At 36.2% G+C, this 59,941-nt stretch overlaps 4 protein-coding genes and 1 long non-coding RNA gene across 7 annotated transcripts; 4 read left to right on the top strand and 1 right to left on the bottom strand.

Annotated features, from left to right (window-relative positions):
- Positions 1 to 13,210: 13,210 nt before the first annotated feature.
- On the top strand, positions 13,211 to 17,615 carry LOC131628708 (subtilisin-like protease SBT2.5). Of its 2 annotated transcripts, none has more exons than XM_058899545.1 (11): positions 13,211 to 13,393; positions 13,640 to 13,858; positions 14,139 to 14,283; positions 14,382 to 14,776; positions 15,013 to 15,108; positions 15,194 to 15,266; positions 15,363 to 15,648; positions 15,776 to 16,101; positions 16,190 to 16,457; positions 16,567 to 16,848; positions 16,960 to 17,615. In XM_058899545.1, exons 2-11 carry the CDS (start codon positions 13,680 to 13,682, stop codon positions 17,364 to 17,366), a joined length of 2,457 nt encoding a protein of 818 aa, XP_058755528.1. In that variant the 5' UTR covers positions 13,211 to 13,393; positions 13,640 to 13,679; the 3' UTR covers positions 17,367 to 17,615. The 2 variants fall into 2 exon arrangements, with proteins under 2 accessions (XP_058755528.1, XP_058755524.1); XM_058899541.1 differs by having other exon boundaries at positions 13,212 to 13,546.
- A 322-nt stretch (positions 17,616 to 17,937) lies between these two features.
- Positions 17,938 to 21,211, top strand: LOC131628717 (oxysterol-binding protein-related protein 4B-like). The gene is made up of 6 exons (XM_058899549.1): positions 17,938 to 18,061; positions 19,084 to 19,251; positions 19,671 to 20,019; positions 20,128 to 20,422; positions 20,532 to 20,634; positions 20,855 to 21,211. Exons 1-6 carry the CDS (start codon positions 18,059 to 18,061, stop codon positions 21,110 to 21,112), a joined length of 1,176 nt encoding a protein of 391 aa, XP_058755532.1. The 5' UTR covers positions 17,938 to 18,058; the 3' UTR covers positions 21,113 to 21,211.
- Positions 21,212 to 30,918: 9,707 nt separating this feature from the next.
- Positions 30,919 to 31,642, top strand: LOC131601198 (uncharacterized). 2 transcript variants are annotated; one of them, XR_009283593.1, is made up of 3 exons: positions 30,919 to 30,958; positions 31,155 to 31,242; positions 31,449 to 31,642. It is a non-coding gene; the product is annotated as an uncharacterized LOC131601198 (long non-coding RNA). The 2 variants fall into 2 exon arrangements; XR_009283592.1 differs by lacking the exon at positions 30,919 to 30,958 and having other exon boundaries at positions 30,971 to 31,242.
- Positions 31,643 to 51,356: 19,714 nt separating this feature from the next.
- Positions 51,357 to 54,209, top strand: LOC131601188 (oxysterol-binding protein-related protein 4C-like). The gene is made up of 7 exons (XM_058872961.1): positions 51,357 to 51,513; positions 51,641 to 51,796; positions 52,445 to 52,696; positions 52,764 to 52,860; positions 52,946 to 53,237; positions 53,643 to 53,745; positions 53,836 to 54,209. Exons 1-7 carry the CDS (start codon positions 51,511 to 51,513, stop codon positions 54,085 to 54,087), a joined length of 1,155 nt encoding a protein of 384 aa, XP_058728944.1. The 5' UTR covers positions 51,357 to 51,510; the 3' UTR covers positions 54,088 to 54,209.
- Positions 54,210 to 57,934: 3,725 nt separating this feature from the next.
- On the bottom strand, positions 57,935 to 59,032 carry LOC131601180 (uncharacterized). The gene has a single exon (XM_058872951.1). It carries the CDS (start codon positions 58,993 to 58,995, stop codon positions 58,477 to 58,479), a length of 519 nt encoding a protein of 172 aa, XP_058728934.1. The 5' UTR covers positions 58,996 to 59,032; the 3' UTR covers positions 57,935 to 58,476.
- Between the last annotated feature and the right edge of the window lie 909 nt (positions 59,033 to 59,941).

Raw genomic sequence — 59,941 nt, 5'->3', positions numbered from 1 at the left:
AGGATAATTCTTTTAAAGAATTTTTCAATGTTGGCTACATTGATCTTTATTAGGGCTTCTACTTCAATCCATTTGGTGAAATAGTCATGATGCTTTTGACATTGATCATAATTGTTGACATATTTTTTTGGCATCTTGAACCATTGACAACCACTAGTATCTGGCCTTGAGAATCTTCTTGGCAAGGGATATTCCTCCTAGGTGTTTTATGGATACGCCCTCGTGGATCTCGACGACCATGTATGTGGCTTATTCTTCTTTGAATCATTTTACTATTTGTTGGACATGATTGATCTGTACAATGCTCCCCCTAAGATAGAATATAACGTTGCTATTCTTTTTACGAGATTGGCCTCAATAGGATTTGTCGATAGAATTCTGGACTCGATATACGCCAAATTCAATGATTCCCAAGAGGAACATGCGGTATCTTACTTCACAAACATTATCATCACCGAAATTGTGTTGTCGGGTCTGCCCAAAATTTTATGTATAAAGGAGTAATTGACACATGATGCTTGACTTGAAAATTTTGATAGGAAGTCCACAATCGTGTTATAATATCCCTTGTATATGTGCGCTCTCATGAGATCTAAACATGGTAAAATTTTCTCTTGTAAAGGCGGTCCACTTCTACAATAAAGGGTCTTTGGTTTTTCTTTCTCCCTTGACTTACGAAAATACCAATTGTAATTTTTTTTGTAATTTGATGTCTTCTGGTCCCATCTCTGAACCTAAAGTGATATTGGTAACAAAAGCTTCATATTTAGCTTCATTTTTGGAAGTAGGGATTTCAAAACGCAAGAATACTACAACTACCAACCATGTTTCTCTCTTGAGGACTAGCCCTACTCGGCCTACATCGTGTAAGGTCGTGTAAGGTTTTGGCATAGCTAGTGCTATTTCTGCAATTAAATTTTTGAATACTTGGATCCTTAGAACTTTTCCTAGTTTAAAGAATATATCAAACTCGAATATTTAGATTGACCATTATGTCATACATCCGACAAGTTCCACTGGTTTGTTCGAATGATGATGATATGCGCCAAAAAGTAACATTGCAAATTTCTAAAAGTTGAGATAAAAGTCAAGCAATTTTTTAGTAATGCGTTTCTAGGTCGGCTAGCGCTTTGGATACAAAATATACTAGGTTATATTCCGTACCTACCTCTCGAATGAGGATGACACGAACCACTTCGCGAAAATCAATGAGGTAAAGGAATAGGGTTTCTCTAGCCAACAACTTGGATTAAAATTGTGGGATGGGTAGAATTTCCTTTAGCAACCTGAAGGCTTTCTCGCATTCCATGATCCAATCAAACGTACCTCTTTCCTTAGCAGCCTATAGAATGGTAGGGCATGTTGGGTTGACCTTGAGGTGAATATATTGAGAGAGGTAAGCATCACATTTAAATTAATTATCTTTTTCTTTGTGGTCTAGGTCTCCATTTTAATAATTGTATCACGTTTATCAGGGTTGAATTTGATGCCATTTTAATAATGATGTGGCCATCATGCAATTTCTCTTTTTTGGACTTTACGATCATATTATCCATTTATACTTCTAGTATCTCACCAATTTCTTCTTCAAAAATCTTGTTCATCATTCTTTGGTATGTAGCACTCGCGATCTTCAAGACGAATGGCATAACGTTTTATCGATAATTAGTGTGCTTCTTCATGAAAGTTGTCTTACCTCTGTCAACTTCATACATATGAATTTGATTGTAACCATAATAGGCATTCATGAATGACAATAATTTATACTACAACTAATTGTCCACCAATTTATCGATGTTGAGAAATGAGTATGAATCTTCGGGGAAAGCCCGATTAAGATAAGTGTGTAGTCGACAAACTCCCTCATTTACCTAATGTTTTCTTTAGTAGGAGGAGGATGTTAGACCACTATTTGGTATAATTCACCTTAGAAATGAAGTTGGCTTGCATGAGCCTTAAACTTGTTTTTTTTGTGGCTTCGACTTTTTTAGGGGAATATAACATTTTCTCTAGGCCACTTGCTTGAAGAATGGATCAACATTCAACTAATTGTAAGTCACACCTAGGTCAACACTAGACATCTCATCCGGTGAAATTCTGAAGAGGTCGACATTGGCTGTAGGGAACTTGATAAGGTCCACTTTAACTAGGGTTGGCATATCGGTTCCTATATTCACCGTCAAAGATGAATATTCATCAAGTTTCACAACTTCGGATTCTCCATCTTGGCATGCGTCAAAATTTATGGTGTTGATGTCGGGTCGGCCCCAATTAGAGACCAAAGTCCTTCTCAATATCCTCTCTTGTTGAAGAGTTGTCAGAATTTGATCTTTTAGTACCGTCTCGTATATCAAGAAGAGTCCAGATGGGTCGGCACAGATGGTAACTTGTTCTTATAGATGTTGTGATATTTAATCTTTAGGTGGATGCTCAAAGTGACTATTTTGAGTGTTATGAAGAAATGTCTTCCCAGGATGCAGTTGTATACATTTTCATAAGGGACTACAATTTTGATATTTAGTTGTTACCAATCATTAGGAGATTGTCCTAATCGATGTTAGACTCAACCATTTAAAAATAATTGATTAGGTTATTAGGTCTAATTGGTTATCAAAATGTAAAAAGTCATACAATTTATCAGACAATCCCTAAATCAGTTAGCTAGGCCTTAAAAATATTTTGTGGTGGTTTTATTAAAACATGAGAGGTTTCTAAAAGGTTTTTAGTGTGTTTAATTTTACCTTAGTATTTCCAGAAGTGCACTTGTGCCTTTACAAGACACTGGTTACTCAAACAGACAAGACTAAGCGAGTTTTCACATTTCCTCTCTTTCACAACCCTGAAGCTTCAAGTCTTGACATCATTATCTTTGAGTTTAACATCACACAGTAACCTTAAATCTTATGGCTTGATGAAGCTTGAGATTTCTTCAAGTTGATTACCTTCATCAGAGAGTTGTGAAGATAAACCACTTATGAACTTTAAAACAGAAGTCTTCACTTGACTATCGTTTGACCATAGTGTTGACTTCAAAGAGATGACTTAATCTTTAGGAACATTTTTAGAGGATAGATTGATTCAAGAGGATAGCTTGATAAAACATCTTGAGCATGTTCGGCCGCTTGAGCTATCTTCAACATATAAGGGCTTCAATGGATATCGTTTGATATCAGATGTTGTCATCATCAAAACCAAATAGCTAATCAGTTGATTGTAGCTTTGCAAACTTCACCACCTTGTATCACCTTGACAATACAAGCAAGCACATAGATCTATCACATGATACGGTAACGAGACAAATGTTGAAATCCGAACGACTACTCCACTAGGTAATACCTTGATGGGTGGAAAGAGTTGACGAATTAAGATTAAATCGGGTGATAAAGCAATTGCAACAAAAATGATTTGACAGATTTTACATGAAAATTCAGAGAAACCAAAAGAAGATTCTCACATACGGCGTCAAGGTCCTCTAGAAAAAGTCTACATGTCCATTGTTCTCTTGTAAGAAAATTATAAATTAAATCTTTAATGTTAGGTCAATTTTATTATGCCGTTTGGCCAACCCGTAACAAGTGACCCCAAATTAATTTTATAAAATCAATTTTTGTCAAAATTATCTTAATACATATTTTTTTAATAAAATGAAACATATGTAAGGATACAAATTAATGAATATAAAATAAGAGGATGCAATTTAATGAATATAAAATAAGAGGATGCAAATTGTAGCATATTAATCGTGTAATTGTCATCTTTAGTATATCACATAGAAAGCTGTCCAATTTTCCACTATAGTTCTTATTCACATTCTTAACTTTCCTACAAACTTCACGAGTTAATGTACGTATGAATGATTCTGTCCATATAGTTTAGAATCATGTACACATTCCAGTTTTAATAATTCCATCCCTTCGATAAGGGCATCTCATCAGATCACATGTGTTGTGTATTGGCTTTAAGACAAGTTTGGTGGGTCTCCCAACATGTGCAAACAGTACACGCACAGTATATAAATAACCAAAAGAAAGAGAAAACACAAGAGACACCGTTTGTCTATTCCAAACAACACATCTATATCATGCATGCACTCACGAGTCTTTACATCTTATAGTTTCCTTTTTCTTAAAATTTACAAGTTTCATCTTGTAAAAAAGTAACCATGGGAAGGTATATATTTGTGAGTATGTTTGTTGTGTGTGTATATATTTTGGGGCTATGCATGCTAATAAAGAAGCTATCCATATTGAAAATGACTTAAACTTTTCCTTATCCTATAGGGGCCAATGGCCATTTTTCGAAAGAATAGGTCATAAAGGCCATAAAGAAAATGACTTTGACCTAAGTGTGGTTAAGGGTTTTTTCAAATGTAGATTGATAAAATCATATATCAATACTTGTAAAATTGTCTTTATAAATTTCTATTATATGTTAATAAATTTAGTATGATATAATGATTAGAAGTTAATACTCGTAGTCAATCCAAATATGTTTATTCTTGGCCACCCCCGGCGAAATTCCCAGAATGCTCCTATATTTCGGAAATGCATCTCCGAAATTACTTTTTTTCTGAAAAAAAGGTGATTTCGGAAGTGCACTTCCGAAAACACGAAAAAAAGTGTTTTCGGAGATGCATTTCCGAAAACACCCCTTTTTGAGTTTTCGGATATGCATTTCCGAAAACACCCCTTTTTGGAAAAGGGGGTGTGTTCGGAGATGCATATCCGAAATATTCCAAGACCAAATTGGTCTTGGAATGTTTCGGATATACACTTCCGAAAGAATTCAATAATTATTAAAAAATTAAAATCAAAGTGAATCAATACAATTAATAGGAATAAAATCAAGGTGAATCAATAAAATCAAGGTGAATCAAAATTTCCTAAACAATTTTAAAGTTAAAAATTATTTTACTAACTTATATAAATCAAAAACATTTTAATTTCATAATTAAATTTTGATTATTTAGAATTAAATATAAAATTTATTCTTTAAATAAAATTAAGACAAAATCTTTTTTTAATTTTTTTAAACTAAATAAAAATTTATAACTCATTTTTAATTATGAATCAGAATAAAAATATATAAATATATAATAATAATTATTAATTTTATAAGTGAAATAAATAAATATATAATAATTATTATATAAATATATAATAATATAATAATTATTATAAATTAAAACACTATTTTTTTAATTTTTTTAATTATTATATAAATATATAAATATATTTATAATTAATATATAATAATTATTATATAAATATATAAATATATAATAATTTTTATAAATATATAATAATTATTATAACTATTATATAAATATATAAATTAAAACACTCATTTTTTTAGTTTTTTTTCTAAATATATAATAATTATTATAAATATATAAATAAAAAATTATAACTCATTTTGTAAGTGAAATTATTTTAATTATTTTAATTAAAATTATTTTAAATTTTAAAATATGAATCAGAATAGAAATATATAATTATTATTATTCATAACTCATAAATTATATCAAAATATATAATTATTATTATTCATTACTCATAAATTATATCAAATTTATGATATATGAATTAATTAATATCATAAAATTAATTTTTGGGATTTTTTTAGATTTTTTTGTTGTTTCAGAGATGCATCTCCGAATTTGTCAAAATCCCAATTTTTGAGATTTTTTCGGAAATGCACTTCCGAAGTTTGAAAAAATTTTGAAAAAAAAATATTTCGGAAATGCATTTCCGAAGCGGAGTAAAATTGGGTTTTCGCAGGGGGTGACCCCCATAGGGAGGTGGGTAAAGAAAAATTCTTTTTTAATGGCCAATGAACGAGGTTGAACAATAGGGATGCACATATTATGTCACTTATTGGAGTGTAACAAGGTTATTAGTTAGGATCATTTTTTTTTCTTGTTTTATATTTTTGGACAAGTGACTTCATGCACAAAAGAGGTGAGTGAATTGTAACAAAAATAAAATAATGAAAGTAAATTGTAGAAATTAAAATGATAGGGTTAGAGAGATTGCACCAGAGATTAATACAGGTTTGACCGAATATTGGTCTAGTCCTGTCCCCAAAAACTCTTTTGAGAGTTTGACTATAATTTTGAGCTTTTGAAGGTTTTTCCCACGAATTTTTTTACAAGACGGTCTTGAGATTTTTACAGGCTTATCCTTAACCACAAATAGTTTTTACCACAAGTTAAGCTAGAACCTTCCTAGAGATTTTCAGTCTGATCTCAATAACCAATAATAGAACTTTTATCGGCAAAACTCAGTAAGCCACAACAAAGATTTTAAGAATGGTTTATCTCATGAACCAAACTCAATCCTCTCGAGAGTATCGTACTCTTAAGAGCTAAGCAAACAACACAACCACTTACAAAATTCTTCCTCGCAAGCAAAGCTTCACTTACAAGCACTAAGACAATATTAAGTGAAAGAAATATTTTCTAAAGAGAGAGAGGGGAGGAGGAACGAACTTAGAAAGATAAATTTCAAAGAAAATGTAAAATGATAGAAAGTATGGTGAAATGAAGTGGCGACGAGCCTTCTTTATATAAGAGTTGGAAAGTCCAAAAACGAAAAAAATAATCTATGGGCCAATTAACGAGTCAACCGATTGGCACAAAACTTCAATCGATTGACAAACTCATTTATAATCGATTAGCAAGTCCATTAAGGGAATATTGGATATAATGTCGTTTCAAGTCATTAACGTGATGCCATAACATCTTGGTTAATCAGTTAGCTCTTCTCCAATCGATTGGCTGACTCAGAAAGGTTTTGCCAATTGATTGGCACAACATACCAATTGACTGGTTAGTTCAAAAATAGTTTGAAAAAATTTTTAATCACTTGGCTTGTCTTAGAAAATAATTTTCACGATAAAAACATTCGAAAACATATTTTTTAGGTGTGTCTGTGTGTAAGTTGTCTTACTTTTATAATCGGGTCACTCGGACAAACAGACAGACATGACCTGATGAACTTTCACATGATTTTAAGATTCTTTACTAGATTACTTCTAATCATATAAGCATTTTGATCTTGAGTCTCATTTTATTGATGAGGCATGAGTTATTTTGGTTAGAACACCATCATCAAGTTTAAAAGCTATTGCCACTGAGTCGTTGTCGTCATCAAAATTTCAAATGGATCTTGTGTCGTTTGTTGGAACAATTAGAATCTTTAGCTCCAGAGCTTTTTGCGTTCCATGCCTCCTTTCGCTTTTTTTGATTACTTTATTTTGTACCATTCTGCCAAATACCTGTGTGCATAATGTTATATGTGGTTGTTTTGTATATTTTGAAATACCTTATTGTACTTAGCATTTATGGTTGTTCACGTTTTGCCTTCGTTTGGTGAGATGGGATCATGCATCTATTTTGAAAGCCTCATTATTTTTGAATTAAGGCCAAGGCCTTAGTTTCTTAAACTTGAGCATTGCCTTCATGTGTCATTCTTAAAGAATCAAGAATATCTTTTGATGTATCTCTATTTGTAATTTTTTTTCATATTCATTATAGGATATAGCATTGAGAATGATGGTTCTAGATTTGTGATAATTTTTGAACATACATTTTTTATCATCACTCATTCTGCTTGTGGGAATGGGAATACCAATAGCAGAAATAGGTTCTTCATACCCATTTGTGACAATCTCCCAAAGATAAATATCATAGCCAAGAAAAAAACTTTCTAGTCTATCTTTCCAATAGTCAAATCTTTTTGAATCAAAGACTGGAGGTTTAGCATTGTAACTATCTCTTCCATGAGTGTTAGCAACAACGGTTATTTAGAAGTTTTTCTCACACTAGACCTCTCTACACGATTAAGTGTTTGATATAAAAATCAACAAAAAGCTGGTGCTCTGATGCCAATTAAAGGTAGAGAAAAACACAAGAAAGTGGAATTTGAGTTGGGTTTTCTAAAAAAAATTCCCTTTAGAAAAACTATTCACAAAAGTTAATGAGATACTTAAGAGTGTGGAGAAAAAGAACATGTTTGGTTATAAAACTTTACCTTAGAAAAGGCTAATCTTGTCCACCCGCCAAGGTGATTTTGCCTTAGAAAAAGACTTAATCTACTAATCTTGAAAGATTATAAACAACTTCTAAGAATCTAGAAAGACACCTTAGCTCTCTCAAGTATATAGCCTAACAACCTAGTCACTTGAGAAATACAAATCTTACCAGATTTACAAATAGTAATGTATACAAGATATTGCTTCTTAATAAGCAGATTGAAACATAAACAATTAAGAACAAATGTTAACACAATCTAACGTGTAACAACTCTTGTGTTCTAGAGACTTTTAGAAACTAGATTTCTCACAATGGAGTGTTCAGTACAGTTTCTCTAAGATATTTCTTTCTCCTTTTTCTTTGAAGTTTATTTGTTGAGTTTTAAAATATTGCTTTTAGAAGCATTGTTGTTCTCTGTGTGATTATCCGCTTCTTCAAAGGATAGTGTCTCATATATATAGTCTGAGAAAAATGACCGTTGAGAAGCAAGAGTTGAAACTTTCCTTGCAGCTTGATGTAACACCTTCAAAAAGGTCGCGGGGGAAAAAGAGCACACCGAAGAAGGAATCATACAATACGCCTTGCAATAGTGGAAAAAGGTGATGTACTATTGTACCCTATTGCTTCTATTGCAAGTTACTTTATCATGTAACATTGATGTTCCAAGAGAAAGTATTCTTCAGAGCCAGAAAGAAGTCTTCAGAGATGAAAGCAACAACTTATCTGAACGACACATTCTGTTTCTGAGCTGGAAGCAAAAGTTTATCTGAGCTTGAAATCTTGATTTTTGATCTTGAAGAGTAACTTAGCTTCATAAGCATTTGTAAATCCTTTTTCAGATGAGTCATTCAATATTCTTCACAACTCCTGATGTCACTTCAGAATTGAGATGAATAGTTCTTCTAATGTGTGATGACATTGATTTTGATGATTTTCTAGACAGCAATCCTTAATCAACAAAAATAGTAAATCTGCGCACTTAAGAAACTATTAGAGTACAAAATTGTTACATAACAAATATATGTGTTGTTATCATCAAAACTTAAAGATTGAATACAGAATCAAATCTTGTTCTAACACGTTGGGCACTGGGTGTATTGATTGTTGTAGTCAGATGTGCAAAGCGTCTCCGACAGCATCCCTGAACGTTGGAGCTCTACTTCCCTGAAGGGGAAAATAGACAAACAAAATAGGCAGGCGGAGTATAATAGAGAATGATTTTTATTTAAAACATTTGTTAGTTCCATATAGGCGAGGTTGATACTATCAAAGCTTTTAGAATTAATTTTTTTAAAACTATAATACCTTTTAAGTTTGGCGATATTCCACGTTCTCGGTATTTGTTCTCCTTTCAGCGATTCCAAGAAATATGCTCCTCACTGATACTTTCTTTTACTCTATAAGTCCCTTCCCAATTTTCTACTAGCTTACCATCCCAGAAATTCTTGCCCTCGATGCCAGCTCTCCTTAGAACTAGATCCCCCGATTAAACTTCCATGTGATGTATATGTCGGTTGTATTTGGAAGTTGTGTTTTGCTGGACAATTGCGCTTGTGAGACCTATTGGGTGAGAATATGGAGTAAGAAAACAGTCTGGAGGGGTGAATAGACTTAAAACAAAAATTCAACCGATTTTCCAAAAATGGATTGTCGGAGGTTTTAAAAGTTTGCCCACGCAAAAGATTTAGAGTGAAAATATGAGAATTATACTTGTATAGAAATTTTTCGTGTAAGAACTTAATCACTTCACAAATATCAAAGATGTTCTAACGATGATACACAAGGTATTTAATTAATTTAGTTGTATACTTCACGTAGTGTATTTATACAACAGTTCAATATTACGAATTCTAAACTCAACAAGTTTATCTGATTTTGATCACCACTATAAAAAAAATCACCACTAAATATCGATTAGGGATCGTTTCCAACAAAACCAAATCTTAAGTAATAAATCACTACCAATTGAATAACAGCAAACTACACTAAGAATTGAAAACCTAAGCATGTAATATCCTATGAAAATTAAAAGTGGGCGTAAAAGAGAGAAAGAAGACACCGAGATTTATAGTGTTTCGGCATTCGTCCTCGTTTTTCCCACGTGCACTCTTCTATGGTTTCCCATTGGAACCTGCATAGCTCGTTTATATTTTGACAAATATTGCAAGATTTCATACAATTACTAGTCCATAATAATGTTGAAGAAAATAAATCTTCTATCTGGATCTTGACTTGTATACAACATAATGTGACTGAAAAATGCGCACAAACCTAGCAATCTTGTTCTGCAGACAAGGGATACATGTTAGGACATTTGTTTCCATATGTGTACTTCTTTACAGATACAACTCGAAAAAAGTATATTGTTTTGTATAACGCAACCTATCCAAAAGGAACAACAATGAGTGCCACTTGGCTCGACCAGTTTCTTGTTCTTTTTCTATTGATGCTTAAAACAACTTTATGAAAAAGAAGAGTCTATGACCTCAAGTTCATCATCTTTATGCAACTCATTTTCCTTGTCATGATCTTACTTAGCCATGTTAGCCCATGACTATTTTAGGAACTCCACATCTTTCATCATTGTATCAATGGGAATGCTAGTTGTTGGGGGATCGCACATCACCAAATCTCTATTCATAACTGTTTCTTCCTCCATTATTTGATGTTGAGTAGCATCGACAGAATCAGACTCACTCGAATCACTTTCTAATATCTGAAGAGTTTTCTTAATCACATTTTTCTGACTATTCTCAACCTAATCTTCAACTTGGGTAAAAGCAGAAGACTTGACATTATTTTCACTATCTTTGCCTTTCACTAGAGAAGAGTGAAACCTTTTTTGGTAGGAGTTGAAGAGACAAGGACTATCAAAGTATCATAATTTATGACTTTAGTTATGAAAACCTTTTTTCCATCCTGCTTATTTTGATTTCCATTTATTCTTCTACAATTTCCAACATTATGGCCAATAATTTTACAATGATCACAGAAGTCTGGCATATTTTCATAAACAACATTCACAAAGAAGGAAAAGTTGCTTCTTTCAACCAATATGTTCTCTCTAATTCTACTTGTGAGGTCCAACTCTACCAGGATACAGGAAAAATGACCATAAGATCTTTCAAACATTGATCTGTTAGTTTCTTCGTCCATACAAATTGGAGTCCCTATACTACTAGCAATAGCAAACAAATCCTAGGTCTCTAATATTCTTGGAATAAACTGGAAATTCGAACTCAAACCCGAGTAGTTGATTATTATTGAGCCATAAAGTAAAATCCCTTGTTCATGCAAAAGCTTCAGTATACCCGAGGAATGGTTCCAAGAAGGTGTGGCTCTAACCATAACGAGGTCCTCAATGGAAGAGAATGAGAATTCAAAAAAATCTTTACCAAGAGAGATAAGACCCCACTTACCAATAAATTTCCAAGTACTTGAAAGCCTGAGACATAAGTCATCAAATTTTAAGGGTGTGACACCTTTTGGATAGATGACCCTACCATGAAGATTTCGTCTTCAAGGATGGTGATTGGGATTCTGTCACCCTTGATTGAAGATTTCGTTAACTGACTCATTGGAATATCGCATATTTTAATTACTATTTAGGAAAAAGTTCTTGATTTAGGTTTAGGAATCAAAGGAGATTCACAAGGGTTTAGTTGCCCAGGAGATCCCGGGCATTCCAACGGGATGTTGACAGGTGGATTCATGGTGATTGGTAGCGAAAAGGATTAAACGGCTGCAAAGAATAGTGGGTTTGCTTCAACATTATATTTACTCATGTTTTCTTCTATATTTGAATTATTTTTATGATCAATGATAAATAATTATTTTGTCTATCGTTTCAACACTACAACGTCACTTTTGAACGATATATTTTCTTTTCTAAAAAAAATCATAAAAAATATTGAGCGATAAAATTAAATATAGTTGACGTACCCTATAATTGTTATCTTTTATTATTTTGAAAATATTAAAAAAATATTAATTTACAAATAATTTTATTGTATATCAGTTCCGTAAATGATTTTTATGATAAAATGTTAATTATATTAATTTTTATTTAATAAATATATGAAAATAAATTATTGTAATTGATTAGAAACAAACAATTATTTATATATAAATTATATTTTTCAATATTCTTCAATTACTCATTTATAGAAAATAATGTGAAAAATTATAAAATAACGATTAAATTTATAAATTGAGAAATAATAATTTATAGAGTTTTATTTTGAACACAAAAACTGAAAAATTGCAGAAAATTAAATGACAATATTATCCTAATTAAAATATATACAATATAATTTTATAATGTAAAAGTTAGATTAAAAAACAAAAGATTTAAAAAGGATATATGTGTCACAGTTAAAATTAAAAGGATAGTTGTGTATTGTGTATTTTTTGTGGTATTGTAGTTTCTAAAGTTTAATAGGAGATATCTCAAAAAGTTGCTTAAGAGAAAATTTAGCATAACCCTATTTGATCTACTTTATGTTAGGAGTACTTATTTTAGAACGTACTATACGAGTTTAGGCCTATCAACGTGTTTAGGTTATTTAATGAAATGAATTGTACTAATTATGAGACATTTAAACATAAATTTCAATACACCCACTTGATTGGCGCTGGACTTGGTAGGGAGAACCACGGTTCGATCCCCCGCAACTGCGATCGGGAGGGGGATGGAACCACTTGATGCCAGAACTCGCCCCCGAACCGGACTAAACCGGTGCTATAAAGCAAAAAAAAAAAAAAAAAATCCAAAATATAAAAAAGCTGATATTGTTATAAATTTCAACAACAGTATTACTCTACTAGGTAGCTACTCGTATTAATAATAACACTAATGATTCTAATCATAACAAATTTCTTCCCTTTTTCCCCACTCCCTAAAATTTCGGAAACGCGTTGTCGACATTAAACTCAAAGGGCATTCTCGTCTTTCCATTATCCCTCTCTCTCCGACAGCCTGCGCGCAAATGTTTCCCTTCCCACCTTTTTCATTTTACTGATAAATAAACAAAACTCTCTGAACAAACAAACCCGAAATCCTAAAAGTTTAACAATAAAAAAAAGAATATATTTATTTTCTTCAAAAACAACATTAATAATTCAATTCAACTAATTTAATCATTAAAACTTGTACAACAAAAACAATATCAATATATAACAGTGATACTGATAAATAAATAAAAAATCATTTCACTGCATCAAGATTCAAGATCAACAATCATAATGCTAACTTAATAAAACCTCTCTCTCTATCTCTCTCTCTTCACTATTTGTTCTTCACTCACTACAATGGCTTTCTGGATTAACCACAACCGTTAGATCTTTGATCACTGTAATGTGAGTGAATGTGTTGTTAGTTGAGTTTTCACTTTTCTCTTTTACACCATCTTTAGTAGTGTTGCTTTATAGTTTCATTTTCTGTTTTTGTTTTTTCTGCTTTCTGAGTGATAAACACCTTGCCACTTGGATCCAACCCAGTGGATGATATTGGTAAAGTTTGTTACTTTATGCTACTTCTTCAAATGGGTTGCTTCAGTTTTTTCACTTTGCTTTCTTAATTACTATTTTTTGGATGTGGAACAGATCTTGGAAGCTACTGGATTTGGTAATCAGTTGCTGAAAAATGAGATTTTTGGAGTTTGGGTTTGTGTTGTTGGTTGTTTTATTAGCTCTTTTGGTTTCTGTGAAAGGTGAGATTTATATAGTTACTGTTGAAGGTGAACCTATTATAAGTTATTCTGGAGGTATTGATGAATTTGAAGCTACTGCTGTGGAATCTGATGAAAAAATTGATACTACCAGGTACTACTTAGTTTCTGTTACTATTGAGTTCTTGTGATGTTGTCAATTTAGACACTATAAGAACTTGTTAATAGATTTTTGAAGAAACTAGTTCAACTTCAATTCATGATTGAGGTGATTTTTCTTATTTGGGAAAATAGTGTAATAATCATCATTCAAGTTCTTTTACGTACATGAAATTAATGTGTTGTTTTCTGTTTTGGTAAATTATGAATCAAGAAATGGATTTTGGCAAATGTGGTAACTTAACTTTTTATACTATTTTTGAACTTCTTTGCAGTGAATTAGTTACTTCATACGGTCGTCATCTGGAGAAACGACATGATATGCTTCTTGGAATGCTGTTTAAGGAAGGGACATTCAAGAAACTCTATAGCTATAAACATCTTATAAATGGGTTTGCTGTTCATATTTCGCCGGAACAGGTGAAGTCTTCTGTTGTTAGTTATGCTTTTAGTATTGTGTGATTCACGTGTACGTTTCTTCAATCTAATTTCCTTATGGTGTGGTCTTATATTAGTAGGCAGAAACTCTACGACGTGCTCCTGGAGTGAAATCGGTTGATAGGGACTGGAAGGTGAAGAGACTTACAACACACACGCCGCAATTTTTGGGGCTTCCAACTGGGGTATGGCCGACTGGAGGTGGCTTTGATAGAGCGGGAGAAGATATTGTGATTGGATTTGTGGACTCGGGGATTTTTCCTCATCACCCGAGTTTTTCAACTCATAATACTGAACCGTATGAGCCAGTTCCAAGCTATAGAGGAAAATGTGAAGTTGATCCAGATACTAAAAGGAGCTTTTGCAATGGGAAGATTGTTGGAGCACAACATTTTGCACAAGCTGCAATAGCTTCTGGATCATTCAACCCTTCGGTTGATTTCGCTTCTCCTCTAGATGGGGATGGACATGGCAGGTTAGAGCAAGTCCTTAGAACTTAGAGTCTGTTTGTAGGACTTATTTGAGCTTATCTACTAACATAAATACTTGCGAGATTGTTTGAGAAAGCTTATGGAAACAACTTATGACATGTCTATAAGCTGTTTTCAACTTATTTCTATAAACTCTCCTAAAAGAAGAACTCATGCTTAAAGCTATATTTTCCAATTTGGTAAAATTTTAACATTCTTCCTATTTTCATTCGTCTGGCAGTCATACAGCTTCTATTGCAGCAGGAAATAATGGAATTCCTGTGAGGATGCATGGTCATGAATTCGGGAAAGCAAGCGGCATGGCTCCTCGTGCGAGGTGAGAAATTATACCCCCGATTGATAAACAATTCGGAACTACAGACCTTTCAGTTGCATTATACATTTGGTGCATTTATGTTCAGGATTGCTGTATACAAGGCACTCTATAGACTCTTCGGTGGGTTTGTTGCTGATGTAGTTGCTGCAATTGACCAGGTATGCAAGTATATTATATATTTATGCAATCTCATTGTTTTCGCTATTGGTATTCAATCTCAAAAATTCTAATTTTTGAAATTTGACAATCAACAGGCTGTATATGATGGAGTGGATATACTCAGTCTTTCAGTTGGACCAAACAGTCCTCCAGCAGCCGCCAAAACTACATTTTTGAACCCGTTTGATGCAACACTTCTTGGAGCTGTGAAAGCTGGTGTATTTGTTGCACAAGCTGCTGGAAATGGCGGTCCTTTCCCCAAGACAATGGTTTCATATAGTCCATGGATAGCAACTGTAGCAGCTGCAATTGATGATCGTAGATACAAAAACCATTTAACGCTTGGAAATGGAAATATCTTAGCTGGAGTCGGGTTATCCCGTAAGTTTTCCAACTTCCTACTATGTTTCCTCCAATATGCTATTCACAGTTCATATATCGTTTGCTAGTTCCCATTATAATACAAATTTTTATGTTTCTAACACATGCGTAATGGCTTGTTGTACAGCTTCTACCCATTTAAACCGAACATACACATTGGTTGCTGCAAACGATGTGCTGCTAGATTCTTCGGTCATGAAGTACAGCCCCACCGATTGCCAGAGACCAGAAGTTTTTAACAAGAAATTGATAGAGGGGAACATTCTTCTCTGTGGATATTCTTTCAACTTTGTTGTAGGTACTTCATCCATCAAGAAAGTATCACAAACAGCAAAGTCCCTTGGTGCAGCTGGATTTGTTCTCTGTGTTGAAAATGTTTCCCCTGGAGCTAAATTCGATCCTGTCCCCGTTGGCCTTCCCGGGATTCTCATCTCAGACATCAGCAATTCAAAGGTACTCTCAGGTTCATCCTCACCGATATATTTAGGCATCGGTAGATTGAATATCACAAAAGTTTAATCTGTTTTTTCTTTGTTTTCAGAAACTTATAGACTATTATAATATCTCGACACCAAGAGACTGGACCGGACGAGTAAAGAGCTTCAAAAGTTTAGGTAAAATCGGTGATGGTTTGATGCCTATTCTACACAAGTCTGCGCCGCAGGTGGCATTATTCTCTGCTAGAGGGCCAAATATAAAGGACTTCAGCTTCAACGAGGCAGATCTTCTCAAACCAGATATATTAGCTCCTGGTTCATTGATTTGGGCTGCTTGGAGTCCAAATGGAACCGATGAGGCAAATTATGTTGGTAAGTAATACCAGCTTCACTAAGTTGTAACTTCTTTATAGTTATCGCGTAAAACATTCAACCTACATTGCGGAGTTGATTTATTTTAAGAAATTATTTGCTTGTGCAGGCGAGGGATTTGCTATGATATCTGGAACTAGCATGTCTGCACCACATATAGCTGGAATTGCTGCTCTTATAAAGCAGAAGCATCCACATTGGAGCCCTGCCGCGATTAAGTCAGCTTTGATGACAACATCAACAACTCTAGACAGAGCAGGGAATCCTCTTCTAGCACAACAAACTTCTGAAACAGAAGCTATTAAATTCGTCAAAGCTACGCCTTTTGATTACGGGAGTGGACATGTTGATCCAACAGCTGCGTTGGATCCTGGCCTTATCTTCGATGCAGGTTTCATTTCTTCTTCAATATATAAACACTTTCTCGTTCTTAGAACATCTATAAGACTATAACAATAAGAATAAGTACTTTATCTCATTATTTTGGTTATTCGTTTTGCAGGATATGCGGATTATCTTGGCTTCTTATGCACAACACCCGGTATCGACGTCCACGAGATAAGAAACTACACTCATGTTCCATGCAACAGTACTATGGGCAAACCATCCAATTTAAACACTCCATCCATCACAATCTCCCATCTCGTCGGAACTCAAGAAGTCCACCGCACCGTAACCAACGTCGCCGAGGAAGAAACCTACGTGATCACAGCTAGAATGGAACCAGCAGTTGCCATTGAAGTAAACCCTCCAGCAATGACTGTCAACGCAGGCGCGTCACGTCAGTTTACAGTGACGCTAACGTCTCGCTCTGTGACAGGAAGTTACAGTTTTGGAGAGGTTATACTAAAAGGAAGCAGAGGACATAAAGTGAGGATCCCTGTTGTGGCTAAAGGATTCCAACGATAGAACTTGTTTTGTTTGTTAACAAAAGGCTTGTAATGTAAAATTCTTTGTATGTTATGGGGAATAAGTTAAGATATGGTGCTAGTTATTTTCATCCAAAAATATAGTATAATATATATGATATTGAATTATAAATATAGGTGTAAGGGGGTGAAGTGAAGGCTAGTTTCTTGAATTCAAAGTATAAAGTTTTGGTTGTATTATTGTCTAGTGATTTGTTAAATGCTTCTTTATGGGAAGTTTTTACTTGTATCTGCTACCCCCATTCAACAACAGTTACTTGCTTACTGCATGTAGTATAATGAATACATGAAATAATTACTACATCTATTATTCGGACATCGTTAATCTTATTGTAAACATTGTTTTAAAATTGGGACATAAACTAAGATAGTAATTAATCTTGAATCAAAATTGTAAAACTCTGTGACACTCACTGTTAATGTAATAATAAATTAAACGGTGATAGTGTTGAACACATGGCATGACACTAGCTGCTTGTAGTTGTCGTATGTACGTGGCTCTTCATCCACAAATTATTAATTATTTATAGTATGACGAGGATTACCGTATTCATTATTATTGTTATTATTCTGTAAAGTGGCTAGCTAATAAGTTAGAGTACAAGAGGCGCGATCACTTACCCACCTCTTCTCGCATTCTCTCTCTCTCTCTCTCTCTCTCCAATTTCTCATATGGTATGTTCTCTGTTTCTCATCTCTTTTAATGTTTACGTACTGTGAATCCAATACCATGATTCATGCTTGTTTTGTGTCAATTTATGAACTTGCTTCAAATGAGTTTTTCATTATTCTTGTGACTGTTTTCCGGTAACAACTTAGGGTGGTTTCAGTTTTGTTACGGCCAAATAAGTGATAATTTCAATGGACTGTATGTGGACATGCTAGCTAAGCACGCATTATAATAAATAATACTAGTATTTATCGTCTCCTCGTGCACACGTGAAAATCGAATATTACACACGTTCTATGCTTATCTCAATTCCGTACCATATTTATTTTATTGGCCTTTTGGGTGGACGAGGGATTCATTTATGACATAATGATATAATACTATTACTGTTCTATTGGGAACTACAAATACATGATGAGTCATGAGGTGGTAGAGTTATCTATGTCGACGGAGCGGGCGGATCTGTCAGGTTTGCATTTCAACTTTCAAGTGAGAACTAATGTGTTAGTGAGAATGAAAATGAATACTTAAAATGTCGCGCTTTTCTCTTATATATCAAGAGCGGTCGCATCATGCGGCCTGCTATGGCCAACCATCTGATTGAATTAGTCGGTGATTGCTAGGAGAAATTGTGTAGCCAACCGTCTGATTGAATTGGACGGTGATTGATAACAATTACAATTGGACAGTCCAGAACAATAACAATTGGATTCGAAATTCCAATTCGTCCAACTCTGAAACAACTTTCAAATGCCCAATGTTTAATTCAAGCAAGTTTAATTTTTCTTTGATGAAAGTGAAGAGTCGCATTTGCATAAACTTATTAATAGCCAACCATCTCAAAAAGACTTTTGTAGACACTCCCACATTTTCCTGTTTTACAACCATCTTTATGAGACTTGCTGTTTTTTTGGTAGAATCTTCTATAAGACTTTTCTTGAAGTGAATAAGACTTGCTGGTATTTTAATATATGATAAGAAGCTGTAGAAATAGAAACTAATTTAAGCTGGTTGGTACATTGTAAAGGCAGCAGAAGGGAAGAGGCAACCGATAATTGTTTTGACCAAGCCATTCTCATTGCAAATTGAAACCGATTCAGAGCCGAGTTACAGTTACCGAGCCCCTAATATTGTACGCCGCTTATTAAGTTTGTTTAAGAATGTACGGCCCGGAGCAGATCTCACTAACTTACAGGTAACTACTACTTCCCTCTTTCACATCTACTCTTTAACATACAATTCTATGTTTAGATTGACAGTAAATTTTCACAGTCCTACTGTGATTTCATTGAAACTTTAAAGTGTGACTTATGCCAAAATCACGAGGGCCTATTGTGATTCTGCCATACTCACTGTCAATTCAGACATGCATATAGTCCTATGAAACACTGACACAGACACATATTGACACGGGTTGGACACCGGACCTGCCTTTTTTCGGAGGTCTCAATACATAAGTATTTTGAACTGCAAATATAAACTGTCTGTCTAGTAACGCATTGGAAATTAATCACCAACAAGATGAAGTATTACATAGATCAATTTTTTGTTTCTTTTGGTGATCATATTTTCATAGATAATTGATTAAAGTGTTTAAGCTTGTATTTTGTGCAGCTTCCGCCTCTATTTTATTTCCCAAAATCACAACTTCAATGCTACGGTGAATCGGTATACAGCACAACTTCAAATTCGAACTTGCTGACCAAATGCAACAACGAGCAAAGTCCATTGGAAAGGCTCACATCCGTCGTAGCATGGAGCATATCTACCACGCGCCCTATGTCTTTTGGTGTTGCTCCATATAATCCCATTCTTGGAGAGACACACCATGTTTCCAAAGGCAACCTTAACGTTCTACTCGAGCAAGTTTCCATCAATCCTCCCGTATCTGCTCTTCATGCAACAGACAAGAAGGAAAACATTGAAATGATATGGTCACAGCAACCTGCTCCAAAGTTCCGCGGTATCTCCAAAATCACAAAACAATCAAAATCTAAGACGAATAATTACATGATAAGATTTTAATCCTTTGAGTAAATTTGATGTTTTAAATGTCATTCGGTTACTTTAGGTACAAGTATCGAAGCTGATGTGCATGGAAAAAGGGTTCTAAAGCTTAGAAATCACGGGGAAACATATGAAATGAACAGTCCTCGCCTCTCGATTAGAATTCTTCCGTTTCCAGGAGTTAGTTGGGTTGGCAATGTTAATATATTGTGCAAAGAGACAGGTCTTGTGGCTGAGTTATCCTACAAATCATCCTATTCTTTTCTTGGATTTGGAGGGAATAGTAAGTTGGTCCAAGGGAAGATCCTTGATTCTTCATCATTCAATGTACTATATGAAATTGATGGTCAATGGGATAGGTATGTTTAGTCCCTCCAAAAATCACCTCACATCTCATTATACCTTTCATTTTACTTATGCTATTAGTTTTTGAGTCACATTTCTTATGAAATTTCATATATGTATTAGGACTGTTAAAGTGAAGGATACAAATAGTGGGAAAGTCAAAGTGATATATGATGCAAAAGAAGTCATTTCAGGGCTCAAAGCTCCTATTGTCAAAGATGCAGAGGTAATTTAACTAACAGAATATTTATGTATTTTTATTTTATTTTTAAAACTTGGTATTCGGCCGTAAGACCTCCCACTGTCCACTAGCAAGGATCTATTTAAAGTCGCAGCAAAATTCTATATAGACTGACTGACCCAACATAGAATTATTTTGCATCTAATATGAGATATATGTTTTGTTGTTGTAAATTCTAATGAGCTGAGATTCTTTTCTTCTTTAGGGTGTGTTGCAAACTGAATCAGCCCTTATTTGGGGTGAGTTGACACAAGCCATTATTAGCAATGATTGGGAGAAAGCAAAAGAAGCAAAGCAAGGTGTAGAGGAAAGACAAAAGAAGTTGTTGAGAGAAAGAGAAACCAAAGGAGAAACTTGGACCCCTAAGAATTTTGTGGTGTCTTATAGTAATGAAAGTGGGTTGGAGTGTGATTGTTCACCCATTAACAAATGGGTCCCTCCTGCTCCTATCACAGCCCTTTAATTGTTTACTTATCATAGGAGCTTTGGGATTACGTTTTTAATAATTGATACACATGAAAGTTCAATTATTTTTTCATAAGAGTAAAGTTGTTTCATTGAATTGCTATAACACATAAGACAGTACAAGTACATTGATGAAGTATTGTAGGGGCATTCTGCACCAACTCTAACAAACCTATTGCCAACTTATCAGCAATATAATATAACAACAAATGTACAAATATTGAAAGGGAAAAACAGTAAGAAGTGGTCCAAGGTTTCATTATAATTTCCACAAATATGATAGCTTCCACTCTCAGCAAAAGCCCTTGTATTCTAGTTCAATTAGTTGTGAGAGCATAATGAGAAATCTTCTAAAGATGAATCTGAATCTGTTATCGTGCTAGCCCACTTCCAAATCTTGGAGTATGCCTCTCAGGAAATTCATGTTTATTAAGGTAATTAATCATCCCACCCTTGCTATATGGGATGCATCTATGAAAATATGAAAACTCGGAGATGCATCTCCAAATTTACCCTTAGAAAAACGTTGGAAATGTCTCTCCGAAGTCACCTTTTGTTCTTAAAAATTTGGAGATGCATTTTCGATTTTTTGTCGGTGTAATTTTTCCAGCATTAGTTTTCAATCCAAACTAATTTCAATTCGATTAAAAATGCTGTTATTTGTTTCAACGATTAATAAAAACGAATATTATAGAACCACGTAAAGCTTTAATAAAACCAAATATTATAGAAATCAGATATATTAGTACAACCATTGTTCTCAAAGTCGATTAAAATTAAACAAAATACAATCAAAATACTCTACTGTATATTCTCAATCCTAACACCATGGTTCCTCCTCTGTCTACGGTAAGCCACGACACTCCGTGCCTCAAAGAATGGACTCTGATAGGGCGACCGCTTCATCTCCACCTCTCACAAACACACCAGACTTGATGCCTTGACGTGTTAGGTGCATAATATTCTGACTGCGCGACAACACATCAACAACATGGTCGTCTAATGCTTGTTGATATTCTAGGAGCTCCTCATGAGCAGGCTTAGGTGGATGTCTAGGGCACATATCCTATGGTATGCAACCTAGAAATCATTGACGTCCAAGTGTTCGGATGTATTCGAGTTTTTTTCATACAATTCCTCCAAATAAGAAAACTTGGCATGTGCACCCCTGGTGCTTCTACACTGCTCAAAGACATAATCATATTCATCTCCTAACAAAGTCACCATCATATCAATAGCCTTAGTCCTGTTGATCTTAGAATGATCAAGCAACATTCCTCTGATGTGAAGGTGTATAAGATATGCTATATCATCTAGTATAATAGTCATCTCACTAATATGGAGGTGGAAAGACGACGTCTCACTATGCCATCTCTTAGCAAATGCAACATGCATGCCACTGATGATGTTGTATTCGAATACACAAAGACTTGCATGATTCATACATTTCAGATAGTCACGCTCAGCAAGGAGGGGGGGGGGGGTGGGCAACCTCAGCAACTGGGACCTAGGGTGCAACTATCTCATCCTCATCATGGGTCGCACGAATCTGTGATCTCGACCCCAGTAAAAGTCGACTCCTAAAGACCGATGCCTCCCTATCGTGAGGCAAAAAGGGGACGAATGTAGCCAGCTAGTGTTGGCTAGCCCTCTTGCGACGAGTTAAGGCAGTTAGGGCGGGTCGCATGAGTCCCATCCTTCCTTGGTTTTCATCCGTATCCTGAAGAAAAAAACATCAAATTATTGCACAGGAAAGAGTTAGGATATGCATCTCCAATTCCCTGAAACAACCGATGCATATCCGAAATTTTTTTCGTCTACTTCAATGGGAGAGTGCTTCTGCAACTTCCCAACCTCATCCAAACACATCCATAGTAATCCAAATCATATAAACATAGTCTCTAAACGTGACTACTAACCTATTTGAGTTATCTAATGCATTAAAACTATCATATTTGAGCTAATACATAAATCAAAAATCAAAATAAGCTAAATGAGAAACTTACTCAAAAATGTGTTGATGAGGGATTAAAGTGCTCTGATATTGAATGCAGTAGGTAGAAGGAGTTGGTAATGGTAAGAAACAAGTAAAAGTAGCTTCAAAATTTGATCTTGAGTGAGAACTTCAAATGGTATATTGAGGTAGAGAGAAATTTATTTTCTTAAAATGAAGAATGAGAAGAGGGAAAGGTTCTGGCGCGAGCTTATATTATGCCCATCTAGTTTGGAGATGCATCTCTGAACTATTTTTTAATTAAAAAATAGATATGTTCGAAGATTCATCTCCGAACATACCCTTAAAATGACTTTGGTTGTGCATCTCCGAATTTTATTGAAGAAAAATAGATTTTTGGTGCGTCCGGAGATGTATCTCTGAAAAACAGGGGGCATTTTGAGAATATCACGTAGGGTCTTGAAAAATGTATACGGGTGGAATGAGAAATTGCCTTTATAAATGATTCCTAGGTCGAATCACATGGAAAAAACCATCGCTAATTTTAGGTAAGTTTGTTTTAAAGTGTGAGATTATCGTTTTTTTCTTTATAACAAAAGAAACAGACTTAACAATTGGGCCTTAGCTCTAACAATCCTTGGGCTTTCATGCACATCAGAGTGTCTTCAATCCACACTTTGTTATTATACTTTTTCGCATGTTTTGCTAATATGTGAGCGACTGTGTTGTTTTTGTATCGCACATGGGAAACCCTAAAATTCTTGAGAAGCTTCATCTTCATCTTAATGGTTCTACAATTATGCGTGTGAGATTAAGGTTATTCATATAAAAATGAACATCCCAGAAGCAAAAATCTATAGAAATCTCAATAGCTCTGAGGGGAGCCACAATTTCTACGAGCATAAGGTTGTCGTCTTCATTTATGAAGCGCGTGCTCGCAACATGAGTTTCATCATTCTCATTTCTAAGTAACGTTTCGAACCCCCACTTCCCCTCCAGATCCAAGAAAGTGTCACTATTGCATTTTATCCACCCCTTTTCTGGAGGGCACCAAGCATCTTTGGTCTGCATGTCCTTGTGCGTTTTATTTCCAAGTATAACTTTTCTCTTCTCATCATCAGTGTTTCTGCCTTTAGAGGTTACCCTACTGTTGACCCTGAAATGTTTCCTTTCTTTGCATGTTTGAGTATAAGTCTTGATGTTGACTTTCTGATTCTGATTGATGTAAAAAGTTTCCCAGTGCTTGTTTTTGAGGTCATCATGGGTATTGATCAGTATCCCTTTTTTTCTGCCATTTGTTATTGAATATATTACTCATGAGGTCTTCTCTATTATTCTGCGATATATCACGATTCTGATCTTGATCATGTTGCTTCTGGATGGGTTCCTTCATATTTTTGTCCGAATCCTCTTGAATATTTGTCTCCTCGGGTTTGATATCATGTTCATTGTGCTCTTCCTTATTTATTTGTTGTGTGGTCCTTCTGTTAGCATTGGGAGGATTCATTAGCCTTGATTAGTATTGCTTTTGAAAGGAGATTTGTATCCTTCAATGGAGTGATCTTTGGTGGTGGTCGGGTTGAGGTCAAACTTTTCAAGATTGCTCTCATCCAGATACCCATTATCAGTCCCGATCTCATGACTTTTGTTGTTATATTTTCCCTGATCCATAGCTTTGTTATTATTCTGATCCGCCTCCTTCTAATTATGTTTTGGAATTCTGGAGTAACAGAATCATATATCGTGAAAGATGTCGAGACATGTGATCTGTCAAGAACAATCAACAAAGAATATGTACAAAATTGTGCCAAACTGAAAGATAAAAGACACCAGAAATTATTAACCCAGTTCGGTGAAATTACACCTACTCTAGGGACATACCAAACCAGGAATGAAGTCCACTATCAGCAGTATTAATTTAGAGTTAACTAGTCCCAAGTAACCCCTCACTTAACCCCTACCCAATGATCCTTCTACCTAGGTCCTCCCTAGATATGAGATATCCCCATATCACTTCAATCATCGCAACGATGTTGTACAGTTCTCCAGTCCCAAGAGCTGTAGCAACGGCCTAATATCCATCTCCTTCTAATCCTGAATATCTAAAAGTTTAGAAGACACACTTCCATGAAAATCCCTAGCCAAGAACCTTGACTATGACCACGAACCTGGAGTTACTTTAAAGCTTCCTCCATGAACAATACTCCTCTTGCCTACAGGCTTTGAGGATCACATAGGTAACCTTCCCATAGGTCAAGAGGTTTACCTAGACAAACCCTAATGATTACATCTTTTTGCTCGGTGGTTATCCTACTTTTTCTAGGTTACAATGCCTCTATTTATAACCTATTCCCAACTAGACTTGGGCCTTCAATAACTGCAAATTTTCTGTTACAATTGATCGCGACTTTGCGTGTCTATTAGTCGGGATAACTGCAAGTGCACAGTCGTGTCGTGTAGTTTTAAAAGATATCGAATCCACAGGGACTATAAATCGACCTACCGTTATCTAAAGTTACTATGTAAAGCTAAGGCTAATGATATTTGGTTTTTTTTTATAAATGGGGAAACTAAAATCTTAAATCTAGGTAAAATATAATAATAAACGGATATCAGTATGTATTTCATCTAACTTAGGTGATCCGAAGTTCCATTGGCCAGATTCTAATTAAATCAAAGATCTTTACTAACTATGTTATTTAAAAGTCCTCCTCTCAAACTCTCGCTCTATTGATTCAGACTACGATCCTAACTCTTAATGTACGATTTCGCCATCCCACCAGATTTAGAAACGCTTTTTGAAAACAATATAGTTAATAAAATGCTTGTTTTATGAAGTCGTTATCTATTTAAATCTCCTAATCTCAAACTCTCGCTCTGTTGACTCGGAACATGCTAATATCCCTAACGTACGCTTTCGCCATCCCGCGCGGGTATAAAAACACTTTTTGAAAATAAATAAGTTCTAATTAGTTCTAATACGCTTTCGCCATCCTTAAAACTAATGTCCTATGTCTACTATCTAGTTAAGGATCTCAAACTTTAGCTCTATTGATTTTAACCTTTGACCGTCTTAACCCCTCAAACTTTCGCTCTATTGGTTTTAAGACTTACTAATTAAATTAGACATACAAACCAAAAGCAAGTGATATTTAATAAACCATAATTAAGCCAATTTATTTCGGACCCCTACGGTTAAATTACTTTACATACCGACATCTAAATAAATTAGCCAGACATACTTAAAGGAGCAAACATGAAATTATAATTACTAAACATGAAATTATAATTATTAAACATGAACAAGCGCATATTTAGATTTGTAATGATAAAACAATATTATAAGAACAAGAAACTAAAATAATTGCAAATAAATAAACCTGGAAGTAAAGCGGACAAAACGAACTTGAATTAAATTACGAACAAAACAAATCTTGAAACTTGAATGAAGCTTTGAAATAATGCCGGCAAGATTGTGATCCAAGAGTACATAAATTGTAGGCCTAAAACTAATGGTGTGGTAGTTCCTCAATGTGAGAAACTACCACTTTTACAAAGTGATAATTTATGCCTAGAACTATGAACAGCGCTTCCGCGCCTCAAACTTGGATACTCTCAAATGAATGCTCAGCCTCTATTTATAGGGAATGGAAATGGAAGTTCCTTTCAGCATCATGTGAGAAGTAGTGGAGATCATGCGTGGGAAGTTGAGAAAATATAGGAAGACTTGGAATTGCCCACTAAATTAATGGAGAAAGTGGCGGGGTCCACGTACTTTTGGAGACGGGCGTCTCTTAGTGGGCTTGGAGCTTGGGGACGTGGCAGTGGACTGGAGACGGGCGTCTCCACTTTTTGGGGAGAGCCTTTGAATGACTTGAGACGTACGTCTCAAGTGGAGAAGATCTAGGAAGCAGCTGGAGACGTGCGTCTCCTTTTGGTGAGGTGGCATAGACACGTTGGAGACGTGCGTCTCCACGTGCTGGAATGACTTGGGCCACGCGCAATTGGTTTCTTCGTGGGCTGGACTTGTAGTTTGCTCAATTGGGCCCTTTGCACCCCTTTATTGCTTCAGCACCCCTTTTCCATCTTTTAGGCACAAATAGTAGTGATTTTAGCTCCATTTCTTTCCTTTTCACAAATAGTCCTCAAAACGAACATAAAACCTAAAACAATGAAAATACCAGCATAATACCAACATAAAGCAACATAATTAAGATAAAATAGGGAAATAATATATGTAAATCAAGCCAAATATGTGATACATTTTCGTGTTATCAACAATATTGTAGTAACTTCTGCTACAATCAAGGTCTTCAATTTGTTGGTTTCCAAGAATATCTCTATAATTAGAAACTATAAAATCTTCAATATTCTGATTTGATTCTCCCGAATGATTCTTCAAATCTTCATATTGATTCTTCAGACCTGTCATATATCACGCCTTTATTTGATTTGCACAATATCCTTGGATATTCTGCAATCTTCTGTTATAATTAAATCATATAGATTTAATTCTTCACTCCAGCTTGGCATGATGTCGTAACATCCCATGTGACATGTTATTCCAGATGTTGAATTGATCCAACATAACATGTTCTATCATTTAAGTGGGACTCTTTGTTGTACCTGTTGTTCTTATATATTTATACATACAAGTTCTTTTATTTGTTTTATAAAAATTGAGCCAACTCTAAAACCAGAGAACTAGCATGTTTATTATTAGGTGTGTGAACCTTGTAGTAATTGTTGACTCCTTGGTTGACTTTGACAAGGATATCTTAACACGTGTGTTCTTGTTTACAAAGATCTTTATATTTTTAGAAATCCATATGTTGCCAACAATGTTAATGATCAAAGATATGTTTAGATCATCAATCTTAAGGATAGTGGAAATAACCCCATCTTTAAAAACTTATTCATTATTGTTGTTGAATTTGATGGAGAGTAGAGAGCCAAACCAAACCTGGTTGTCCTTGGTATATACCATGAAGCACGACCAATAATATTCAGTTTAGCTTCACACATTGGGCACAAAATATCACACTTTATGCCTTTTTTGGGCTAAGTTATCCATAGTAGGAAGGATTTGTTTAGGATTCTCCAAGTGATGCTCAACTGCCTAGGTGTAGCTTTTGTTGTCCAAGGCTTCTTTCAAGAGGATTTTTCCTTGTCTATTTTTAGTATTATAGGTGCCTACATTGATCATCTTCCACAATGTTGATAAGAGGTATCTGTTTTATTGTGTAAATGTCCATAGGAAGGAATAACATGTTTAGGACCTATATGTTCCAATAATTCCCCCATATCTATAAGGTCCCTGACTCCTCCCACCTTTGGATTCAAGGGTTAGCGTTTCAGGAGTTTAAACCCATACTGGTATGACATTCAATTGTCTTTCCAGATGTCCATGCTTATCCCGTTCCCAATGTTCCAACAAATACCTTTGTTGATGATCCCCTTACTATGATGGAAGCTCCTCCATATGTAGCTTTGATTGTTTCCATATTGGCTTTTAAATAATCCCTCAATGGACTATTCCTACTTTACTCTTACTTTTCTCTCTATTCCCACTTAACCCTCAATATCTCTACAACCTCTATTCCTCTTTATTTATTTATTCTATTGAAATAATAAAATCAAATAATTTATTTTAATTGAATAAAGTAATTCTAATTTATTTCCTTTTTCTCTAATTACTCCCGACATCTTACCATAAGGTTGCACACCCTTCTTCTCACCCATAAATATTTAATCATCCGCATATAATAATTAAATAAACACATCAAAATATAATTAAATTAAAATAAAATAAATTACTAAAATTGAGGTGTTACTGTGCGTGTTCCCCTTGCAAAGGCATGAAGACTCAAAGGCCCTAGTAAGTATATTGCAAGTTGGAGGGGTAAGAGCTAGCTCACAGCGGCGAGTAGCCTTACACGGTGGTTTTTTAGGCAGTTTGAGGGACCAAATCACGTGAGGTGAGAGGACTTGTTGGTGGCGTGCACTGCTAGGTTACAGGCAGGCGATTAGATTGATAATGTTAAGACTACTAGGGGCGTAGTGCTCTCTGAGTAGTTATAAGTGTGTATGACCTGATAATCTGTCTATCCACTTAAGGGGCAATTTATTTATTGGAGCTCCCAATATCTAGAGTTTTCTCGGGATAGGTCACCGCCCATCTAATAAAAAAGGTGAACAATTGAATCCCTCTTTCTAAGGGAGATGTAGGTCAGTAACAACTATGACTTTCTCTTTATCCAAGACACGTCTTATTTCATGTTTTCTCTAAAATAGGCGAGGGAAACTTAAGGGCAAGCAATGCCTCTCTTATAGCGACCTCGAGCTATTGCCTTTTCCTAGGATGGTCCCAAGTTGTCGCCTTAGACAAGGTTATTTGCAAATATAACTCTACAATAACATAAAACACATCAATGTTGATGCAACCATATATAGTAAAAATCTAAGACATAAGTCTCATCTGACTATATCATTAAGATGACAATTAAAATAAGAACAACTGAAAACAAAACATTTCACTTTATTAAAAATATAGAGCACCGTCAAAAGTTGTTGCTAAAAGGTTCAAATAAAAAATTGTCACTCAAAAATACTTTTTCTAGTCATCGAGTTGTAGCATTCTAAACATTATTCCTTTTTTTGATGTCCAAAATACTAGACAAATGTCGGAGTTCCACTTCTTGCATAAAAAACAAGTATGCATATTGTTTCACTAATAATATTTGTTGATGTTGGCTAGTTATTTTTTTTTTGTAGGTATACACTACAAAATACATTTTTGTATCTCACTCAATTTTTTACTTTCACTTCCTGTTCTTGCTCTTGTGGTTCTAGTTCTTACAATAGTTCTCATTGTTGTCATTTCATTGTGATCCATATATGTCTTATTTTATACGCCTAGATCCAAATCCACTCATTCACGGTTTACATCTTGGCACACTCACTAGAAGAACCATATAAGTCCTATTTTATATGCCCTAATCCAAATCCACTCATTCGTGTTTTACACCATGTCACACTCACTGTAGAAGGTAGACATGACCCACATTCCGTTTTGTAAAAGGTAGACATGATCCACATTCCGTTAGTAGATACGTCAATGCTTCACGCTCTCCCTATGTGTCTAACAATGTGCTACAAACTTAGATTTTTATGGAGATAGAAAACACTCTTGTTGGGTGAAATATTCAGGATAATATAGGAATGTATGACATATCATCTAAACAAGTAATTAATAGAAAATTTCAAGATACTTTTCTTTTTGAACTTTTTTGAATTCAGAGAAAGAAATATGAAAACTTGGGTATTGCATAAAATCTTAGAGAAAAGGAAGGAGATGGGGAGAGCATTCTACAAAACAAAGGTCAATTATATTCAAACAATCGACCCATTATATTAAGACACAAAATTCGTGCATCGTATTTTATTTAAAAGTCAATTAATTATAAAGGGTTAAATAAGTTTTTGGTCCCTATAAATATTGCAGTTTTCATTTTTAGTTCCTTCCTATTTTTAGGCAACGATTTTTACAAAAAAAAAAAAAAACGTTGTCAAAACCGTTGCCAAAACCCATGAGGGACTAAAAATGAAACTGCAATATTTATTTTACCCAATTATAAAAATGGACAACACTTACTTATTATTAAAATGATGTGATATTCTAATTCTCATTTAAATTTGAATAAGTATATCTACAATATAAGAAAATAAGATGTTCTACCAATTACCAATTTGCCCATTTGCTCTCAAATTATGCCTTGTGGATAGGCTCTACATCCAGCTTTCTTTCTTTTTTTCCATTTCTCTATTTTATTTCCACCATATTTTCTGCAAAAAAAATTCTGCACCATATCTTTCTTTCTTATACCCTAGGTTATCTCTCTCTATTTTTCTAGAGTGCTATCTTTTCTCCAACAACTTCTCTTTCTATCTTCTCTCTCTTTGATTGTTGCTTCTCTCTAATTGTTCTTTCTTCTTCAAGTTTAAAAAAAATTTATCCATTCATATATCATATTTTTATCTTTACGAATTTTTAACACTTTTATGATTTATTTTTTCGTTTTTCCAGGTTGTTGATCTATTGATAGGTTCCAAAACATCGAAAAAGCGTGACTTATCTGAGCATAAGGAGAGCTTCTTCTTCAACAACACTAAAGGTTCATCATTTTTTTCCTTCTTTTTCCTCTCAGATCTGAGGTTTTGTTGTTGCTACTGAGTGGTGATGAAGAGATCGTGCTCATTTTTCTACCTCTTTTAAATTCAAATATGAGTTTTTGTTCTTGTAATTTTCCGCTCAGATTTGAGTTTTTGGTTGTTGTTGTTGTTACTGGGTGGTAAATCTGAGTTTTTGTTTGATTTGCAGCTCTTCTCTCAATCTGGGTTTTAGTTGTTGTTACTGAGTAGTGATGAAGAGAATGGAGATGAGGAGATTAATTATACCGATGGGTTTTAGTTGTTGTTACTGAGTAGTGATGAAGAGCATGATGTTTAAGAAAGTTGTTGTTATTGTTAACTTTTAACTAATGAATTTTAATACAAGAAATTAAGGATTAATTATAGCATATCATAAGAGATATTTTTAATAGAAAAATTTAGGAGGTGGAAGAATTTTTTAGCAGTAGAGATTTGTTTTCTATAGTGATAACATTAATTTATTATAAATTAAAATTATTTTAAAATGTGAATATTTTTATTTTTTATTATATTTATGTTTTTGGAAAATGTTACTTTTTTTCAATATTTTTTTTTAACAATGTGATCTTTTTATTGAGTTATGTGAAATATATTTTTTAAGTGTATCCTAATAGTTATAGAGATCATTTGTCTGTACTCAATCACATTAATTCATAAAAAGAAGTATTTAATTATATTCTTAATGATACAAGTGAAAGAGACAACTCCTGCTACCATTTGAAAAATTGGTTTTCTAATCAACCTACTGCATCCCAACACCAAATTTCGGTCTATACTTTGTTATTAACAACAATAAAATTATAAGTTTGTAATATCTATGATATATTTATTTTTTATTTTAAAATTATAATATATTACTTTATACTTAACATAATAATATTAAAATACAATTAATGATATTAAAATTTTAATTTATGATACATTAAAGAGATTATTTTGTATTGTTCTTATTTATAGTAATTTTAATTAATTTATCATCTCATTTATAAGTTTTTAAATAAGATCCAAAACTTTCTTTTTTTAACTGTATTGTTTGGATCAATTTCTTTTTAATTTTGTTGTCTATTTGAAACTAAATATAATGAGATAGGAAAAATATACTATTTTTATTCATTTATCGTGGCATTGTAAACCAACTTTCTGTCACTTCACTTTTCACTTCAAAATTACTCTTCTTTAACTTTAAATCTAATATTTTCTCACACTTTTCACTTTTCACTCATTTTGTTGAATTCAAATTCTTTTCCCTCCTCTTTACTCATTTATTACTCATATTTATAATTCCAAATTGTATTCTCTCTATCTTTTATTTATTTTTTATTTTCTTCTCAATTTTTCTTAATTTTTCTCTCTTTTCTTAATTTGTTTTAACTTACAATTTTTATTTTTCTTTTTAGATCAATTATTAATATATTGTGTAGCCAATAGAAAATGAATTTTGTGAACAAAATTGAGATAATGTAGCCAATTTATGAAATATTTTTCTTTATAATATGTTTTATTTTTACTATATTACTATACATAAAAACAATTTTATAATATTTATTTTTAAATTCGTTACTATAGCTAAAAACAATAATTATTTTTTTAAGTTTGTTAGTTCCTATATTGATTTTTTTTTCAATGCAACTCTATCATTTCATGAATTGCACATTCCGATGTTAAATATTTTCACCTCATTCCAATAACTGTGCAGTACAATTTCTGTAATATTTTAATGACAATATACTTTCTCACTTTATTTTTACTTTAGTGCAACTTTATATCTCTATTTTATTAAAATAAACCCTCAATCTCCAAAGATGTGACATATTCATTTTCTCCTGTTCTATTTAATATTATTTCTCATTTGATAAGATGAACAAGTTACTCCTCTTCTTGGTCAATTTTTATTTATGGTTTAACTAATACTAGAAAATCTGAAAAATGAATTTTTAAAATATTAAAAAATAAAATAAATGATTCTCACTCCAAATATCTTGCAAGGATATGAACCAGACCCTACCAATGGGGCATGCAAGAATATTACACTTTTCAATTACACTTTTCATTTACCTTTCCAATACAACTTTCTCTAACCTCATACTCAACCTTTTCAATCAAAATATTTTAATTAATTAAATTCAAATATTTCTATTACTTTACCTTCTACAATTTATGAGGGGAATAATTAAAAGATTTATTTTAATACTTAAAATAGTTTACTTTACCTTCTACAATTAATTATTATTTTTAAATTTTTTATCGTTCACTATCATAATAGTCATTTAATGAGTTTGGTAATAAATGATTTAAGGCCATAAAAATTTGTAACAAAATAAACTTAGTCAACATTCTCATTAAAGTAAATGATTTTATAACAGATCATTTTTAATAAATATTTTTTAAAATTTTGAATTTTAAAAAGAAAATAATATATAAAAAAATTTATGCTTCTAAAATGAAATTAAAAATATTTTTTTAAGTTAATTTTAGTGAATAAAATGTGGTGCAAAAATAAGATTATGTTTTACTAAACCTTTTATACACGGGAACATGAAGTTATTGATCAAAATATTGATTATTAACGGGACATGAAGTTACTGATCAAAATATTGATTATTTACGGGACATGAAGTTACTGATCAAAATATTTTTTAAGGTACACGGGGACATGAAGTTATTGAGCAAACTAATATTTGTACACGGGAACATGAAGTTATTTATCAAAATATTGATTATTAACGGGACATGAAGTTATTGATCAAAATATTTTGTATTAACTATACATTCAATTATTATTTTTTTACGGGTACCCGATACTTTTCTATTAAAAAATAAACATATGAAACAAATGTGCGTCCCGTAGCAGAACCCGTGCGAACGCGAAAGTTTGTTACTAGTTTTTCATAAGAGAAAACAAGTTCCCTCATAATGCTATAGTTCTTTTAGAGATAAGTTGTCAAAATCTAATATATAAAAAGTAAATGCTTTCTCTAAAATAAATATTATAGATCTCAGTTGAAGATATGATCATATAAAAAATTAAAAGTTAAAAAAAAAAACTTCAAACAAAATAACTAAAAGTAGTTTTTGACATTAATAATTTAAAATTGAAAATATTGAATTCTAAATTCTTACTACTTTTTTCAAAAAGAACTAATAAGGGTTGGCGATAAAAAAAAAAGATTATGAGATTATGAGTTTGAAGAGTAGAGACAAAATTAAAAAAGAAAATTGTAAAGGAAGCGTGGTGATCAAAAAGAATAAAATGATATAGTAAAAAAAGCCAGAGAAATTAAAAAAAAGGAGAAAGATAAAACTGAAACAAAGTCATGAGACTATGAGAGATGTGTTAGAAAAAAATATATTAAAAAAATAATGAGTTTAAGTGATATAATTTCATGTAGAATATGATCCTTCCTGTAGTGGTTGGATCTCACATTTTATATGAGTATCGTATGTCTAACTTATATGATTGGTCATGTTTTAAAAAAAATTGATGTTAATATGTTTAGTATTAACTTTTATATATTTGCTAATAGAAAATTGTTTTTCTTTTAATAAATATTAGGAGGATTAAGCGTTAAATGGAGAAAGAGTACTCCATTAAAAATATGAACATAGTCACCTCTATTTTTATAATTATTTATCTATGTTAAGATATGCTACTTATATGTATGTGTATGACAATTTTAATTTGATATTAGTTTTAATATTGTTTTTGTTTTATAATAATTATAGGAAGATATATATTATCCGGTCATTATCAAGTGCGTCCAAACACATCACAACATAAAATAATGTTATTCAGTTTCATATTTAGTGTGCACCAAACACATGGTATTATAAGTGTTTATCCTATCAGTATCATATTCTGTCTCTATGCAACTCTCTATTTTATCATGTCTCTATTCTATCCAATGCACCAAACGAACTATAGATAAAAATACACTAAGGTACGAGATCAGGGGAGCTTTCATAGACATCAATTTCTTTGTTGTTGATCTTTACATTTTATTATTTTAGTTCTCAACACGAGAACATTCTTAGCCTTGATTTATGATAACTTTGATTTTTTTCTTCTATTTTGATGATGCTCATATTTACATTACATTCTTTTAATCATCAAAATCACAGACACAATTGTAGTTACCTGTATATATAGCACATATAAAGGGACATGTCCTTTTATATCTTCTTAAAACAATAGGTAACTAATTAGGGCCACTATCATAATTATTAAAAATATGAGAATCAATACTTATTTCTGATTCAGACAATAGAATTGTTTCTGGAGCGGGTTGAGTTTATTTCTTCTCTAATATATTAGAGTTGGTGTTGAAGGCACTATTTTTAGCAAAATAGAAGATACTGAAGGACCATGAACAATTATAGACTCAAGAACAAGTTCAACCATTGGAGAACCAAGAACACTTATAGACTCAAGTTCAAATGTGAGAACATGAATATGTGCTCTAGGGACATTAAGACCAGGAATAAGGAACTGATACTTATACTCTAAGCCATATATGTTCTTCCCTTAAGACCGGGGACAAGAGAAGTGTATCACATTTCTAATACCCAATCATCCATATCGTAAATTGCGTCGTAATTTTAATGGAAAACATGATTTTGATATCTCCCCAAAGCTCTAAAATGAGGAGAAAATTATAAACGACAACAACATATTAATGTTGTCTTTGGAAAAAACAAAAAAGGAACACTAGAGAAAAAGTAAGGAAAAATATGTCGGTGTTCTTGGATCTTCCATATTGGTTTAGCCTCGATGTAAGACATTGTCTTGATGATGAATATTAAAAAATGTGTGATAGTTTGATTGGAACTTTTCTCAACATTAAAAACAAGACAAAAGATGATTAAAATGCTTGTCCAAATCTGGTGGGGATGGGTATACGACAATAATTATCCCCAAAAGAAATAGATAAGAGAACATATTTTCCCTGATCACGTCACATTCCATATAGAAAATAAACAAGAAGTTTTTATAAGTTCTTGCAAGGTATCAAAGTTCCCCAAGGGTACTCAAATATCAAGAAACTTGTATCGATGAAAGATCTCAAATTAATTGGCTTAAAATCTCATGACTGTCATGTCTTGATGCAACAACTTCTACCAGTGGCTATTTGTGGCATCATGCAAAAAAGTAAGGGAAAATATGACTAGATTGTGATTTTTCTTCAATGTTATATGTAATAAAGTCCACGATCTAGTTAGGAAGATTAAATTTTGTGGCCTAGTTTTTTTAAGGTGGATATATTGTGCAGAACATTACATGGAGATCTTTAAAGGGTATAATAAGAATCAACACGGTTTGAAAGCTTTAAACATTGAAAGGTACATATTAGAAGAGGCTATTGAGTTTTGTTCAAACTATTTGTCAAGAACAAATTCTATTGAAATTTTCAAGTCTCGTCACGATGAAAGATATGGAGGTAGAGGAATTAAAGGTTTAAATGTTAAGTCAATGACCTGAGATATAGTTGTTCAAGCACAGTTGTATATATTGAATAACGTTGTAGTTCAACCTTTACTTAATCACTCACAAAAGACTTATTAATGAAAAATTCTCATAGATGAGGTAAAAATGATTATTGATAAAGCATAACTAAAGTTTCATAAATTGGTTTAGTGAAAGAGTTTCTAAAGATGAGAGTGCATCTGAGACAATTAAATGAGTGTCATATATGCCTACATGTAGTAATTTGTACTGTATACGACATCAGTAAATTTTTATTCTACACAAAATCAAAGGATGATCGTAGTACCATGTAAAATATTAGGGTTTTGGTTGAGGTTGAATCCATGTACTTCTCTAGTTCTAAAAATAAGAACATTGTAATGGCATCTATATCGTATTTTTGGGATCATTGAGGAGATTTGAAAGATTTATTTGCTATATTTAAAGTTCCTTTATTTAAGTGCAAGTCATTTGACAATAACATTGATGTACAAATCAATGAATTATGATTCATATGGGTTTACCTCCGCAAGGAAGCTTATATGAGTGAACCCTTCATCATAGTATCTCAAGCAAAACAAGTGTTTTATTCACTGATCCTTCTAACCATAGATGGTCAATTGTTCTACAAGGAAAACACGTTTTTGCTAGTGATGAAAATCAAGATTTAACTCTTTATATTTTTTAGACTCGTTTTTTCACAACACACGTGCGAACGATCATATGAACAAAATGATTCAGACGACGCGCATGCTATTTGTTATGATAATCAAGAATGTATATGAGAAAACTAACAAGTAAATATTTTATATGACTTAGTAATTTATATTTATAATACTAAAATGTTCACTTTACTTTTAAACATTTTTTTAACATGTAGAGTTTTGGAGGTATACCATATGTTGCATAGCTTTAGAAGTAAAGCTCTGAGATTTATTACCCGAAATGTAAGTGGTATTATTTGTGTTGTGGCATTCATTTATTGAGATTGCATGGTTAATGATTTTATTTATTTGTTGTTGTAGTAGTTGTTGTGTTAGTAAAATGTTTGATCTTCTTGTTATTGTAAGCAAAATTAATGTTGTTGTTGTTAGTAATAAGTTTAATGTTATTATTGTTCTTGGGATTGAAAATATAATGTTGTTGTTGTCGTTTTCGTTGAGATTAGTTATTTGAAGATTTAATGTTGTTGTTTTTATTGAAGATTTAATGTTATTTTTGTATTATCATAATGGTTTTTAAATGTCATTTAAATTATACATAGGTGTTTAACGACCCGACACCATTCATAAAAGAAGACTTAAGGACGTGCGTTCAAGTCGGATAACTTTGCTTTTTGCTTTTGTTGGTTAACCATTTGTAGATGTTTTAGTTTTGTTGTAAAGAAAGAACGTGAGACATTTTGACATTGGTTTAAAAACTTATAGATTTTACAAAATAACAACATGTAGAATTTATGTTCTGCTTCAAAAAAAAACAGATTAAAATGAAAATTTTGTAAAGTGTTTTTTTTAAATAAGAGATTTTCTCTCGATTAGAACATCCAATCGAGGTAAAAATTGTCCCACTAACATCTTCACCTCGGTTAGCAGATGGAATTAAGAGAAAAAATTGATATTATCACCTCAATTTAGTGTCGAACCGAGGAGAAAGGTGACATGATTTTTAGATTCGAAAAATACAAAAAAATATTGCTGAGAAACGAACTCATGAAACTAGTGTCACTTTGCCCTTCGATTGTGACTTACAACGAGGGAAAAGTAGCGTGCTTCTCAATTTTTCTCTCATCCTTTAGCTCGAGGTGAAATGTGGTGCATTTTTCATAACACCCTTCTTCATAACTCCGTCCTTTAAACCAAAATAAAAGTTATTTTTCATCCGATGTAAAAAATATTTTTCTTAGTAGTGAGTTTTTAAATACTTATAACTAGCTTTAGAAAAATCAATGTGGGTCGGGCGCGTGAGGTCACCCTTACTCTCCTCACAGTCTCTCATAATACCCTGAACCAAATTATATATAGACCAATCTTTTCCCGCGGTCAAACAAAATTTTTTTAGTCCAGAAATAAACTTTTTTTTTGGATTTTTGACCAATATGCCACCCCCACGAAAATTAAGTCCCAAAATGCCACCATCTGAATTTTATTTCTCAAAATGCCATCTTTTCTGACTGTTTAGCAGGTGGGCGCTGTTTGAAATGGAGGGCATGCAGTGGTCCTTCATAAGGCCGCCGTTTCAAACGGAGGACATGTATTTTTTTCTTTTTCGTTTTTTCTATTTTACAGAATTTTTAATGATTTTAAAATCTTTTTTGTTTTATATAATTAGTTAATAATTATAATTTAATTATTTAAATTATTAAAAATTAAAAAAAAATTAAATTTTTAAATTACAATAAAATAATTTATTAATATTAAAGAACAATAAAAAAATTTGTAGAATAATAAAATAAATTTAACTATAAAATAATTTATAATTTATTAATATTGAAGAACACTAAAATTAATGAGTAAATAAAAATAAATTATTAATAGTTAATAATATTTTCCGCCAAAAATAAAAGAGTGTACTATATTTTCCCTCCAAAAATACTGGCAGAAGGGGCCTGATCTTATTTTTAAAAAAATATTTTTTTAATTTTTAGTAATTTAAATAATTAAATTATAATTATTAACTAATTACATAAAACAAAAAAAAAATAAAATCATTAAAAATTCTGTAAAATAGAAAAAATGAAAAAAAAAAAAAATACATGCCCTCAGTTTGAAACGGCGGCCTTATGAAGAGCCACTGCATGCCTTATGTTCTGGACTGGGCCGAGCAGGCCCAGCTCTTCCCACTAGCCGAGCAGGCCCAAGTCATTTGGGCCCATTTACTGGATAACCGTCAAGAGTTATCCACGCGCGAAGACCACGCGTCACGCAGCGGAGGATTCGGTCAACCATCTCCGAACCCTACGCTATGCTCATCCAGAACGTGAGTCTCTTGCTGACTCAGCCCTAGCACGGGACGTTCTGGCAGTTCCCTAGCACGTGGGCCTCCAGTTGGATTTGGTCCAATTAGGGAACCTTGGCCCAGCGCTGGGGGCTATAAATACCCTCTTTCACTAGAGGGTCAGGTATTCCATTCTTCACTCTCAACCCTCATTCTCTGATAGCTACTAACTTAAGCATCGGAGAACCTTGCAGGTACCCCCCCCCCCCCATCTTGCTCTCCAAGCCAGATTCCGCTGCGTTGACGGTTCTTCTGATCAGGTACGATCAGTGGCGCCGTCTGTGGGAATCTTGCTCCCCCTTCTTTAACAAAGATCAAAGCATTACCTTTCACGATCGTCATGGCTAACAACAACAACATCCCAAACCCCGATCCCTTCCTCCTGGAAAAGCTGATCGAAGATTCCACCCGCGAGGTGACGAATCATCGCCGGCAGGAAGGACCATAACATGCTCTTGCCGGACAGAGAAGGCCGAGACATGAGACCTCGCAACCCCGGAGGCAACAAATCCAGAACATCCAGCATGTGCACAGCTTTCAGCAAGTTCAGAACGTCGAACAAGTTCATCCCGAGGGACACGTTCAGAACGGGGAAGACGAGCAGACCCGACCCCAGACTGAACCTGATTGATCCCAGAACGAGAACGAGACCGACGCCAGAGATGGGCACGCTGCTTCCTCATTCACCCACACCTCCGACAGGCGGAGAGCCCGTCATGAAGAAGAGGAAGAGCCGCTCAACATCCCCGAGGATGATGATCCCATCACCGTCCGTCTGCTCAAAGAACTGCAAAAGACGAACAACCTCCTCTGACTTCAGGACGACCGTATCCACGAGCTGGAAAGGAAACGACGACACCGCTCCCCTCCGAGGAGACACTACCGGTCGCGCTCCTACTCCTCCTCGCGCTCACCACCGAGGAGACACCGTCGGCGTTCCCCATCTTCTTCGCGCTCTCCACCTAGAAGACATCGCCGCCGGAGATCATATTCCCGCTCTCCACCAAGAAAGAGCAGGAAGAATCAGAGACCAGATGTCACTTAAGCGAGAAGCCTCTCCCCGGAGCAGGATCATCGGGGCCCTTCCAAGGCTGTGCTGAAACCCCGCGAGCGTCCTCCTCCTCAGGACAATCGCGTCAGCCCCGACAAGGACCAGGGAAGACCCCGGCGAGGCAAACATTCAACTTCACCAGGACCGAGCGACGAAGAGGACTTCCGCAGCCGTTTGTCCGAGAGCATCCGAAGAGCCCGCCTCCCTCGAGGGATGGAAAAACCTCTAGTGTTGGACCAATACGATGGAACCACTGACCCCGACGACCATATTCGGAGCATCGAAGCGGTCATGGACTACCACGTCGTCAAGGGCTCTATCAAGTGCCGCATCTTCCCGAACACCCTCCGGAAGGGAGCAATGACTTGGTACAGAAACCTTCGTCCCAACTCCATCTATTCCTGGACCGACCTCAAGGAACTCTTGAGCCACTTCACAGCCTCCCGACGACAACCGAAATCGGAGGCCAATCTCGAGGCCGTGATACAAGGACCCAACGAACCTCTTCGGGACTACCTCAACAGATTCAACAAGGAGGCCATACAAGTACACACGGAAGACTACATGAAGAGATACCTCTTAGAACAAGGACTTCTCCCCGGCAGTGACTTTAAGAAGGCCATCAAGATTGAGAAGGTCCGCTCCATGAACGCCCTCCTTCGCAAAGCTCAAGCTTTCATCGCATTCGAGGAAGGAGAGGCTGCTGCCATCAAAGCCTCGCGAGGTAATGACGCCGCTCGCGGTTCAAACTATGAGCACTCAGGCTCGAAGCGAGGGCATGAAAAAAGGAAAGAAGACAGATCTCTCGACATCAAAGATCGCCGAGGACCATCTGGTCACTTCAACGACTACACCCCTCTGAACACCTCACGGGAGAGGATCCTGGCCGAATGCCAAAACACCGACTTCAAGAAATCAAACATCAGGCCCCCGAAGTCGAACCCTGCAAGGCCAGGAACCGACAAGTCAAAGTACTGCAAATACCACAAGAGTCACGGCCATCTGACCGAGGAATGCATCCATCTCAAAGATGCCATTGAAACACTGATCAAGGAGGGTCGCCTTTCAAGATACACAAAGAAAGGGGAACTTTCCCGAAGGGACGACCAAAGAAACTCTGACGAAGGGAACTCGCCGGATAACAGGCCCCTACAAGTAGCACTGTCCGTCACCCGACCAGAGGATTTCATGCCATCGGTCGGGACCCCTGCCGCACTCAGCAAATGGGAAAATTTCCCATTCACCATGGTCGTCTCCAACGGCGGGGATCCAGGCTCCCTCACCATCAGTTCAGTGAAGAGAAAGTTCGATGAGTTGCTCAGCGCCAACGCGGACCTCGGCCCTACGCTGCGAAAGTTCCGGGGAAAGTCAGAACCAATCACCTTCTACCTGGAAGAACTGCCCGGCGGAGCTCCAAACGCCACAATTCCCCTGCTCGTCCGAGCTAGAATGGCGAATTTCGACGTCCGACGGGTCCTGGTCGACGAAGGCAGCTTGGTCGACATCATGTATTCCCACCTCTTCCAGACACTCCAGCTGGACGACTCACACCTCACTCCCTATGTGGGTTCGGACCTCCAAGGTTTCAACGGAGCTACCACCAAACCATGGGGTTACGTCGAGCTGATTGTCACCTTCGGAGAAGGGGAAGCCTCCAGGCAGGTCAAAACCAGATTCTTGGTGATCGACTGCAAAACCCTGTACAATTGCATTATCGGGCGCTCCACTCTAGCCGAGCTAACTGCCGTACCGTCCACTGTCCACTTAAAGATGAAGTTTTACACGAGGACAGGACGAGTGGCCACCATCAACGCCGATATTGAAGCTGCCAGGAGAATCTTCGACGCCTCCGTCAAGGGACTAGAACTGACCGCCCCTCCAACAAGCTCCAACAAAAAGCCAAGAGCCGAAGACAAACATCCTCGAGAAGACCAGCATCAGGTAACCAACGTCAACTCAGTCGACCTTGATGCACGGTTTACAGAAGAAGAACTGAAGATCGGGGAAGAGACGCGATCAAAGGCACCTCATCCCGTCCGACCTGTCCCAGACGGAGATTTCGAGCTGGTCCCCTTGGGCGACAACCCCGACAAAGCGGTAAAGATCGGCAAGGGCATCCCAGATCTACCAAGGAAGCAGCTCGTGGCCTGCCTTCGAGCCAATGCAGACTTGTTCGCCTGGAGCGCCGCAGAAATGCCCGGACTCGACCCCGAGGTCGCCTGCCACCACCTCTCCATCGATCCAGCCGCGAAGGCCGTAGTTCAACGTAGGCATCGGCAGTCCCCCGAGAAAGCGGAGGCTGCCGAGAAAGATGTAAAAGACCTCCTAGAGGCAAATTTCATTTCCGAGGCCAAGTATTCAACTTGGCTCTCAAACGTTGTACTTGTTAAGAAATCTAATGGAAAATGGAGAATGTGTGTTGATTACACTGATGTTAACCGGGCATGTCCAAAAGACGCCTATCCTTTACCTAACATTGATAGACTAGTCGACAACTCGGCCGGCTATAAACTATTGTCTTTTATGGATGCTTATTCAGGTTACAACCAGATCCCCATGGCGAGGAGCGATAAGCAGTGCACAGCGTTTATGACGGAGTCAGGCAACTATTACTACAACGTAATGCCCTTCGGCCTCAAAAACGCTGGGTCCACGTATCAACGGATGATGAACAAAGTGTTCCGAGGAGAGATCGGCGATACCCTCGAGGTATATATGGACGAAATGATCGTCAAATCTCGAGAAGACACCGACCACACCTCCCATCTCGAGCGGGTGTTTGAGCGGGCCAGGTCCTGCAAGATGCGCTTCAACCCGGAGAAGTGCACCTTCGGCGTCCGAGCAGGAAAATTCCTCGGTTTCTATTTGACCGAACGGGGAATAGAGGCCAACCCGGATAAATGCCGAGCATTCTCTGAACTCCCCACTCCTAACAATAAAAAATCCATCCAAGTCTTAAACGGGATGCTCACTGCACTATCACGTTTCGTCGCGAAATCCGCCCAACACGCACTCCCTTTCTTTAAACTGCTACGAAAAGAAGCGACCTTTGAATGGTCCGAAGAATGCGAGCAAGCACTTTCACACCTCAAGCAAGTGCTCTCCAAACCGCCCGTCCTTTCTCGACCCGATGACAACGAGCCTCTGTATCTGTACTTAGCCGTTTCAAACGAAGCAGTCAGCGCGGCTTTGATCCGAGAAACCAAAGACGGGCAAAAACCCGTATATTTCACCAGCAAAGCCCTACAAGGGCCCGAGGTGCGATACCAACAGATCGAGAAAGTCGCCATGGCCCTAGTGATAGCGGCCAGAAGGCTGCGATACTATTTCCTCGCCCACACCATCTTCGTTCGAACAGATCAACCCATCAAGCAACTCCTCAGCCGACCAGATATGGCCGGCAGAATGCTGAGATGGTCCCTCGAGCTATCGGAGTTCGACATACAGTACGAAAGCAGGAGGGCATTAAAAGCTCAGACGTTAGCAGACTTCGTAGCAGAGATGACCTCGATAGCCGACTCCCCGGACCCGACCAGGAACAAATGGACCATTTACGTAGATGGCGCCTCAAGCAGTTCAGGAAGCGGGGCAGGAATTATCTTATAAAACGACGAAGGACTCATCATCGACGTATCTTTAGTCCTATCTTTCAACACGTCGAACAACCAGGCCGAGTACGAAGCCCTCCTTGCAGGCCTGAGACTTGCCGAGGATCTCGGTGCACGGGAGGTCAAGATCTACACAGACTCCCAACTCGTCGCATCCCACATCAGCGGCGGTTACCAGGCCAAAAACGACGTACTCGCCGAGTACCTCGCGCTCGTCAAGGATAAGATGAAAAAATTCGTCAAAGCAGAAGTCGAGCATATCCCCGGAGAACACAACTCGCATGCCGACATATTATCCAAACTTGCGAGCACAAGAAAGAAAGGAGGAAACAAGTCGGTTATCCAGGAAATCCTACCCAGGCCAAGCATAGACGAAAACGCGCGAGCTCTACAAATATTCGCTATCGGGGACGACCATTGCTGGATGACCCCAGTATATAACTTCCTCACGAGAGACGAACTTCCCGCTGACGCGAAGGAAGCTTCAGCGATTAAAAGAAGAGCCTGTTCGTATACTATCATCGAAAACAAACTATACCGACGAGGCTTCTCCATCCCTCTCCTTAAATGCATCGACGCCTCGCAAGCACTTGAGGTACTCCAAGAGCTTCACGAAGGAATCAACGGCCAACACCTCGGCGGACGATCACTTGCGAGGAAAGCCCTCAGAGCCGGCTACTATTGGCCGACCATGCAGCGAGACGCCAAAGAATACGTCCAGAAATGCGACAAATGTCAGCGCCATGCCGACATGCACCTGGCTCCCCCGAACGAGCTCAAATCTCTCTCCTCGCCTTGGCCTTTCTCCACCTGGGGAATGGACCTCCTCGGACCTTTCCCGGTCGGGTCTTACCAGAATAAATACCTAGTGGTCGCTGTTGATTACTTCACGAAATGGATAGAAGCTGAAGCGCTCGCTAAAATCACGTCCCAAAACGTACTCCGCTTTTATAAGCGGAACATACTCGCTCGGTTCGAGGTGCCACAGGCGATCATAACCGATAACGGCACCCAGTTCACGGACAGAAAATTCCAGGAGTTTGTAACCAAATTCAGGACGAAACAGCACTTCACTTCGGTCGAGCACCCTCAAACGAACGGACAAGCTGAAGCCGTCAACCGGGTCATTCTCCGTGGACTAAAGAGAAGGTTGGGCGAGGCGAAAAGGGCTTGGGTCGAAGAGCTACACAGCGTCCTTTGGGCATACAGGACGACCCCACATTCGAGCACAGGCGAAACACCGTTCAAGTTAACCTATGGCACCGAAGCCGTGATTCCCGTGGAGATCCGAGAACCCTCTCGTGGGACTGAGTCACCTCTCGAGGAGGAACTCAATGACGAAGCTATGAGAGAAGAGCTCGACATGGTCGAGGAAATCCGAACAGGATCTTCCCTCCGAGAGGCGAAATTGAAACAACAGATAGCCTTACGCCATAGCACTAAAGTCATCAAACGCGGATTCGAAATCGGAGACTTGGTTCTCCGCAGAAACATGAAAGATTCGCGCGAGGGCAAACTAGCCCCGAACTGGGAAGGCCCGTACCGAGTTTACGATAAAACCGAAAACGGTGCGTATTACCTCGAGAACCTTCTCGGCAAAAAACTTGCTCGACCTTGGAACGCTGAAAAACTCAGACGCTATTACAGTTAGGAACAACCTAACACTACCCGGCCGCTCGTAGCGAACACGGGGAAAGGCTGGGCAAGGACTCGTGCCATGGTACAAGCACGTATGCTCCACGACAGCTTCGATCGGATAACCCCTATCAGGAGGCAAAGCCGACTACGCGGCGGGCCTTACACACAGACCCTCCGCAGAAGTACCTGCAAGGTAGAACCCCAGCTCGCGATGGGATCGTTCACGCCGCGAGCACCTAGCCCCGACCACGGCCTCGAGCTCGCTTATAGCGCACACCTGCTCTGCGCACCCGGATCGTTCCCTACACGCCCGGGCTATAAACCTCGGCCGAGCACAAACATAAATATTCGACAATAAAAATCAGATAAGCACAAATAAACATAGAATAGTATTAAAAACCGACCAAACTGGCCGGAGATATCCAAATATTACAAAAATTATCCGGGCATTGCCCAACTAACTACTTTGGCACGCAGGCCACAAAACATTGGCACGCAGGCCACAAAATGTTGGCACGCAGGCCACTATTAAAAAGAAACCGGTCAGACGTCGCCATCCTCCTCCTCGGCACCGTTGTCCTCACCCTGGGGCTCCTGCTCATCTTCCCAATCTTCGAACTCCGGATTTGACTCAATCCGTCCGTCCACAACCTTATTGTACAGACCGATGCCCTTCGTCACCAAGCGCGGATTGAGGACTTTCAGCTGATCCACCGCAGCTCTAAATCCGACCCCCAGGGTAGCAACACAGTCGACCTCCAGCTCCCTCACCTTTCCCAGAAGCTGGGTGCGGGTCACCAAGGCTTTCTCGTCTTCATCTTCCTCGGCAGCAGGGAGATGAGACCTCTCTAACTCAGCAATTCCCTCACGGAGCCTTTCTCCCTCGGCCTCCAAACTCCTGACCTTGTTCTGCTCTTTATAGAGGTCTTCAACAATGCCGCTCTGAACCTCATACTTATCCTTGTACTGTTCAAACTCGTGCTCTAGCTCATCATATTTGGTCTGCAGAGCATCGTAGTCCTTCTGAGGGCATACCCTTTGGGCATTGAGGGCCAAGGCCAGGGCGGCCACCCTCATCATCCCTTCAAGATCCTCGGACAAGTCCTTATCCCGGGCCGCCCGATCGCGCCTGACTATATGCCTCACCTCCTCGCGCTCCAGCAGCACATTTCTCTTCGAGAAGATCCCCCTGTGCAGAGTACATGAGGGCATCACTATGTCATCCTCAGAAGGGTTGTCATTGATAAGGGGGTGAAGTTCGGGCCGGAGAACTTCCCGAAGTCGTCCCAACCGACGAAGGGGAGCCACCATCAGGCGCACCCGCAGCAGCCGCCTTGACCTCCTCGACCCGCGATCGCTTCACGGTCAGCTTGACGGCCCCCTTGTTCTTTGCCCTCATCTTCACAATCTTGTCATGAAGGTCGGCCATTTTTCCTGCAAAATAAAGAGTTAGAACCGAAAGGATATTGTTCGAACAAGAAATAGTTGTCTCACCTAACAAAATTATCGCATCCCCGTAACTCCCACACTCGAGGATAGCTTTTGTGTTGATATGCCGAGGCTCCAGCACAGGACCTCCATCTTCCTCGAATAAGGGATCCCCGTTGGGATATGTACATACTGCCGGTCTAAACCCGTCCACGAAAGAAGCGAGCCGCTGATACCCCCCCGTATCGCGCTCATTGAGATCCTCGTCCCGGAAGATATAATAGTCGGTCCCATGCTCGAAGTGGTCGGGCTGCCACTCCAACGGGAACCGAGCAGAGGGGCCCACTCTCCTCACCCCGTCCTCAATATACTCGCGTTCCTCGAACAAATGATTCTCGGCCTCAGGAGTGAGCGGCTTGATTATAAAATACCGACTCTTGAAATGCTTGATAGAGTCCTGATAAATGGCGAACAGCTTCTTCGGCTGCTTAAAGGACACCCAACTCCACTTGCCGTCCAGATCGCGCAACTTCTACAAATGAAACACTCTAAAGAAAAGAGGCAGAGTCGCTTCGACCTCCAAGTACCCACATACGACTTCGAAGTCTCTTAAGAACGCTAAAGCGTTGGGATGAAGCTGAGACGGGCACAAGCGCAACCAACTGAAGATACTCCGTTGCAAATGAGTGAAGGGAAGACGGAGACCAGCCTCCTTAAAGACGAACTCATACATTGCGAAACGAGGACCAGGGAATTGCGAGCAGATCCTCTGATGAGATTTAGGCACAAAGGCGCCCCAAGAAGGCTCCTCGTCCTGGTCAAGGTCCTCGATGACGTTAAAAGCTTCCTTAGGACGTGTCGAGAAGCGCGACGCAATCGTCCTCGGAGCAACGGCCACCCATTCCTCGAGTTTCCTCGGGGAAGTCTCGACGACGGGAACGCCCTCGTCCTGCAAGCAACCAACAACTTCATCCTCGTCTGATATGTCGAAGACGACATCGTCTTTGTTCTCGTCGGCCATTTACCTGAAAAGCAGAGGAAACAGTGAATTCGACTGGTCAAATCCACCCTTCCACCGCAAGTCAAGTGAAAGGGCGAGGAAAAGAGACGAGGAAGGAATTCCACCTCCCATCGAATACCGACGAACTAAATTAGAAGCACCCGCAAAATAAAGTCGTCACGTACAGCGATGGACGGTAAGTGCATCTAGCTCTCCGGCAAACTCATACCCTAACTGGGGCACGCAATCTCCTTCGCTCGTCTCATTCGAACTACTCTTGATTAAATCTAAAGCCTGGACGTCTCATTCAACTATTCTTGCCCCGCTCACTCAAATCTCACTCGGCAAACGCATAGGAAAAATAAAGATCTCCTAGGACTACTCGGCAAACTCACGAACCTTGCTCGATATACTCATGAATCCTGCCCGCCGCACTCAAAGCTAAAACATAAAACTTAAATAGAAGCAAGGAGGAGACGAGGAACTTACTTGAAGAAGCGGAGGAAAGATGTGCGAGACGAAGAAGAGAGCTGTGAGCGAGTCTTGGGAAGTTTGCAAAATGTTAAGTGACAAATGAATGGTCTTCTCGCTTCTTATATAGGGAAAGGAGGCCAAAGGATGTCATGATAGCCTAGGCAGCCTAGGAGACGCCATCATTGCCTACATCCTCAAGACGGCTCCATCCACGAAAAGGTGCCACGTCACGAAACAACTTTGAAAACCCAAGCGGCGCAGTCTGCATTTATGCCTAAAAACGGCGCTGCAATGATGACAGTCTCCATAACTGCCACCTGTCAGCCACACTGACAAGAAGCAACCAAAACGTATCAAGAGGAAACCAAGGGACAGTCGTCTCCTCGACTGGTCTTAGAGGACGCCACCCGATCACCCTTTGCTCTTACACCCAGCAGCAACTTCTCTCCCCGCCAACCTAAGCGTACGATGAGAGCCCAGTTGACGACCAACATTCGTACTCTTGCTCGGCCAGCCTCTTGGTTAAAGTCATCACTCTCACAAAGACTAATGACTTGGGGGGCTCCTGTTCTGGACTGGGCCGAGCAGGCCCAGCTCTTCCCACTAGCCGAGCAGGCCCAAGTCATTTGGGCCCATTTACTGGATAACCGTCAAGAGTTATCCACGCGCGAAGACCACGCGTCACGCAGCGGAGGATTCGGTCAACCATCTCCGAACCCTACGCTATGCTCATCCAGAACGTGAGTCTCCTGCTGACTCAGCCCTAGCACGGGACGTTCTGGCAGTTCCCTAGCACGTGGGCCTCCAGTTGGATTTGGCCCAATTAGGGAACCTTGGCCCAGCGCTGGGGGCTATAAATACCCTCTTTCACTAGAGGGTCAGGTATTCCATTCTTTACTCTCAACCCTCATTCTCTGATAGCTACTAACTTAAGCATCGGAGAACCTTGCAGGTACCCCCCCATCTTGCTCTCCAAGCCAGATTCCGCTGCCTTGACGATTCTTCTGATCAGGTACGATCACCTTCCATTTCAAACGACGACCACCTGCAAAACGGTCAGAAAAGATGGCATTTTGAGAAATAAAATTCAGAGGGTGGCATTTTGGAATTTTATTTTTATAGAGTGGCATATTGGTAAAAAAAAAAATTTTTTTATCAAGATTAAATCTTGTCCAAGTGAAGGGGCTTGAATTTATCCTTTGTTCATAAAGCAAGAAATTATTTTCACTTTGATTTCGAACATTATTAGCAATCATAATATTGTATGTTTCTTGCTGAACAGTGGTATGGATTTTCTCTTTGTTGTCTCGCAAGTAGGGGTGCTTGCGGTGCGGTTTGGGCGGTTTTGACGAAAAATATCATCCGAACCGCAAGAGAAAAAATAGTGCGGTTTGGTTTGGTTCGGTTGGCTTTTAAAAAAATCCGAACCAAACCAAACCAAGCTAATGCGGTTTGGTTCGGTTCGGTTGGTTCGGTTTTTTACAAATATTTTATTGAGCCATACATACACATATAGATGATAACATAATTTTGTATTTATACATTCATACACTATCAAATAACAACAAAACTCGTCATATTTTGACAACAATTTTCATTTAATATGTAAAAATTAAATTAGACAAAAGTGGAATATTAAACATAAAATAATAGCATAAAACAATATAAAAATTATTATAACGAAACAAAAAAATAGAAGAGACGAAAGATTAGTGAAAGTGAAAAAGAAAAAAAGTGTTGAGAGATTAGAGAAGAAGATATGCGATACAAACGAAACTGAAATACAGAACATTTACATAAAAATGAGAAGGTGAAAAAGAAAGAATATAAGAGAGTAGAGATTATAGAAAAAGAGGGAAGATGTATGTGGCAAAGAAGGTGCGATAATGTTATTAGAGATTTTAGAAGATCGAGACTGAAATTATATGTGTAAGGATGAGAAAATTGTTCGTAATCATAATGCTAATGTATAATAAGTTTAAGTTTGGGTAAGATGTGAGTTAGTAAAATTTAGGTTGTAACACAGTGCGGTTTGATTCGGTTTACAAAATACAAGCCGCAAACCGAATCGAACCGTGCGGTTTTATAAAAACTGACTCAAACTAATCCGAACCAAATGCGGTTTTTTGCGGTTTCGGTTTGGTTTGGTTTGCGGTTTTTTATTGGATTGGTTTGGTTTTGATCACCCCTACTCGCAAGTGTTAAAGATCCACAATCTTCCTTGACCCCCACTTGTACCTTCACCTTTATCACCTTTTAATAATTGATTGGTGATAAAAATGAGACTGTACAAACCTTTTAATGAATTGGAAGAAGTAGGACGTGGCAAAATAGAAATGATTCAATGCGACACGTGATAATAACACCAACCTCCAAGGCTCCAACCATCTAAATTATTGCAATGGCCGAGTATGAAAAATATGAACTGTAAAAAAAATTATACATTTCTAAATTCTAGCATTCTTTGTGTTGGATTAGTATTAACTTTGTGAGTGAGTGAGGATAAGGTTTATTTTTCCATTGAAATATCAACTCTCATAAAATCTTCTTCTTCAGCTAGCTACAGCTTCTTTATAAATGGTACGTTTTTTATAAATTGTATTTTAAATTGAAATTTTGATGTAAATATATTATTATTAGTTTTTGGATTGTGAGATAACTAGACTAAGCATAGCACCAAATCTTGTTTTGTGTACTTGTGGTGTAGGAGGCAAAGAAGATTGTGCTCACTAAGCCATTCACAACATTAATAGACAACCAGTCATCAGATTCTGAAGGGAGTTATAAAGCTCCAAATATGTTGCAGCAAATACTAAACCTCTTTAAGAATGTGCGGTTAGGATCTGATCTCTCACGCTTTAAGGTAGGTTTACATTTATCTCCAATAATCAATTCAATTTCTATATTATTTTGACACTAGATTATACAATAATTTGATCATATTTTAAATTTAGGAATTTTTTTAAATATGTGTTTGATTAAATAACACAATTGTAATTGTATTTTTAATTAGCAGACAAATACTTTCATGGACATGAACCTAAATCTATATTTTTAGAAAAAAGACCGATCAATAAGGAGAGAAAAAATTTAAATTTATTTAAAATTTTATTTATTTAAAATTTAATTTCGTTTTTTATTAGCATCATAGAGATGATTGTGATAATCGAGTAGAGAGACAATTTTATTTTTATTGTTTAATTAATAAAAAAGTTGTGATTGATTGTGTGTAAATCTAGATGTTATAATTGTGTTCATCTTACTATTTTTTCAATGTGAAAAGTGAAAACATTTTTTATAGTTTTACATTGTCATGATATATTTCACATTTTTTATAGTTTTACATTGTCATGATATGCCAGAATAATTGATTTCTATTGGTTGACAGTGTAAAATTAGCATATTCCATTTTCTCTTAAAATGAACCCATTTAAAAAATAGAATATAAATATTTTCACACCAATGACCTTATATTGTCAATTGAATTTGAATATGTATATATATTTGACAGCTACCACCTATCTTCAACATGCCAAAGTCACAACTTCAATGGTACGGTGAATGCATATATTCCACATCCACAGAAGTAGACTTGTTAAACAACATCAACAATGGAAAAACAGCACTGGAAAGACTCATATCAGTAGTGGCATGGAGCATTTCTACTACAAGACCACAGAATTTTGGAGTTGCTCCTTACAATCCTATTCTTGGTGAAACTCACCATGTCTCCAAAGGAAACCTTAATGTCTTAATTGAACAGGTACTTTGTTATTTCATGTTTCGTGTTTTCGAAAACTTTACTAATTATTGTTCTTTAAATTTTGCAGGTTTCACACCATCCTCAAGTATCTGCATTTCATGCCACTGGTCAGAAAGAAAACATAGAAATTATATTGTGCCACTATCCGGTTCCGAAGTTTGTTGGTAAAAAACTTGAACACATTCATATGTTATGTTATGTTATGTTAAGCTCTTTTACTTTGTTATTAAAACAAAAAATTATATGCAGGTAGTGGAGTAGAAGCTATAATGCATGGAAAACGAAAGCTATGTCTTCACAATCATGGAGAGACATATGAAATGAACTGTCCTAATTTCTTATTCAGATTTCTTCCGGTTCCTGGGATTGATTGGGTTGGCGATGTCACTATCCGATGCCAAGAAACGGGTCTTGTAGCAGAGTTGAGCTACATAAGACAATCTTTTTTTGGATTTGGAGGAAATCGAAGACGGATAAAAGGGAAGATCTTTGACTCACTCACAATGAATGTTCTTTATAAAATTGATGGTCACTGGGATAGGTATCCATCTTACTATCACCCTAAAATCTTATATGCCTATATGTGATTTTAAAGCTTTCTTATGTTAGTGTCGTATGATCGTATCAGTGTCAGACACCAAACACGTATTTAATATGAAGTGTCGGTTCTATATATATAGTTTCATAATCATATAAACTAATGTTGCAGCACTGTAACAAACACGTATTTAATATGAAGTGTCGGTTCTATATATATAGTTTCATAATCATATAAACTAATGTTGCAGCACTGTAACAAACACGTATTTAATATGAAGTGTCGGTTCTATATATATAGTTTCATAATCATATAAACTAATGTTGCAGCACTGTAACAAACACGTATTTAATATGAAGTGTCGGTTCTATATATATAGTTTCATAATCATATAAACTAATGTTGCAGCACTGTAACATTGAAGGATGCAAGTAATGCAGAAGTAAGAGTTATATATGATGCAAAACAAGTTATTTCAGGCCTCCATACTCCTTTTGTTAAGGATCAAGAGGTAACAACAAATGAAAAACAATTATGGTTTTTATATGTTTTATGAATATCATATGTAGCTCAATACTAAAGCATGTTTATATTGTATCAGAATGTGTGGCCAACAGAATCAGCTCTTGTTTGGGGTGAGTTAAGCCAAGCCATCATAAATAATGATTGGGAGAAAGCAAGAGAAGCAAAGAAAAATGTGGAGGAAACACAGAGGATTCTCCAAAGAGAAAGAGAATCAAAAGGAGAAACTTGGATCCCTAAACACTTTATAGTCTCTCAAAGCAATGAAGATGGCTGGAACTGTTCACCAATTCAAAAGTGGGTTCCAGATGCCCCTATCATCACCCTCTAATTATTTACACATAGGTCGTTTGATATCAAATTATGTTAGAATTGTTAATCTGATCTGCATGTCAAGAAAGAGTGGCACTTGATGTAATAGTTAAATAAAGTAACACATTAACATTTTTCAAAGTTTTTTTATGTCCTTTTATTTTTCTTTTTAACATTAATCCGTTTATTTATTTTCAAATACAAAAGATTCCAAAGCCATAAAACCATTTGAGATATCATAATCCAAAGTGTAGTTGCTCGATTAAACCTTGAACAGAATTCAGAGTTATGGCACAAAATTTGTGAATTATTGTGAATGAAACAAGTGTTAGAAAACTTGAAAATACAGTGTGAAGACTCCATGGTGTTCTTTTGCGATTATAAATCAACTTTTAGTATTATACATCATCCTGTTCAACATGATACGATAAAACACATTGAAATGATCGACATTTCATCAAAGAAAAATTGAATAGTAAATTGATAATTACAATCTACTTACTAACTTGCAAGTTTTGAATAACTGATATCACATCAATAAGCTAAAACATAACTCACTTCTAATATATGTTTTTGAATGAAATTTATCACATCACATCCAATGCCTAGTTCTATTATGTTCTTAAGTACAAAGGCAAGTACATCTTTAGGAAAACAATATACAAAAGCGATTCTAAAATATATTCTTATAATCGCTACAGACATACATGTCACCTAAACATTAATAATAATGTCTTGCAAATCTGATTCAGATCTCCTGTTGAGTGACTTCTCAGCAATACTTTCCAAGATAGGTTTCCATGACTGAGTATGGTAGCATGAAATAGAGTTGACCAGGTAAGAGTTGACTGTTATCTCGTTTCAATGGTTTGTAGGATGATGAAAGAAGCTGTATTGAAGTACAAACAAAGTGTTTTGGTAGATTACCAATAACTTGGCTTGCTGAAATTGGTTGATCAAAATGTTCCACAAAACCATTGAGATGAACTACTCTTATCATGTTTTTTAATATTGAGGATGTATTGCAAGAATAACAAGCACCCATTGTACTCTCAATTTGTGTGTGTGTAGATTCTAAATGAATCAGATCAAGGTATTATATGCATGATGCATGTGAGTGGTGTTGCAAGTAGGGTTTGACATTTCATAGTTTTATAGTCAAGTTGACAGGTCGCTTTTAAAAGGCTTTTTTTGGAAATGAAATTAGTTGACAAAATGCTTATTAATTTTTCAATAATGAGGCTCTCTCCACTTGTGTCTTTTGAAAGAAATGGGAACTGTATATTCAATGCATCTTTTTGTAAGATTTTTCTAAAACAGGTTGGATTGGATGAGATGAGACACTTTTTCAGCCAACATGCATGTTTCTGAGTTAAATGAAGATGTTGACAGTGTTAAATTAATTTGATACTTTATGCTTCATTATATCTTGATCATTGAATTTGGAAAACAAATTTAAGATATTTCTATATTTAATTTTATTTTGTGAACACTTTTTTCTTTCTTGCCAGTTTGGATTGGGCTGAAACTGAGTTGTTTGGACAAGTGTAATGAAGTGGACGTATGTAGTGGGACTTTGTTTTATCACTTTAGTCCTCACCATGTGTCATAAAGTTTGACATACTATCCTAATGTGGATTGTTTTCATATCACATTGTCACCTTGTGCTTTTCCAATCAATCTTTCAATGGATTGTTACAAAAACTCATGATACTTTTAAAATGGTGAAGTACTAGTGATAGTTAGTTTCCTAATCTTTAAACATATTTTTACCAAGTTGCTAGTGGCTTAATTAACTAGTTAGTTAACTTGTTTAATAAGAATATTTCTTAATCAACAAGTCATATATAAACGGTTGTAAGTTGTAACACATTAGATTAATGGATTAACTCTTTTGTAACGCCTCCGATCAATTTGTAAAAGTGAATTTAAAAATCGTTCTTAGCTGGCCTATATAATCTATTAGCTTTATGTTAGAATTGATTAAAATCATTAAATTTTAAATAGCCCATGAATCATTTTCCTTTTTTTAGACACGTCTTCTCCTATAATCAAAGGGCTCCTCCTAATTCCAAAATACACTAGAATTTGTTGTGAATCTCTTCTTTCTTCTTTTCTATACTTTTTCTATTCTTTTACTAAAGTTGCCTAACATTCTTTTGAGTGAAATATATTTGTGAGAGTTTTTGTCGTACTGGTGTCTTTGCTTCAACGGTCCTTCATCAAGAGTATGATTCTATTGATTGATTTCCTTGATTAGTTATTTATATTTTTCTACTAAAATCTTTGTTTGCTTCTTATGATTAGTCGGTTAAAATCTCTATTTGATTCATGAACTCAGTTTGGTTTGGGAATCAGCGTGTATAAAATTTCCAACTGTAATTGTGATACTTTATAAGTGAGAGTGTTAGTATTTGAGGTAGTATAGTGATGGTTTAGAATGTTGTTGGATGGTGTAAAAAGATCTGGTAGATAGTTGAAATATAGTAACAAGTAGTGTGAGAGCTACTATTGGAGCATTTAGAAACACGGAACAAGAGAAAACACATAGGTAATCAACTTACTGTAGGAGGAGAGTAATAGTATGATGAAGCCTTCAATGTTATTGAATTTGGACCTTAAAGGCTTGAATACAATTACACATATGTTTGTCTATTTATAGGTGTTTCAGGATGTTTTTTAGAATATAACTATCTAGGCTTTTGTTTGTCTTTTCTACGTTACATTAACATAGAACTTTCTAGGCTATAAGTTAATATAAGAATTATTGAAACAATTTAGAAACATGTAGAAACTTTAGACTATTCTAGTTTTCTCAAAACATTGTCATTTATGTTTACTAGAATGTCCTAGAAATGTGCATCAATTTCAACACTCCTCCTTGATGTATATCTTAGTAACTCCAAGTATAGTTCATAGTTGTTCAAATGTGAATTTGTGAAACTATCTCCTCATGCTTTGATACATTTATGTAATATAATTTATTTTGAAAATCATTATCTCCACTCAATTTTGTTACACTACTTATCATAATGATTGTTACTAAACTCTTTCTCATCATTGTTGAAGGCTTTTGACGAGATTCATTCTCGCTCCTTAGTTGCATTTGTGATCTTCCTTGTTTGTCTTGTTAAAGACTTCTAACAAGGATCCCTTTTGTTATTTATTTGCATGAGAATCTCCTTGTCGATATTATTGAATACTTCTGACAGGGATCACTCTTGCTTCTTAGTTGCTTACGAGTCTTCTTGTCGTTCTTGAAGAAGAATTTGACAAGGACTCATTCTTGCTCTAGTAGTTGCATTTGTCTTCCTAGGCTTATATTCAAGTTGAGTCTCAGAGGCTGCATGTCTCAATTTTTTTATTGTATACGCTTGTGCTTTATCAGAACACAAGCCTTATTTGCCATAAATTTACGATATTAGTTGGACTTGAAATTAAGAGGGTCAGACCGTTAGCCTACCTGAACTTCTCTCTCTCATTTTTAGTTGTGGGTTTGAACTCAAACAGAGTCAAGTCGTGTGGATAATTGTACTCCTTTATGTTTGAGTCAGAGACTTTGTTTTCTAGTTTTAATAAAATAGTTGGTGGCAAGAAGAAATAGTTAGTCTACGTCCAGTGAATAATCAAACCAGACTCTGATACCACTGTTAGTAGTTGATTGTTGATAAAATATTGTTTTAGAGAATTGTTTAGAAAGAAGACTATGTCATTGATTAGTTGGATGATGAATTACAAGATACCAATTGTCTATTTGTATGCTCAAGTCATCAACCTCTCAATGGTGGTGACTATTAATTTCTACGTTACTTTAGTTCTTTCTAGAGTTTTTCATGATAGATTAGTATCATGATAGTTCTAGATTCTTCTATCTAGCTTTTCCATACACTTATAATTTTATATTCTTCTACCATATTCATACATATTATACTTCTAGGATATTCAACCATTTTGATACAAATTATATTAAAGAATATTTTAAAAATTTGTAGCAATTTCAACTTAGAAGATTTATATATTTAATATTTTAATGTTTTGGGTTAAGATGAGGTGTCCACCACATTTTATGTGATTGGATTTGATAAAAAGTATTTTGAGAGTCTAGATATCAATTAAAAAGCACTCAAGTGAAGAAAAAACTAGCCTACCTCTGGTGCAAAGAACAGAAGCTTGCCTCTTGAAGAAAAACACGGCTGTGAATGTAAAGACTATAGAAAAACCATCTTTTGATCATTAAAATAGCCTGTCCTGTAAATATCCAAATGTGCTGCAGTGTACACGTTTTCAAATAACTAGAAAATTGCATGGATATTTTTTTGACTTATCTAAGAATTAATAAATTCATCCAAACAAACTTTTTAGAAAATCAGATACAAGAAGTCTAAAATAAATTATGACTTCCTACTTCCTAACTTATAATCATTACACACATACTTTCTTGCAAATCTGATTCACTTCTCCTGTTGAGCGATTTCTCAGCAATACTTTCCAAGATAGGTTTCCATGACTGCACTCTACAAGAGCTTCTTCCTCCTTTCATCATAACTTTCTCTTCCATCCCAACTCTACAAGGACTCCTTGATGGTGACTTATTGTAATCACATGGTTTGTTTTTGGCTTTGCCTTTTGCAGTGAGCCTTCTCGCTAGGCAAGCCAAATCCATAGGAGAAACATCCGCCTGGAGCACTGAGTATGGTAGGATGAAATATAGTTGACCAGGTAAGAGTTGACTGTTATCTCGTTTCAATGGTTTGTAGGATGATGATAGAAGCTGTACTGAAGTACAAACAAAGTGTTTTGGTAGATTACCAATAACTTGGCTTGCTGAAATCGGTTGATAAAAATCTTCAACAAAACCATTGAGATGAACTACTCTTATCATGTTTTTGAATATTGAGGATGTATTGCAAGAATAACAAACACCCATGGTTCTCTCAATTTTTGTGTGAATAGATTATAAATGAATCAGATTATATACATGATTAATGTGAGTGTGTGGCAAGTGGGGTTTGACATTTCATAATTTTATAGTCAAGTTGACATGTGGCTTTTAAAAAGGCTTACTTTGAAGAACAATTCTTTCTTGCATGGACACACCCTAAATCCACATTCTTAGGCACAACCAATATAAGAAAGAGTCTTTTTTAAATTTATTTTAATTTTAATTTTGATTTTAATTGGATTCATGAGGTGGTTGAGATTATGAAGGAGAGAGAAAAATCAGTATTTATTTTTTTAATTAATTAAAATTTTGTGATTGTTTGTGTGTAAAACAATTTTTTAGGTATGTGTCCACATAAGGATTTTCCTACTTTGAAAATGAAATAAGTTGACAAAATGATAAATAATATTTTTGGTAATCAAATTATAAGTGTGAAGTATGCTTGCAAATGGTTCTGCTTGGATATGACACACCTAACTGTGAAAAAGGTGCATGTGATGCTCCCTTGGTCCCTCAAATGAAAGTCAATAAGAAGTAACAAACAAAATAAATATAATGGTGAGGCTCTCTCCACTTGTGTCTTTTGAAAGAACCAGTGCATCTTTTTGCAAGACTTTTCTAAAACAAGTTTGATTGGAGGAGAGATGAATCATGAAGCACTTTTTCAGCCAACATGTCTATAGTTAAATGAAGATGTAGACACTTAATTTAATTTGATATTATATGCTTCATTATATCTTAATCATTGAAATCTGAAAACAATTTTACTATATTTCTATTTTCATTTTATTTTGTGAACACGTTGTTTCTTTCTTGCCCATTTGAATTAGGCTGAGTTGGTTGGACAAGTGTAATGAAGTGGCTGAAAATGAGTTGTTTTATTCACTTTAGTCTCCCCGTGTGTCATAAAGTTTGACATACTATCTTAATG

This window comes from Vicia villosa, linkage group LG1 (assembly GCF_029867415.1).
Source record: "Vicia villosa cultivar HV-30 ecotype Madison, WI linkage group LG1, Vvil1.0, whole genome shotgun sequence".
Taxonomy (NCBI): Eukaryota; Viridiplantae; Streptophyta; class Magnoliopsida; order Fabales; family Fabaceae; genus Vicia; species Vicia villosa.
Note: the sequence above shows the minus strand (reverse complement) of the source record. Positions and strands in the feature narration are given on the sequence as shown.

What these genes read in the sequence shown, in the direction of transcription:
- LOC131628708 (XM_058899545.1), top strand. Translation starts at nt 13,680, where the DNA reads ATGAGATTTTTGGAGTTTGGGTTTGTGTTGTTGGTTGTTTTATTAGCT. An exon ending in GAAAAAATTGATACTACCAG is followed by an intron (nt 13,859 to 14,138) that starts GTACTACTTAGT and finishes ACTTCTTTGCAG; the next exon opens with TGAATTAGTTACTTCATACG. An exon ending in CAGACATCAGCAATTCAAAG is followed by an intron (nt 16,102 to 16,189) that starts GTACTCTCAGGT and finishes CTTTGTTTTCAG; the next exon opens with AAACTTATAGACTATTATAA.
- LOC131628717 (XM_058899549.1), top strand. An exon ending in ACCTGCTCCAAAGTTCCGCG is followed by an intron (nt 20,020 to 20,127) that starts GTATCTCCAAAA and finishes CGGTTACTTTAG; the next exon opens with GTACAAGTATCGAAGCTGAT. An exon ending in CTATTGTCAAAGATGCAGAG is followed by an intron (nt 20,635 to 20,854) that starts GTAATTTAACTA and finishes TTTCTTCTTTAG; the next exon opens with GGTGTGTTGCAAACTGAATC.
- LOC131601188 (XM_058872961.1), top strand. An exon ending in CTGATCTCTCACGCTTTAAG is followed by an intron (nt 51,797 to 52,444) that starts GTAGGTTTACAT and finishes TATATTTGACAG; the next exon opens with CTACCACCTATCTTCAACAT. An exon ending in CTTTTGTTAAGGATCAAGAG is followed by an intron (nt 53,746 to 53,835) that starts GTAACAACAAAT and finishes ATATTGTATCAG; the next exon opens with AATGTGTGGCCAACAGAATC.
- LOC131601180 (XM_058872951.1), bottom strand. Translation starts at nt 58,995, where the DNA reads ATGGGTGTTTGTTATTCTTGCAATACATCCTCAATATTCAAAAACATG.